This window comes from Anticarsia gemmatalis, chromosome W, assembly GCF_050436995.1.
Source record: "Anticarsia gemmatalis isolate Benzon Research Colony breed Stoneville strain chromosome W, ilAntGemm2 primary, whole genome shotgun sequence".
In the NCBI taxonomy this organism is placed as follows: domain Eukaryota; kingdom Metazoa; phylum Arthropoda; class Insecta; order Lepidoptera; family Erebidae; genus Anticarsia; species Anticarsia gemmatalis.
Window position 1 is genome coordinate 4,560,788 of NC_134775.1, and position 72,089 is coordinate 4,632,876.

Here is a 72,089-nt window from a genome sequence, read left to right on the forward strand (position 1 = left end):
TGACATAATAACATCAGCCTGTACACTTAAACAATCAAAGTGTAATGTGAATAAATGGATCAAGTTACGTCGCCCGAACGACTGGCTGTATCAATGTTGTAAACAATACACCGTACGTATTTTTAGCACACGTGCCACGGAAGTAACTACTTTATCAGGCAATGGCATTATCACATTATGCCCAGGTTGCACATTGAAGGCAGAATCATTTCAGATTTACTCTCACAAGAACTTTATCAATCACGTGGATCACCATACTGAGGGGATTGACCTACCACGGATATCTGTGGTGAATGATATAGTTAACACGAGCATCCCCACCGTTGACTCCTTTCAACCAGAAGATCAACATAACTTGTGGGTCAAATTGAGGTCTGAAATAAAAGACCTAAAGCAGGAGTCGACGCAAACACTGAGTGTCCACGACGTGCATCAGTACAGCGTGCTGTACTCCCTGGTGGGAGGAGCCATCCTGGCGGGCCTGAGTTTAATTATCATTTGGATCGGACGAAGACGGAAGCAGCAGCCAGTCATGGAATCAGGATCAAAGTTAGCGGAAATATGGACCCAACATGAGCCGCAGCCTATCCCTCGACCACGGAAGATCAGCGAGAGCACATCAACTTTAATATTCCATTGAGTGAGAGTGAATAATATAATTAGTATTCATTGCATTAGATATTATAACGTAATAAGTTTTATTTAATTCATATCATACAATTTGGGATTGTATAATGTTTAGATTTTTATATAATTAAGCATATCTTTGTTCTCTTTCTGCCCTCGGCAGCATGTACAGTCAACTGTACAGGTTAATATTATTTTTATATACATAATTAGCATCGCGCTGCGTGTCAGCACTTTTATATTTTGTAATCCGCGCAGCGTGTCAGCATTATCTTTATTGTAATAGTATTGTACTTTTAATTACTTAGTGACATTAAAGCACTCGTCGTGAAAGGTTGTGTTTATCATTCCCTATACCACAATCTTTATAACATCTATATCATCGACACACGTCACTCATCAACTAGCATCTCTTTGTAGGCAGTGACAACTCCCTACAATATCAGTACATAATATACTTATTTCTTTCCGGCAAGTTAGGTGTTATAATGTGTATAAAGTATTTGAAAATGACAAAGAGTAATCTTTGTCTCAGGATTGAAACCCTGAGCCACCACGCTTACTATCGGTAACCCTTATCCACTACGCCACTGATGCATGTATTTATCGAATCGAAATGGTGCTTCTGTATAGATGTTTTTGGGTTCTGCGAGAATTCTGTTCTCCTAGTACTTTTTTGTCAAAGTTTCTCTTGAGCACGGCTTGACCGAATCGCTATCTCTTCACTACTTATGCACTCCTAGTGTAACTTCGACTGTTTTCGTGAATATTTTAATAATGATTTATTATTTTATTTCAAAAATGCGTATATTCTTGCACACGTCTGCTCGGTATCGAGGTCCAGAGGGAGAGACCAATCAATTCTGAATCAGTTATGTAGTCGGTAAAAAGATGTACCTACAGCATAAGTAAGGGATAGTCATGTATCACGTTTTACCTGAAAGACAGGCTGCCAAAAAGCTTGCGTAAGCTTGAGTAGTAGAGAGTTGAGTGTTAGTAAAAAATCTAAACTTAACCCGATTACTCCATAATTTTACAGCTTCTAGAGTTCGTAGTTGATTATCTATAAACTTCACAGTTGTGATCAAACTTCAACTAACCAGGGAGCGGAACCGTTGCTAGAACGGTACCGATGACAAAACCACAATCTAGTTAAAATATAACCTCTTGGTAATTACGTTTACAATATAAATCAAACGCCGTCAAACGGTTAGGTAATCGGTTACTGACCCACCGTAACGCGTGCGACCGTGGAGTCGACCCACGACTCATAAATTACTAGCTTAGTTGCGCATGCGGCGATGTCTATAGTCCAACTCTTATTCATAAAAATATATGAAGTTATGAAAGGCTTATAAAGTGTTTTGTTTCTTTCACTTCTTAGCGAAATGAAAGAGAGAAAACATACTTTAGTAGTTGTTTAACTAAAATAGGTGTATAGTGTGTTTATGAATAAGAGGGCATTTAATGTCATGACATGAATGTCTGTAGAGGGCATTGTATGCAAGGTATACAAAATGTATAATTTAGAACATCTGTGAGGATCTTATACAACAGTGCTCAAAGATCTTCGAAAATGACAGCGGAGGCTCAAAATTAATAGTGCCTTCCGAAACACTCACGAGCTCAATATGTATAACCTCAAAGATCGTTGTTGATTAGCCACGAGCTCTTAATTCCACCATAAATAATTAGATAACTGCGTTTAATCACGAAAAAAATCATTACTGATCACAAGGAAAGGGTTATTTTAATAATTGATAATAAAAACATTTATAAACTCTATAAACGGTTAATTGTGTTCTTGACATTGTGTGGTTAAAATAACAATTGCAAAGTTAATTGATAAACATAAAATAAGAACTATCCTCCAAAAGAAAACAATAAAATTACGAATATTTAAATGTTCTCCTTAATGAGGTCTTTGAATTATGATTAATTACCATTTATAACCTCAGTTAAAAAATATTTAATAGCAGTAGGCAGACCTTAAAAAATAAAGCAGTAGAACAATTGTTATCAAAAAAAAGTTCTCTTTAAATAATACTTCCCCTACTTTTTGTGGGGGGTAGTTGCAACAAGAAGAAGCAATAATTCTGCTCTACGTATTTTAGTATAATTTTAATAGTTATTTAATCCAATTTATACAATTTTATGTCTTAATTTCCTAATTATCTATCTACCTGCCAGTTACAATATTTCTATTCTTTGAATCCTTCTCTTCTGCACTTCACTACTCACTATTTCAACTCTAACATTTACACCTAACAACACATTGCAAAATGGACACCATGCAAGCAACTCTGAACGAGCTCAGCACCAGCATCAACAGCAGAATGGCTGATTTTGAAGCGCAGCTACAGAAGTCTGTCCCTCTGAGTGTCTCCAGCCTGGCCTCCGAATTTGCTTCGTACAGGTCATTTGTCACCCAAGCCCTGACAATGCTACAACTGCAAATCAACGGGCTTGCAAGAACAGTCGACAGCATGGAGATGCAGAGGCGGAGAAAAATACTGCTGCTTCATGGTGTAACGGAGACTACAAAGGATGAAGACGTTGCCCAAACACTCACTGGTGTTGTTATCAAGCAGCTGGGTATTGGTGACTTCTCCAAGGATGACATCAGGCACTGTCAGCAATGGGGAGGAAGACTTCGGCTAAGAAGCCCCGGCCCATATTAGTTAAGCAGAGGGACTTGGAGATGCGTGACAAGCTCTGGTTCTTCAAGACGAAGCTGAAAGGTTCCGGAGTCACCATGTCGCAGTTCCTCACCAAGAGCGGGCACGATGTATTCATGGCGGCTCGTGAGAGGTTCGGGGTAAACAAGTGCAGGACTCGGGATGGTGCAATCCATGTTCTTGGACCGGACGACGTGAGGCACCGCGTGACTTCACAAGCCGAGCTGTGCAGGGTCGGTGAGCTGTTGCCCAAGCCGAGTTCGGCGCCCAAACCACTGGTTGCCTCGAAATCAAAGCGAGTAGCCGCCAAAAAGTGAAGTCATCAGAGTTCATTACTAGTCCCGGTACACTTCGCTTGTTTACTTGCATAACTCATTTATTCAGATATCTTCTACAATTTATTTTATATGTTTATTCTATTCTCCCGTTTGACTGACTTTGACATCTGACACTTCTGACATTTCATACTTATTGTTGCCATATTAATAAACTATTTTTTACGTTTCTCAACTCCTTAGTATTTTTTATTTTATATACATCATATTATTATTCTTTTTTCTTTTATTTATTCTATACAATCATGTTAAAGAAACTGTTGTATTATTTCTATGTTTTCTTTTTTCCTTTCCTGGACTACTTAGTTGTAAATAATTTTTATGGTACTCACATATTATGTTCTCGCAGCCGGCAGATGGAGCAATAACTTTTGTTTTTATAAGCCTTTTTTATAATAATATACTATATGTCGGGGGACGGTGTGTGTTGTGGGGTTTGTATCCTGACATTTCACTTCTAATATGGGGTACCTCGCTATCAGATTGTACAGTCATAGCGAATAGTCCAAAATAATACACACTAGACTTAGTTCACTAATGAATTTGTCCATTACAATGATCACGTCATTACAAAACTAGACTAGGATTTAACCGATCTAGCTGGATGCAAAACAGAAACGCGGTGAGTTCGGTGCAACGTGGCAACGACCGTGTTCCCTTGAGTTCGAATGTTGAATAATCTAACCACACTAACGTTCCAACCATCATACCTCCGAGTGACAGCTGTCTATTGTGTCATGCTAACCGTCATCTGCCTGTGTTGCCAACATTTTACCGACCACACCCAAGTGTAAACACTTGACGTTTCCGTAACATTAAATTATTTCTTAACAATCAAATCAAGCTTATTTTAATTAGATTGTTCGAAGATATAGCGCCTCGATGCTGGCGCTCCGACACGGCCATCTTGACATGTCACACGTCCCTGTGTGATGCTCCTAAAAAGTAAAGTCATTTGCAATACCAGAGTATCTCCATTCGGCCTATCCTGATTAACTCACTTGGGTAAGAGTCTTCACACTAAACAAATCTTACAGGGCGAATCTTATTTCTCACATGATTAATCTTACATCACAATAAACTATCATCTAACAATACACAGACCATTGACCAGTATTCACACACCATACATAACCAAACTTGAAAACCAATTACTCTAGACGTTAAAATCAACTCTACCACCGCCCATCATCAATTCACGGGCCTCAGTCGTTACTATCACCTTAAACGAGTGAAAGTAACTCATGCCACTCTATTGAGCGACAATATCTCACAACTAGGCGTCACTATCACCTAAATCGGGCGATAGTAACTCATGCCACTCTACTGAGCGAGGATATCTCACAACTGGGCGTCACTATCACCTAAATCGAGCGATAGTGACTCATGCCACTCTACTGAGCGACGATATCTCACAACTGGGCGTCACTATCACTTAAATCGAGCGATAGAGACTCATGCCACTTGCACCAAGTGACGATATCTCAACACAGTTATCACGCAAAGTTTTCATTTAAATTGGTTGAATAGTGGTCCATGGTATGTACCCAAAAGTTACTCTACATCGCGTTTAATAGGAACACCATTAGTAAAGGAACTCTTAAAAGATATCAAGATACCCACCAACAAACCTTTACTCGCCAACGACACGTCAGTATCAACAGCATCAAAGTCGATCCTCTCGCCAGAGCGAATCTCACACGACTGGACATCGCAAGCATTACGTTCTGCGTTTTGCTAAAGAACGTAACCTGCAACAGAGAAAGGCTTCAAGCTAGTTTTAATCCTATCGAAACAAATCTTGTCAAACTCTGCAGCTCGCTTGATGTTCTTGAATTGCGTCTGCCCTCATCTGATAAATGTCAACCTCAGGCTCAGCATCATCAGCCAACATAATGTCTAATGGTCTCACAACCTTACCAATTGAGAACTCCAATGGGCTGGCTCTTGTCTCTCGGTTCTGAGTTCAGTTAAACGCAAGCTGCACGTCAGGTAGAGCATCCTGTCATGAACGGTTACCTGTTTCAGCGGCCGTAAGTAGATTTTTAATTGTACTCATCGTGCGCTCGACCTGACCGTTAGCTCTGGAGCTACCAGTCGCAATTAAGTGGAGCTTTATATTTACCGACTCGCAGTAATCTTTGAAGTCTCGACACTAGCAAAACATAGTCCCTGGTCTGCGATAACCCTCGTTAGTGCGCCGAATAGCGAAACACTGTCTTGCAGACGTATCTGCTTCGGATCCGTATCAGCATGAGACATAAGCTTACCTCTACGATGAATAATAACAAAGTCGAAGCTCTGCAAAAAGGCTCACCATCTGTGGACACGTAGTGTCAGATACAGCTTCTTGCGTGTCATCTGTAGGGAACTGCAGTCCATTACCACCAAGAATTTGCGACCATGAAGGTAATGTCTGAAGTACTTGACTGCGTTGACAACCGCTAGGGTCTTCAACTGGTAGGAGTGGTATCTAGACTCCACAGCTGTTGTACGCTTGCTATAGTAAGCGATAGCATGCAACTTATCTTCTGACTTTTGCATCAGAACGGCACCATACCCAATTGCATTTGCATCTGTGTGTAGCTCTACTTCCAAGTCCGGATCGTATATCATTAGTACTGGTTCACACGTCAGCACTGAAATAATCTGCTGTCTGACGTCTTCGTGTTCACGCTTCCAGTTTAACTTACCGTTACTCGTCGTCAGAGCATAGAGTGCACAGAAGTTTGACCTATTCTTATCATAGCTACATTGTTATCAAATCTTTTACCACAAAGCTTGGAAGCCAATGATTCCTTCACTAAAGAACATTTTGTATCAGAACAACAACGAAATGAAAGCTGCTCACCGTTATGGCATAGGATTCCAGTAGGTGCATCAATAATGCACAGGTCAACCAGTTTCTCCTTGGCTGCACCGGGACCACTGAGGGACGACTGAGGCCCGTGAATTGATGATGGGCGGTGGTAGAGTTGATTTTAGCGTATAGAGTAATTGGTCTTCAAGTTTGGTTATGTATGGTGTGTGAATACTGGTCAATGGTCTGTGTATTGTTAGATGATAGTTTATTGTGATGTAAGATTAATCATGTGAGAATAAAGATTCGCCCTGTAAGATTTGTTTAGTGTGAAGACTCTTACCCAAGTGAGTTAATTAGGATAGGCCGAATGGAGATACTCTGGTATTGCAAATGACTTTACTTTTTCAGGAGCATCACACAGGGACGTGTGACATGTCAAGATGGCCGTGTCGGAGCGCCAGCATCGGGGCGCTATATCTTCGAACAATCTAATTAAAATTAGCTTGATTTGATTGTTAAGAAAAAATTTAATGTAACGGAAACGTCAAGTGTTTACACTTGGGTGTGGTCGGTACAATGTTGGCAACACAGGCAGATGACGGTTAGCATGTCACAATAGACAGCTGTCACTCAGAGGTATGATGGTTGGAACGTCAGTGTGGTTAGACGATTCAACATTCGAACTCAAGGGAAAACGGTCGTTGCCGCGTTGTACCGAACTCACCGCGTTTCTATCTTGCATCCAGCTAGATCGGTTGAATCCTAGTCTATTTTTGTGCTGTGATTATTGTAATGGACAAATACACCAGTGAGCTAAGTCTAGTGCGTATTATTTTGGACTATTCGCCATGACTGATCAGTCTGATAGCGAGGTACCCCATACGCCTTCGATATCAGAAGTGAAATGTCAGGATACAAACCCCACACAATACACCGTGTCCCGACATCAGAAGTGGGATGTCAGAATACAACCCCACACACCGTGCCCCGACATATATATATGTATATATCAGTGGCGAAGGGTCATTTTTTATAAAAGGTAAGCCGGAGCTATAGGTCATTGTCTAGGTATAGTACCTACATAATATGTACCTCGTAAGAATGTCGACGTAAAATTAGCGTATTACTGCATAATATGAGAGTATTATCTACATTCAACTACAGTCTCTTATTTCTCTCTCTACAGTTTAATAATACATAGGTACTTACCATGCTACCTAATCATGCTTGTTTTGCATTAAGTTACTCCGTCTTCAGTAGTAACACGTAGGTAACACAACAGCACATATTCAAGATAACGTAGGTATATCGAACGATTGATGATTGTCTCGCACTGGTTGTTTAATAACATATTATACCATCAGTTTAGAATGTATTCATCAACAATAAAATATCAAACACATAATGGATAAACGCAGAACACTTTTATAGAAATGAGTTTAACCTATAAATCTGACAAAATGAAAATTTACTCGAATAGAAACATGCAAAACAATTACTGTTTAATATACTGATACATTCACAATTATGCATAAACACATTTATTAAGGAATAATGTTGTGATAAACACAAATATTCTAATTTGTTATAGAGCGCGCGAAATATGTAAATAGTAAACAAACATGACCTAATTGTCCAACCATTGTCAAACTGGAGAAGAACGTTCCACTAATACTTATGCAGGATGCTTAGCTTATATTTTCGCCATCTCGCTCTTGCACGCGGCTCGCGCCGCGACAGAAACATACGTCCGCCGCGGCGCGAGCGCGGTAACGCGCGAGGTAATCCGCTCTTCCTCCGGCTTGCTCGCCACTATGCAGCGCGGTGTAAAGCGCGATCCAAAAGGTCGTAAGCGACATCGCCGCCATAGTTTTTATTGTACGCGATTCCCGATCAGCGCCTACGGTTTATTTCATTATTATTACTTCACGTTGCGTTTTTAGCGGAGCGTAAGTTTTGAAGGGTAGGCGTTTTCGTACTGTTTAGATTAGATTAATGATTCTAGTTAAAGATTTCGGTTTAAATATTGGTTATTATTGATTAATTGTGTATTATTTGGCAATAGTGAACAATTAATTTAACACTAATATTAAGTCTGTCCAGAAAGGGAAGCCGGTAGGAATCGAGTTGTATGGAGCCTTCGCCACTGGTATATATATATTCATTGTATTTTTTTATTATTTATTTATTACGGAATTTAATAATGTCATTACAAGACAGCAGCATATGTAAATAGTGACGAATATTTTTCTGCAAGTAGTGATACCAGCTTCGTAAGTGTTCCTTCTCTTGCTGAGACATTGTCCTCTCAGTTTTCTGATTTTCCTAGGAACTTTAATGTGGTCCATATTAATGCTCAGAGTGTTCCGGCCCATTTCCCGGATATGCTGGCTACTTTCGAATGTACACATATTCATGCAATACTTGTTTCTGAGTCTTGGCTTAAACCATGCTTAGTCTCCTCGGCTTATTCGCTCCCAGGCTATGAGCTTATTAGAAATGATCGCGTAGTGGGAGGTGGGGGTGGAGTGGCTATCTATCTTAAACAAAATATTCCCTTCTCTATAGTTAGCAAATCACCACAGCTCCCACCACCAAATGCTGGCGAGCATCTTTTTCTCGAAGTTGAGCTTCTTTACTCCAAAATCTTGCTCGGTGTTTTTATAGTCCTTCTTTACGTGTAGATTACTTCACTTCTCTTGAAATTCTGTTAGAAATTTTTATCCCCGTGTACAGTCAAACCATAATCATGGGCGATTTCAACACCTGCCTCCATAAAAATGATCACCGTTCCAGTTCACTCCAATCCATCGTTGACTCCAATAACCTCTCTATACTTCCTCTTAATGCTACACATCATTTTCCAAACTATACTCCATCTTTGCTTGATCTTATCCTTATTTCTTCCCCTCATCGTGTTTCTAAACACGGTCAGTGTCCTGCAGATGCCTTTTCCTACCATGACCTCCTCTTCTTGTCTTATCGTGTCCGGCCTCCGAAACCTAAACCTAAAATCCTTGTACAGCGCAACTTTCGTGAAATGAACGTGGCAAATCTTCGTGCGGATGTCAACATTGCCTGGGTTTCTCTCTTTGCTTCGGAATGTGTGGATGATAAAGTTCAGTTACTGACCTCAAACTTGATAAAGCTCCATGACACTCATGCACCATTGCGTACAATCAGGGTGAAACATCTTCTGTCACCTTGGCTTACGGACGACATTAAGACACTACTCTCCCAGAAAGCTGCTGCAAAAACGAAATTTAAATGTCGTCCAACTGACGCTAATTGGAAAAAATATGTAGCAATATGAAATCACTGCAGTTAGGTGTGTAGGAATGCACAACGCCGACATATTCATGCATCTGTCGAAAACGGAGATACAGCCAAATTCTGGAAATTTCTGAGATCATTGGGAGTTAACGACGCTTTAAATCAATACTTTACTGCATTACCCCACTTTGACCCCATTCTAAAAACTAACACACTAAAATCTCTTTCACTAAGTTCGACTCCCGACTGCTTCCCATTTGAATTTCATCAATTTGCTGCTTGTGACGTTAAGAAGAGCATCCTATCTACTTCCTCGAATTCGATAGGTACCGATTGCGTCAGCCGTAATATGATCCTTCCTATCCTTGATGAAATACTCCCTGTCATCTGTCATATCCTCAATTCCTCTATCTCTAGTGGCATCTTCCCATCAGCTTGGAAAGACGCCCAAATCACACCTCTACCTAAAAAATGCAACCCTTCATCTTTCTCTGAATACCGGCTCATTTCTTTCTTACCTTTCCTCTCTAAAGTTCTTGAACGCCTCGTTCATGATCAGCTTAGTTCCTTTCTTTCCGAAAACCAATAATAAACCAGTAATACTAATACTAATACTAATATACTAATACTAATTACTAATTACTAATATTACTAATACTAATATACTAATACTAATATACTAATACTAATATACTAATACTAATATACTAATATACTAATACTAATATTACTAATATATATTATCAGCATAATTGAATTTGATTTGTCATTGCTTTGTGACGTCACGCTTCAACAACTATAAATACGAACGCCTAACCGCTTAACGGTCATTTGACTCTCGGCTTTCGTAGCGATAGGTTGTTGTTGCATGGCGATAGAGTTAGATATTTTGTTACAGGTAGATTATCGGTTGATTGTTTGGTTCAGTTGTATTTTCAAAGTTAATTTATTTTAGTTGCGATAATACTTAATTTTAGTGGTTAATGTTCATTTGGTTAGAGTTTATTGTTATTTAAGCGTTAATAAATAATTCGTCGGTAATTGTTTCCTTTTTTTTTTTTTTTAAATAGCTAATATTGATTCTCCTAAAATCAGAAGTGGGATACGCCTAACGATACCATATTTGTGTTGTTCAAACAATCAACCGTTAATAATTATCATGCCGCGTACTCGAGTATCTCGTTCACGTACGCGTCGTTCGAGTGGGACGCGTTCTCATGTAAAAGTAAGATCTCGCAGTAGGTCGATTCGGGATAAACAGGGTCGTTATAAGTCGTACTTGCTTCGGCAGTACATATACTAAAATTCGAACGATACAGAGAAGATTAGCATGGCCCCTGCGCAAGGATGACACGCAAAATCGTGAAGCGTTCCACATTTTTGTACTTGCTTCGGCAGTACATATACTAAAATTGGAACGATACAGAGAAAATTAGCATGGCCCCTGCGCAAGGATGACACGCAAATTCGTGAAGCGTTCCACATTTTTAAAAGTACTTGCTTCGGCAGTACATATACTAAAATTGGAACGATACAGAGAAGATTAGCATGGCCCCTGCGCAAGGATGACACGCAAAATCGTGAAGCGTACCACATTTTTGTACTTGCTTCGGCAGTACATATACTAAAATTGGAACGATACAGAGAACATTAGCATGGCCCCTGCGCAAGGATGACACGCAAAATCGTGAAGCGTTCCACATTTTTTTGGTTCCCACATTTTTGAGTATCCGTGAGGGGAATAAAAACGGGGATTTTGATTGGAGGATATTCTGGAGGTGTTGTTAGAGCGTTTTATTGATTTTTTGACTGACCTGGCCTGTTTTCTGGACTTTGATACTGCTTTTTGCTAGAGAGTTATCTTGATGACTCTCTAGTATTCTGCATCGACTTCGCGTAGCATTTTGGACTGATTTCTCATACTTTGACCGTTGACCTTGGCTTGTTTTGTGGATACCGTTGCTTCCGATTTGGATTTGCCGTTCGCGGCATTTGTTGATGGAGTCGGACTCCAGTTCGGCTCCGGGCGGCGGTGCCCGCCGTAAGAGGCACCGGACTTCCCCAATCCTGGGATCTGGGCCGTCTGGGTCTGAGACCGAGACAGAGTGCCCGCGCGGGCCGGTGGCGCGGCGCGGTAAAACGTCCTCTGGGGCTATATCCTCCAGAGGCGGGGTTTCGTCCCGTGGGGTCATGGCTCCCCCTGATCCCGTCTTTGACCCTGAGGAGGTATGGAGAGCTCGGCCTCTGAGTCTCCATACCGCATGGACGCCGAACAGCTGAGGGCGCAGGCCGGCCAGAGTGCGGCCACAATTTACGAGGTTGTCCGCAAGTCGGGCCACCTCCAGGGGGTTTGCCAGAGAACCCTTAAGCTGGCGGCAGCGGGTCTCCTGGACATTGTGGAGGCCCTGGCGGACCGGACGGTGTCCGATGAAGTCCGCCGTACCAGGGTGGAATCCGCTCGGATTCGCCGTGAGAACGACATGCTTCGGGCGGAAAGGAAGGCGCTCCTGCGGGAGTTGGAGCAGGCAAAGGCCCCCCCTCCTGCAACAAGAGCAACATGCCCACCACCTGCCCCTGTGGCCTCGGACTCCACTCCGACCGTCGCGGAGCTCTTGGAAGAGCTTAGGCGCTCCCTCATCGCCTCGGTAGGGACGATGCTGGACGCCCGCTTTGAAGGAATTGAGGGGCGCCTGCTCCCGGAGGCGAGGGTCCGTCCTCCCTTTAGGGCGGACAGAATGTCGGCGTGGTCCTCTGCCACCCCAACGCCTGTGCTTACTCCGGCCCCGACTTCGGATGTCGTGGGACCTCTCCCCACTTCGCGGGCCGGGAAAAGGGGGAAGAAGAAAGGGGTAAGCCACCCCCCTGTCGCCGAACTGCCGGCGGTTGCTCCAACACCAAGGGCAGCTGAGGCTCCTCCGGAGGCGGGTCCGTCGGGATCAGCGTCCACCTGGTCGGAGGTGGTACGCAAGGGGAAGAAAACCCCCCCTAACGCGACGGCTCAGGTGCCGGCCTCTCAGGCAGCCAAGAAGCCGCAGCCGGCCAGGCCGAGGCTGACCGTTCCGAAGTCGGCGGCGGTGGTGGTAACCCTCCATTCAGAGGCTGCCGCCAAGGGTGTGACCTATGCCCAGGCCATGGAGCGCGCGGAGGAGGCAGTTAACCCGATGGACCTGGGCATAGAGTCCGTCCATTTCCGTCGGTCCGCCACCGGGGCTAGGATCATCGAGATCCCGGGCTCCCAAGGCCAAGAGAAGGCCTGCGCCCTGGCGGAGAAATTGAAGGCCGCCCTCGACGGGGTTGCGGTTATATCGGTCCCCGTCAAGTGTGCGGACCTGAGACTGACGAGACTGGGGACACGGCCACCGTGGGAAAGGTTGCCATCGCCGTGTCCCACGCCGGGGGTTGTCTTTTGGGCCAGGTGAAGGTCCACCCGATCATCCCGGGTCCCGACGGCATGGGCTCATGCATCGTGGAGTGCCCGGTGACGGCCGCCAAAGCCATTTCGGAAGCGGGAAGACTTCTCGTCGGTTGGACCTCCGCCTTGGTCCGATTGCTGGAGCAACGACCCCTGCGCTGCTATAGTATAGGTGCATGGCCGTAGGCCACACTAGGCCAACCTGCCCCTCCACCGTTGACCGAAGCAAAGTTTGCTACCGGTGCGGCGAGGAGGGTCACAAGACTGCGGCCTGCGAGTCTGCAGCGATGCGTTGCAGCGTCTGCGCTGCTGCCGGGAAGCCGGCCGGACACTTAATGGGGGGGAGATTCTGCTCTCCCTCCATGGTAAAGGGTAGATCGGGCGTGGGGGCGTGGACCGCTCCCACCGCCACGACTCGACCAGCGGGAGTGACTCGGGAGGCTAGCATGTCCGAATAATCATGGCTAACAACGGACACGCTAGCTTCCTCCAGGCGAACCTCAACCACTGCGCAGGGGCCCAGGACCTCTTCCTTCAGTCCCTAGCGCAGTGGGAAGTTGATGTGGCGGTGGCTTGCGAGCCTTACCTCATCCCCCCCCAACCAAATTGGGCCGGGGACTCGGCCGGCTCAGTGGCGGTTGTTGGCCGTATGGGCGTTGGGCCCCCTCTCATGGTTGTCGAGAGGGGGATAGGTTTTGTTGTAGCCGGTTGGGGGGAGTACACCATTGTCGGCGTGTACTTCTCCCCCAACCGTTCCCTGGCAGAGTTCGAAGTTTTCCTGGACTCTGTCAGGGCGGCCGTGGCCCGTGGGCCGTCAGGGTCGGTTGTGGTCCTCGGCGATTTTAACGCCAAGTCCCGGGCGTGGGGCTGTCCCGTCACGGACGGGAGGGGTGAGGCGGTGCAGGTTTGGGGTCTCCTCTCCGGGCTGTCCCTGCTCAATAAGGGAACAGCCCACACCTGTGTGAGGCACAATGGGGGGTCAGTGGTTGACCTCTCATTTGCCACTCCGGCGGTTGCCCGGAAAGTATCCGGATGGAGGGTAGAGGAGGGGGTCGAGACCTTGTCAGACCACCTCTACATACGATTCGAGGTCTCCCCCCTCGTAGAGGGTGCAGTACGACCGGCCAGTTCTTTCCCGAGATGGGTCCTCAGCCGGCTGGATAAAGAACTGGCGGAGGAGGCGGCCATCGTTCATCGTTGGTTCGCCTCTGCACCGGAAGAAGGAGCCAGCACGGAGATGCTGGCCGGTCGTATGCGCACCACCCTCACAAGAGTGTGCGACGCGGCCATGCCGAGGGCGCGACGCCGTCAAGCGCGCCGGTCGGTGTACTGGTGGTCTCCGGAGATAGCGGAACTCCGGAACGCCGCCAATGGAGCCCGGAGACTCCATGCCCGCTGCAGGGCCCGTAATTGGAGAAACCCGGGTCGGAAGGGGGCCGAGCAGCCTCAGGCTGAGTTGTGGGAACGGTACAGGGCGGCAAAGCAAAACTTGCAGCTCGCTATAAGCCGCTCCAAATCGGCTGCAATCGAGGAGATCCTCAGGGACCTCGATAGGGATCCTTGGGGGCGTCCGTATCGCGCAGCACGCAAGAAACTGCGCACACTAGGCGCTCCCCTGACGGAGTCGCTTCAGCCGGATCTCCTCGGAAGGGTGGTAGGCGTATTGTTCCCCAACTCGCCGGGACACACGCCCCCGGTGATGGCCCCAAGTTTCGTGGAGCCTGCAGCGGAGGAAATTCCCCCCCCCCTCTTGTTACTGAGGGGGAGATGGAGATGGCTCTTGACCGTCTTCGTGGCAGGAGGACGGCTCCGGGGCCAGACGGCATCCCAGGGCGTGTATTAGCCCTCGCCCTGAAGCACCTGGGGGTGCAGCTTCGGGAACTCTTCGATGCATGCATCGGCAGGGGAGAGTTCCCGAAGCAGTGGAAAGTGGGCCAGCTGTGCCTGCTCCCGAAGGGGGGAGATCATCCGCTTGACTCCCCCTCGGCATACAGGCCTATTGTGTTACTGGACGAGACGGGTAAACTGCTGAGAAGATTCTCGCTGCCCGTCTCGTCCAACATCTGGAGGTGGTAGGGCCCCCGCTATCGGAGGCCCAGTTCGGGTTCAGGTCGGGGCGGTCTACCATCGACGCCCTGACCACTCTAAAAAAGTTGACCAAGGCGGCGGTGGCTGAAGGAGACGTTGTCCTGGGGGTGTCGCTTGACGTGGCGAATGCCTTCAACAGAATCCCATTTGAAACCATCATGGAGGCACTCCGGTACCATGGAGTGCCCCCGTATCTCCGGAGGCTGTTGGGGGCGTACCTCCAGGACAGGGAAGTCGCCTGGATCGGCAGCGATGGACGGCGGTGCGCGCGGCGCATGAGCTGCGGCATTCCACAGGGTTCGGTTTTAGGTCCGACCCTGTGGAACATTGGTTTTGATTGGCTCCTCCGGGGTCCGGTCCCTCCCGGCGTGGAGGTGATCGGCTACGCTGACGACACCTTCGTCGCGACCCGGGGGAGTTCATACGAGGAGGCGGCGCAACTGGCCACCACCGCTGTATCATTGGTGGTGGACCGGCTCGCGCGGTTGCGTTTGAGGGTCTCGTTATCAAAGACGGAGGCCCTCCTTTTCCACGGCCCGCGCAGGGGTCCACCCCAAGGCGCGCGCATCGTCGTACAAGGCGTGGAGGTCGCGGTTCGGGCCCAGTTGAAGTATCTGGGCCTGACCATTGATGGGAGGTGGAATTTCGGGGCCCACTTTTCACAAATGGCCCCGAAACTGATAGCCGCCGCAGCGGCTCTTGGTCGGTTGCTGCCGAATTTGGGAGGCCCGAGCTCGGCCTGCAGGCGCCTGTACTCCGGCGTCATCCGTAGTATGGCGCTGTACGGTGCCCCAGTGTGTGCTGATGCTCTCACCGCTAAAAACCGAGTTCTTATTAGAAGACCACAAAGGACGATAGCGGTGAGAGCAATAAGGGGGTACCGTACCGTGTCTTGGACGGCGGCTACCCTTCTAGCGGGCGACCCCCCCTGGGGGCTTCAGGCGGGGGTCTTAGCGGAAGTATACCGCTGTAAGATGGAGGCGCGAGCTCGCGGCGAGAGGCCGGATTGCGACGAGGTGCGGAGAATCAGGTCGGAGGCTCGAGCTGACCTGATTAGCAGATGGGAGGAGCAGTTGCTGTCCCCCGCCGCTGGCCGAGAAACGGTGGAGGCAATCCGGCCTCACCTCACGCGGTGGGTAAATAGGAGTTGGGGGGTACTGTCGTACCGGCTGGTGCAGGTGCTTACCGGTCACGGTTGTTTCGGAAAGTACCTGCACCAGATTGCGGGCCGTGAAGCAACCCCGGCCTGCCATAAGTGTGACGCGTCCGTAGACACGGCGCGCCACACCCTAGAGGAGTGTCCGGCCTGGAGCTCACAAAGGCACACTCTGTCGGCGTACGTCGAGGGGGACCTCTCGCTACCAAGTGTCATCAACTCGATGCTTGATAGCGAGGGGTCCTGGAGGGCGGTAGCCTCCTTCTGCGAGTCAGTCATGTCGCAGAAGGAGGCCGCGGAGCGGGATCGGGAGGCGTCTTCCTCCGACCCGCGCCGCCAGCGGAGACGAGGACAGCGAAGGAGGAGATATGCGCATCTCCTCCCCCCGCCATAGCCTGCCTTATTATGTTTGTGTTATGATGTAGTAATTGTGATTTTTATTGTAAATGTTATTTCGTGTTCTTGGGGGCTAGGGGGCCCCCACTTGGGTAAATTGGCGCCCTTACAAACTTTGGGCGCCTGGCATGGAGGTGCCGCGCCGGGGTGGTCGCAGTGAAATACGCAAGTGAACCTGCACCATCCCACTATGGCGATGACGTTGTTCCGGTGGGGTTTTAGTGGGTAGTACCTAGTCTCGGGTGAGTCCCACATATCCCGGCTTTGCCCCAACTTCAAGCCGGGAATGCGTAAATGCATTTCCCCATCGTCAAAAAAAAAAAAAAAAGGGTCGTTATAAGTCCTCAAGGTCGGATCGCCGACGCCGGTCTCATAGCGAGTCTAGTGAACAGGGATCATGTCGTTCGCGTTCTCGATCATTGCAGCGATCTCGTAGCCGTCGAAGTGAGCATCGTGATCGCAGCAATAAGCGTGAACCGCGCCGGGATGCCGAACGATCTCCACCGTCGGATAGGTGTCGATCACGTAAGTGCGAGCGGGTGTCGCGGAAAGGTACTGTACAGTCACAATGTTTAAATAGATCCCGTTCTCGCAGTAATAGTTCAATGAGGAATATGTTAGGTTCGATTATGAATCGTTTGTCGGCAATTGAACAATCCTCAATTAATAACTCGCGAAATTCCATACCGCCTGATAGTGATAATATGCCTGTAGCTGAAAGCAGTGCGTCTACGAGTGCTCAAGCATTCACCGACGCATTACTCTCCATAGTTGGTACTAAAAGGCAAGGATACTACATTTCGAATTTTGACCCATCTGTACACGATTTTGAGGTGTGGTGCAATGAGGTTGAGCAGGCGAAGCTACTTAACAATTGGGGTGATTCAGAGTGCTTATCACGGGTTGCAAATTGCTTAAAGGGTGACGCAAAAATTTGGCTCAATGAATGGACGACTAATGATCGATCATGGTCCAATTTCACTAAAGATTTTGAATCGTTGTGTCCGCGTCGTCTTGATTATGCGAATATACTCTTTGAGGTTATGAGCACGAACTCGGATAAGTTCTCTACTTACGCGGAATACGCTCGAAGATCTTTGTTACGTTTACGCATAGTAAAGGGAATCGCTGATGACCTCATGGTACAAATTGCACTTCGTGGTATTAACAATCCTTAGGTTAAGGCCGCTGCTGTTAATGCCAATCTAACCGTTGATAATTTAGTATCGTTTTTGGCCATTTATGTCAAACCTAAGTCATCCACTAAAATAGAGACTCATAAACACAGCTCTAGTAATTTTTCTAATAAGAACCGAATGGTTAAGTGTCATGGTTGTGGTAAAACAGGTCACATGCGTTTGCAATGCCCAAGTAGAGTAGGTAATGATAAACCGAAACATAAAGCTAATGATGGTGAATCGAGACCTTCCTGTACATTTTGTAAGAAAGTAGGTCATACGGAAAATGTTTGTTTTGCCAAATCCCGTGCGCTTACGCAGAATAATAATCATAAGAGCGTTAACTTGTGTAAACAGATAAATAATAATCAGAAGGTTGGGGATATTAGTACAGGGGTAATACAGGGTATACCTGTAGATGTTTTAATAGATAGTGGGGCGTTAAATATTTCCTTGATGTCGTCAGATGTTGTCAAACATTTTAGCTGTCATCATAAACCAACCAATTGTGTGTTGAAGGGAATTGGTAAAGAACCAATTATAGTTTATGAATATGTTACCCTTGTTGTGGAATTCTGTAACATTGCTCTCGAGGTGGATTTTGTGATTGTTCACTCTACATGTATGAGTACTCACTCGATTATTATAGGCACGGATGTCCTTGATAGGGATGGTATTACTTATGTTAGATCGAGGGACGGTCAGTATTTAATGCATTCTAATGATTCTACATCTGTAAATACTATTGGGACTGAGATCACAAGCATAAATACGCCTCTTCAAGATTCCGATCTTAAATAAATAAATAAATAAATATAGTGGGACAATTCACACACGGTCATTTGATTCCAAACTAAGCAGAGCTTGTACTATGGTAACCAAATAACTGATAAACATACTTATATACTTCTAAATACATACTTATATAGATAAATTCACAACCAGGCTCAGAACATATACTCGTGCTCATCACACAAAGATATGTCCCGGGTGGGATTCGAACCCACCACACGCGGCGCTACAGTTGTCGCGGCGAGGTGACCGCTTAAACCACTGCGCCAAACGTGCAGTTTGGCGCAGTGGTTTAAGCGTACGTTTAAGCGTACGTACGTACGTTTTATCTTAAGTCATTAATGGCTGTCATTAATGAATTTTCATCATTCCTGATAACCGGTACTGCTTCCTCTACTGTGAAAACTGGTCAGATGCATATAAAATTATCTAGTGAAGTTCCCATTGCATATCACCCATACCGATTGTCTCATCAAGAGAAATTAAAAGTCCGCGAAATGATAAAGGAGCTGTTAGACAAAAACATTATAAAGGAATCAACTTCTGCATATGCGAGCCCTATCATCCTTGTTAAAAAGAAGGATGGCACGGATCGTGTGTGTAGATTTTTGCGCGTTAAATAGAATTACCATAAAAGACCGGTATCCTCTCCCACTTATCGAGGACCATATAGATCGGCTTGGCGGGTCCAAATTCTTCAGTTGTCTTGATATGGCTTCCGGGTTCTATCAAATCCCTATTAGTAATGATTCCACCCATTTAACTGGATTCGTGACACCCGAAGGACATTATGAGTTTCTCAAAATGCCATTTGGACTTTGCAATTCACCAACGGTCTACCAAAGAGTTATAAATGAGACCCTTCGAAGATTTATTCACGCTCGAAGTGTACTTGTTTATATAGACGACGTACTTTTAATGAGTAACACAATCTCTGAAGGCGTTAGTTTACTCCGTGAGGTATTACAGACACTTACTGAAGCAGGTTTTTCGATAAACCTTCGAAAGTGCTCATTTTTGACAACAGAAGTTGAATATTTAGGCCGAATTATAAGTCATGGTCAGGTAAGGCCGAACCCTTAAAAGATCGAAGCCTTGGTTAATACTCCCAAACCACAGACTGTTAGACAAGTTAGGCAGTTCTTAGGACTGGCTGGGTATTTCCGTCGCTACATTAAAAACTATGCAACGGAAACTGCCAATATTTCTAAACTGACTAAAAAGAACGTTAAGTTCGAATGGGGTGAAGAACAAAAGCGGGTTCGTCAATATATAATTGATCGGCTTACTAATGAACCTATACTAGCCATTTTCGATCCTCAGTTAGCTACTGAATTGCATACAGATGCAAGTAGCGCGGGGTACGGGGCGGTGTTGATGCAAACACATGGTGATGGCAACAAACGCGTAGTTGCTTACTTTAGTAAGGTCACCCTGGGAGCGGAAAGTCGATACCACTCTTATGAACTGGAAACTTTGGCGGTTGTCAAAGCGTTGCAGCATTATCGACATTATCTCATTGGCATAAATTTCAAAATTATTACAGACTGCAATGCTTTGAAAGCCACCGAACGTAAAAAAGATTTATTGCCTCGGGTTGCGCGCTAGTGGATTTACTTGCGAGATTATAACTTCACAATAGAATATAGAAAGGGAGTAATGATGTCCCATGCCGATTACCTAAGCAGAAATCCACCAATAGCGCAAGTCCACTGCATTGAAAGGCCATTGAATTGGGCGCAGATAGCTCAATCTGCCGATAACGAGACTCAGGCACTTATACAAAAAGTTAACGAAGGCCACTTAGATTCGACTCGGTACTTGTGTCGAAACGGTATCTTATATTATCGCTATACTCCAAAAGGGGAAGAAGGTAGGCTTCTATGTTACATCCCTAAAGGACATCGCTTAAGTGTGTTGCGTGTTTTTCATGATGAGCATCAGCACATAGGTGTGGATAAAACTTATGCTCTCATACTTAAACACTTTTGGTTTCCCGGACTCAAGAGTTTTGTCCAGAAATATGTTTCGCATTGCCTTATTTGTATTTCGAAGAAAAGAGTTCCTCGAGCACCCGAACAACCCATAACTTCATGGAAAAAACCGGATATACCTTTTAATACTGTGCATGTAGATGTTCTCGGGCCTTTACCCGAATCTAAAGGTTATAAATTTGTACTTGTATTAGTTGATTCGTTTACAAAATTTTGTCTGTTGTATCCTTTATACCGTCAAGATACTGTTGAGCTTAAACGGACTATTAATAACGCAATATCCTTGTTTGGCGTACCTAAATTATTAGTATGTGATCGCGGTCGTATGTTCGAAGCGTCTAGTTTCACAAGTTGGATTTCAGAGCTTGGTTGCGCCATTCACTATATCACGCCCGAAATGCACCACGCAAATGGGCAGGCCGAGCGTTATATACGTACGGTTTTAAATTTAATTCGCGTCGAAAGTCGTCATAAGGATGTTGTTTGGTCTGATTCAATTAGTAAGATTCAACTTGTTCTTAATATTACTAAACAAAGAACCACACAATCTTCCGCTATGAATTTGTTAATCGGTACTGATGCGACGACTCCTGTGATCCGTGCTCTGATCCGCGGTGTGGCAGTGGATATAGCTGAGCCCAATTGTGATGCAAGACGAGAGTTGAGCCGGAGTCGAGCAGCGACACTACTGAGCCAAAATCAAGAATATCAAGATGCTCAAGTGAATCGTCACCGACACCCTCCCAGAGTATTCGCTGTTGGCGACTTAGTGTTCGTCATTAAGTATTCACAGTCCACGGGAAAACTCGATTCAGGTATGCGAGGTCCATACAGAGTTGCAAAGGCCCTGCCGAGTGATCGGTACGAGTTGAAACTCCTAAGTGGCGCACGTGGAAAAACTACTCAAGCGGCGGCACAATACATGGTGCCGTGGAAAGGAGAGTGGTGTCCCGAGTCTTGTGCAGCGTTTTTCGAAGGTAAGTGGTTTGAAAAATTAATGATCCGCTTTGTGTTACAGAGTTATACAGGCCATAATTCGCCGTGTATATACTTCTGGTGTCTGGAGTGTGTTCTCACGTGTGCAGTCTCACCCAGCACGCACTTTCCAGTGTGGAACGGACTGTGTTCCGGAATTGCGCTGTATGGTGTACACGGACTATAGTCTGGAATTGCACTTGCGTACACGGACTGTGTTCCGGAATAGCGCTGTATGGTGTACACGGACTATAGTCTGGAATTGCACTTGCGTACACGGACTGTGTTCCGGAATTGCGCTGTTTGGTGTACACGGACTGTGTTCCGGAATTGCACTTGCGTACACGGGCTGTGTTCCGGAATTGCGCTGTTCACAGGCTTTGTTCCGGAATTGCACTATTTGTGTACACGGACATTGCTCTGGCAGACACGTTTTGTTATAAAACGTGTGTAGGGTTGCATGAAACGCGCGTTCGCTGTAATTAAGTGTAAAAGGTCTGTGGTTGGCTGAAAGATTTAGATATACAAGGTCTGTGGCTGATTGAAAGACTTAGGTATACAAAAAGTTGAATTGTGTGAATATTTATGATTGAGGGCCTTGAAAGTGTGAAGTATGAAAGAATAGGCATGATTTGTTAACTGGTTAAATAACTAACTGTTTTTATTATTTCCCTATCAAGAGACTGCCACTGACGATGAATTGGATGATGCTCAATCCGGGCCATCTGCTGCTGCTCCTCCAGGAGCTCCGCCTGGTAACACAGAAGGTGAACCTCCGTCGCCAGCTGCAGAATAGACCAATCGACCACTGTGAAGATGTGCACCGAGGACGGAGCACGGTCAGGAGAGGCCGTATCAGCATAATTGAATTTGATTTGTCATTGCTTTGTGACGTCACGCTTCAACAACTATAAATACGAACGCCTAACCGCTTAACGGTCATTTGACTCTCGGCTTTCGTAGCGATAGGTTGTTGTTGCATGGCGATAGAGTTAGATATTTTGTTACAGGTAGATTATCGGTTGATTGTTTGGTTCAGTTGTATTTTCAAAGTTAATTTATTTTAGTTGCGATAATACTTAATTTTAGTGGTTAATGTTCATTTATTGTTTATTGCTAATTAAGCGTTAATAAATAATTCGTCGGTAATTGTCTCTTTTTTTTTAAAAAGCTAATATTGATTCTCCTAAAAAAAATATATATATATATATATATACAGGGTGTAAACGACGGTTAACCGAAAACTTCAGTGTTAATTTTGTGGCACTAAATGCGCGAATTTTACTTCAACCATTTTTCTCGGAAATGATTGGTTCCCGAGTTAGTAATTTTTGAGCGCTCAATGTATCATGAACAACGCGATGTATCCTCGCGCACGCCTATGAAATTGCTCATTGTATTGTAGTTGCACAGTAGGCAGTTAGTTCTCACCGGCGGCGCCGCGCGGCGCGCCGAGCGTCGACATGCCGCGTCATGTCGTAGGTACACGTACGTACGCATACAAACGCGTCTATGCGCTCACTTGTATGCAACGCTATCATTAGATAACAGTCTTACGTATCGTTTATTGTATTGTAGGCAGGCCCATATGTTACAAAAGCTGTAACGTGAAATCAAGCAATACTGCAAAAAGTAACCAATAACAAGAAAGTGCTAAAAAAAATTGTTATCAATATCAATAAACATGCGATTATCTGGTGTATGGCGAGAGTTTGAGTACCTTTGGATTCTGAACGTTCAGATGCAGAGTACGCCGTGCACTTCCACGAGCTTCACCATAACACATCAACAATTATTCGTATTCACTAACACAACTGCACTTCGAGAATAAGAGTAACAAAACTAATATTGATAAAAACACTAACGATACAAAACCGAAACAATAACAAGTAATAATAAACAACAGTTCACACACGACACGACGAACACGACATAACTAAACCGGTGAAGAGCTTCCATCTTCCGCGAGCGAACTGCTCGAACTATCAAAGAGAGCCGCCGGCGCGGCGCATCCGCACACGCGCCGCCCATTCGTAAAAAATCGTAAATTCATAAAATAATAAATAAAAACCCTGCGTGCCTAGAAGTACGCGAAATTGAAAAATAATTCCCAAATGAATAAATAAATAACATCAGGTGCTGATAATAGCAAATTTTTATGAACACTCGCTTACTTCAATTACGTACGATTACTTCTTATGAGATGAGGTTCAAAGTGTCCGCCACCAACACGCTCGCAGAGTTGAGAGCGCCTCAAGGTCTCTGCATGTAGCCGCGGCATCAGCGACGCATCCTCGATACACTCCGCACGCAGTTTAGTAAATGCATCCTCGATTCTACGGCGCATTTCTTCACTAGAATAGCACTCACTCGCGAACACTTTTTCTTTTATGTAACCCCATAGAAAAAAGTCTAGTGGGGTTAAATCCGGAGAACGCGGTGGCCAGTGATGAGGACCAAACCGGCCGATCCACCGGTCACTAAAAGTTGTGTCGAGCCACTGTCGCACGTTGAGCGCCACATGCGGGGGTGCGCCGTCGTGTTGGTACCATACGTTAGGGAGTTGGGCCAGTGGAATCTCGTCCAAAATTTCCTCCATCCTAGTTTGTAGGAACTCGTGGTACCGCGCACCATTCATCCTTTCTGGAAGAAACACTGGTCCCAAAATTAAATCGTTATAAACGCCGGCCCACACATTTACCGACCAACGCGTTTGATGCCCTGTTTCGCGCGTTGCGAACGGGTTTGAGTGTGCCCAAACGTGGCTGTTTCGGCGATTCCACATCCCATTCCTCGTGAACATTGACTCATCCGTCCATATGATGCGAGCGGCAAACGCAGGATCCCGGCTGTGTTGGTTTTGCAGCCATCGACAGTAAGTAATACGGCGAGTTCTATCTGCCGGTAATAAGGCTTGCACTTTGTGGACGTGATACGCTCGCTGCCGATCCCGGCGCAGAATTCGATGCACACTCGTGTGAGATATGTATGCGTGACCCGTAGCGATGACGCACTACCCGGGCTGCGGTACGTGTACCTAAACGCGGATTCTGGTGCACGGCTTCCAAAACATTTTCCACCGCACGTGGACGCAACATTCTTCCGGCACCTTCCTGCTGCGGGACAATCGGCTGATTATCCAACACGCGTTGGTACGCCCGGGTAATCACGCGACTGTCCGTGGGATGGCGAGCGTTTGGGTGTCTCTGAACGTACAGGTTCAGAGCACGATGTGCGTTGCCACGTGCTTCACCGTAGCACATCAGCATTTCTGCGTACTCACGCGCACTAAACTGCATTTCACCACAAAATAACAAAAACAATAATAATAATAACAAACAAAATAACAATAAATAACAATAAAAACACTAACAACACAAAACTTAAACAATAACAATTAATAACTGACAACAGTTCACACACGACACGACTAACACGAAACCGAAATTTGGAGAGCATCCGTCTTCCGCGAACGAAAAGCACGAACTGCATCAATCATACAAATTTCAAATAATGTCCGCGATCAAAGAGAGCCGACAAACCGCACCGCGCAGGCGCACGCGCCGCCTCGTGCCCTCGCCGCCGCCGCCCGCCGCCCCGCGCAGGCGCCCGCGCTACCGACTCGTTGACGAGTTAGGTACCCAGCGAGTGCGTTACAATTTACGTAGATTCAATAAAATGATATCACAAACTTTGACCTATGACTGCGACGAGTTACTAGTTTTACTTGTGACAGTTGTTACTCTTCGCATTGTAGTTTTATTCAAACACCGAATAACATTACTAAAATTATTGATGTATGTTTAAATTACTTTGAAGTAACTGTTTCACACAAAAATAACCTTTATTACGAATACTTTGATATTTAGTAGTTACCTACCTACATAAAACCAAATTAAAGCTAATAAAATAAACACGAAACATTTTTATAACTTATCCATGAAAAAAATGTACATAGTGATAACAATCAATATCCATCAATATTCTTATCAGAGAAACTAGCTCATCATAATTCATAACTATCATAATCCACGGAAAAAAGTATGAAGCATCCATATTGGCCTATCCCATCTTTGTTACGTACAGCCTTGTCCAAAAGTATTAGGCACCCTATAAATTACTAACTTTATTTCCATTAGAATAGTATAAAAACATCAATATTTTGCTGGGCCACCCTTTGATTTTATCACAGCAGCAACTTTGTCGGCGTATTACGTACAAGTTCCTTAAATTACTCTGGAGAAAATGCATTTCATTCTTGCACTTACGCGTTTTTAAAGCAGTTTTTGATGTTATCGCGATATTTGATGTTATTACAAAACCACAAATGTTCTAGCTTTACGGTAAGACTTTAAAATGCAGAATGACAAAACATTAAAAACAAAGATTTAAGAAATTATAATATTTGATATTGTTGCATCAGATATAACGTAGGTATGCCACTAAAATGTACCGCTCATTGTTTTGAATAGTGATTTAAGACACTAGGATCACTTTTCAACAGACGATGTATTAATTGTTCAAATAGCACAAGTGTGTAGTAACTTTATTGGGGGTGCCTAATACTTTTGGCCAAGGCTGTAGGTAAGCGCGCGCGGCGTCAGTACGGTCGTGTTGTGCGATACTTCAATACTTCAGCATACATGTTAAATTGTTTATTTGAGATTTTTTACGTATTTGTACGTGTTATAATTAGATATCACACACACATTTTAAATCTTATGAATGTAGGATATGTAGGTAGGTATAATTATGTTATTTTCATTTTTAACAGAACAAATACTATCTAAGTAAAAAATAAGTAAATAGGTTCCTAACTATTTTAAGTAAATACTTATTTGGCGAATTATATCCATAGTATTGATTCAAGTATTTGCTTCATTGAGAATTAAATTCAAATTCGAAAGACTGCCTTGTTTTGAATAGTATCAATTAAAATGTTATTATAAATTAATAAATAATTAAAGACAAAACCTAAAATGTGCCTACGCCACGCCCGCCACCACAACGATGCACACTAGTGAGTGCGACGCTGTGTGCGTAATCGTGTCTGTGTAGCGCGCGTAGGTACTTGCGGCGTGACGTCGACCGTCGCGACCGGCCGCCCGTGCGGTGTCGTTGGCCGCGCGCGAACAGCTGATAGCGAATTTATACGTCGTTTTATTCCATTGCTGTTTTTTGTGAAAAACAGTAATTTGAAGGTTTTTTTTTCATATTCATGTTGCATTGTGTAGTATTAACGAAATAATACCAAAAAAAATAAAAAAAAAACGCCTAAAAAATCGGAAAAATCAAGAAAAAAGCGATGAAAATTTTCAACGCCATAAGCACCAGAATCATGTCTAGAATCATTTTTTTTATATACATACATTTTTTCATATATATATATACAGGGTGTAACAGACAGACTACCAAAAATGAAAAAAAAATGATTCTAGACATGATTCTGGTGCTTATGGCGTTGAAAATTTTCATCGCTTTTTTCATGATTTTTCCGATTTTTTATGCGTTTTTTTTATTTTTTTTCGGTATTATTTCGTTAATAATACACAGTGCAACATGAATATGAGAAAAAATCCGTCATATTACTGTTTTTCACAAAAAACAGCAATGGATTAAAACAACGTATAAATTCGCTATCAGCTGTCCGCGGCCAACGACACCGCGCCGGCGGCGGCCGGCCGCGACGGTCAACGTACCTACGCGCGCCACACAGACACGATTACGCACACAGCTGTCAGCCTCACTCTCACTAGTATGCAGCGTTACTTAGTATTTGTTCTTCTATGTTAAAAATGAAAATGACATAATTATCCCGCTCTCCGATAAAAGGTACATTAATAAGATTTAAAATGTGTGATATCTTATTATTATTACACGTACAAATACATACAGAACGACAAAAAATCCTATTGATATTCTTTAGCGCTATAAAAATCTCTAATAAACAATTTAACAAGTATTGTCGCTTTGTTCTATTTGTTCTTGCAAACTTATTATTCTATTCGATATTTACACGCTCATTCATACAAGCGCAGTGCGACTCGAAAAGTAGATGGCCGTACTGACGCGTGACGCCGCGACCGCGCGTGGATGTTACATAGATGGGATGCGACAAAATGAATGCTAAGTAATTCTCCGGGGATAATGAATTATGATAAGTTAGTTTCTCTGATAAGAATATTAATGGATATTGATTGTTATCATTGTTATGTACCTACATTTTTTATGGTTTAATTAAATAAACGTTTCGTGTTTATTTTATTTACTTTAATCTGATTTTATGTTATTAAATATCAAAGTAGGTATTTTAAACTTACATCAATAATGTTTGTAATGTTATTCGGTATTTGAATAAAACTACAATGCAACCAGTAACAACTGTGACAAGTAAAAATAGTACCTAATGCCACATCAATATTTTATTCAATCTAATCTCTCGCTGGGATCCTAACTCGTCGCTCGTCACCAAATCGGCGGCGCGCGCGCGGACGGCGCGGAGGGAGCGGGTGGCGCGGGCGAGGGGCGGCGCGAGTGAGCGGAGAGGCGCCGGCGGCGGCGGCTCTCTGTGATTGATAGTTCGAGCAATTCGCTCGCGGAAGACGGAAGCTTTTCACCGGTGTCGTTCGTTATGTCCTATTCGTCGTGTCGTGTGTGAACTGTTGTTTGTTATTACTTGTTATTGTTTCGGTTTTGAGTTGTTAGTGTTTTTATTGTTATTATTTTTGTTATTATTGTTTTCGAAGTGCAGTTGTGTTCGTAAATAGGAAGAAATGTTGATGTGCTATGTATGGTGAAGCACGTGGAAGTGCACGGCGTGCTCTGCACCTGTACGTCCGGATCCAAAGGTACCTACTCAAACTCTCGCCATACACCAGGTAATTGCGTGTTGATAGACATTGATAACAATTCGTTTTAGCACTTTCTTATTATTGGTTACATTTTGCTATTATTGTTTGATTTCACGTAAGCCAAGTAGGTATCTACCTACTTACAATTTTACTATGAGCCATTGTAACATACGAGCGTACTTACGATACCTACCATAAACGATACATAAGATTGTTATCTAATAATACATACTAGTGAGCGCATAGACGTGGTGGTACGCGTACGTACCGCTGATTGTTGGCAGCTCCTCGCATGATCAATTATTGTATCAACCACATTGTAAAACTTTTGGCGATTGAAAAGAGTGGCCGTGAGTTTCTCGCTAGCTCTTCTCATAAGGCTCTACCCCCTTTCTGAGCTAGTGGTAGATTCAGTAATTGTAACGACTATCGTAAGTGTCAACATTTGACCTAAATGAATAAATGATTTGATTTTGATTTTGATACCTACGACGCGTCGCGACATGTAGTCGCTCAGCGCGCCGCCGCCGCCAGAAATCTCGTAGGCATGCGCGGAGATATATCGCGTTGTTCACTATACATTGAATGCTCAAAAATGACTAACTCGGGAACCAATCATTTCCGAGAAAAATGGTTGAAGTAAATTTCGCGCATTTAGTGTCACAAAATTAACACTGAAGTTTTCGGTTAACCGTCATTTACACCCTGTATATCGGCGTGGAAATATTTCACATGCAGTAAATAATAACACAATTAAATTTAAAAATTATGCTTTGATGTCAATTAAATATTATAATAATCATTAAAAATAATGGAAAATATGTATATCATGTCAATTACAAATAGTCAAATTAGGAAAAGTCAAAATAGGAGATAGATGGCGCTAGGCGTCATGTAAACATTGGTTTCCCGCGGTCGCGTTTAAATAATTAAAATAAAATAGTTTCATTAAGTTTTAACAGTTATAAAAGCGATATTATGGTTACTATATATATGTTAATTATCGTCTATCGTTGGTGAAAGTGTATGAACAGTATAAATAAAACTAAGTGTAAATCTATATCAATAGCAAGTGCAGTGTAATTATCCAATAAATAAACATGAAACAATAAACTGGAACTTAAAACTATAAAGTACTGTCAATTACAACTATAAGTGAACATAAATATAGCAAATTTTCATATAAAAACATAATCTGCAAATAAACAGTAAAAAAGTGACGCCTACTATAATTTCAAAAACAAACTGTCATTTACTGCATGCATTGCATCTACAATTATATTAATTTTGCTAATTTCGATTCATCAGTATTGAAGTTCTCTGGCTCTCTAGTAGAGCTTCCGCTTTTGCTTGCGTCAACAAGAGTGTGTGGGATCAAATCCTAGTGAAATTGCATGTGACTTTTTGGAGTTTTTTGTTTTATTTTTTTTTATTTTTTGGTGAATCTTAAACCTTAAACACTTAAACCAGGACAATTAATAGTGTTTAATTATATGACTTTTTTATTTAATTTAAATTAAATTGTGTTCAAATACAGTTTAAATTGTACATTAGAACATTGTACATTAAAATAGTCTAAGGAGTGTGATCATTTATTTGGCCTCCTAAGAAAGTAAGACTGTGGCTCTGAGGCTATAATTGATCGGTCCTATGGTGCAAGTTCGAGCCTGACTGTGAAGTGTTGCTTTTTGAACCTTATTTAAATGGATTACTTTACTAACATTACATTTCGTAAAAGAACTCAGTCTATGTCAAACATATCTACTGAGTCTACGGACAGTTTAGATGCTGATGATAACGCTGGTATCAAAAGTCTAACAGATCTATCTACAATGCATACTCCTACAAGCGAAGAAATTAAGGAACTAAAAACATCTATTGAACATCTGAAAGAAGAACTCGCTACTGCACGTCAAAAAATAGAAACATTACATCAAGAAAATAAGTACCTGAAAGAAAAAAATGATAGTAAACTACAGAGAACAGAACAACATAATAATAATAATAGCACTAGGACGATGAAGAATGGAAATACTAAGAAACAAACTACTGATCGATCTAATATATCTCCAAGGAAGCTGAATATTGATTACGACTTCCAAACACCCAAAGCTTCACGTAATAATATTAAGTCAAGAACTTCAGAGGTTACAAATGATTTATTTACTACTACTGCCAGGAACAAAAACGACTGCGCCACAGAAACAGGGAATATTAGCGTAGATGCCAAAATGTCAAAATGAACTAGAATAAAATCAAACATAGAAGGAACTAAAGATGCAGTTAAGCAAAAATTGGATTTAAATAAGGATAGTTGCAGAAGAATTATATTATTATCTGATAACACTATGCAACACCAAAAAATTCACTGGGATCCCGAATGGTAATTCGTATTAAGAATACTTAGTGTAATACAGACAACACATTTATATTTATATATCACGTCACAGAAGAGAGATAAGAAGAATCTTGATTTGTTTACTGTCTGCTTCACTTTTTTGTGGATAGTCATAAAAATATATCTTTTCTGGGTACACAAGTCATCAAACGTTCAGATTACTCATTAATGACATGGGTTCAGTGAGTGATGAACATGGAGAAAGATTTCATGCAGAAATTGCAGAGTATGAGAAGCGTTATCAGGGTAGATGGAAACCAGCCATGCTTGCAGACTACTGTTGGAGCCTCCAGAGGGATACTGTGTCTACTGGTTACAAGAGGAAAGCCAATTGTTGAAAAAAAACATGTTTTTTTAATGTATAATAAAAATTTAAGTCTCTCCTTTATACATTTTTTTTCAAAATCAGTAAGCCTATCACTACTAAATCTGACGTGATGTAATAATTTTATTTATACACACCGAATAGTTTTAAGGTGATAAGTTATAATTACATACTGTAAGTCTGGTGTTTTTTTTTTCAAATTTGTTGCATAGTGTACCTAATCAAGGGCACGGAATCGTTAAAAAGTTGATTGATAACGAGAAAAAAATAATCCTAGGTGAATACGACATAATGGCTATAAGAAAGCACGATGCACCGACCCGAGAAGTTCTATCAGGCTGTTCATCATTATCCACAGAACTAAATAAAGATGATAATGTCATTATCATTTGTGGCAGTAATGATAAAAATCCAACTCAGTTCATGATAGAAATATCTTCCGCTATTAAAGCTCTGAATAATTGTAGTGTTTTTGTGGTTAACGTACTGTATAATCCGCATCTAAATGTAAGTAAATTAAATTATAATCTCAAACTCATAAGTAATAACTGCGAAAATTGTTATTTTATAGAAGCAAACATGGGAGATGATATTGTAGGAAAAATAATACATAAAATGAACACAACAAAATATAAAACTACATTCCTTTCTTACAATAAACTATTAGACATTAACTCTAAAACAAATATAATAAGCACGATATCAACACGAACATTACTTAACTCAGAGAAAGATATTGTAGAGCTTAAAAACAAAAACTGTAGCATTAATAATACACATGAGCATGAACAGATTCCGCGCAAAGGAACTATACCTGACTACTTTCACACTATAAATAAAAATAAAATATCATCACCGATACAGATGACTACTTATATCAATGAACAAACTTTTTTTCGTGACTAACAATAACCATAACCAATTTACTATACTTCATCAAAATATTGCTGGTATTTTAAATAAAACACAAGAATTGGATGTCACAATTAATGAGGTATCTGAATCTGGTACAAATGTTAATGTTGTATGTTTGAGTGAACATTTCATTATAAAAGGGGAAGAACAGTATTTAATGTTAAATAATTATAAACTTGCTGCGATCTATACCCGTGTTAAACAATGTCGGGGAGGAACGTGTATATTATGCAAAAATAATATAGAATTTGAACAGCTACATGATGTGCACGAATTTAATATAGAAAAAGATTTTGAGATCTGTGGAATAGAAATAAAAACGCCGCGTCTCATAATTCTTTGCGTTTATAGAACCCCCAATTCCAGTTTAAATATTTTTTTCGAAAATCTTGAGAAAACCTTAATTAACCTACAACACAAAAAATCGAAGACAGTAATTACGGGAGACTTTTTAATATTAATCTTTTACATAATAATAGTAACACAACTGAGTTTAATGACCTTCTCTCAAAATATGGTATGCAGTGTCACATACAGGTTCCTACGCGCATGAACACATGTATTGACAATATTATTAGTAATATCCCTAACCCAGTTGGAAAAATTCTAAACCTTTGCCTGTCAGATCATAATACAGCTCAAATTCTCCAGTTTGAATATGATTCAACAAACAATGCTTCAACATATTATTTTACCACTAAAGATGATCTGAGCAAAGAAAATATAGAAAAAATCATCTACTGCATCAGTCAACTATCTTTTTCTGAAGTCTATGAGATATCTGATACCAATACTTCATACAATTATTTTCACGATCTTTTGACATTATTTTATAAATTGTGTTTTCCTTCTATTAAAGTAAAGAAATGTTACAAAAGTACTACATAAAAGTGGATAACTAAAGGATTAAAGAAAAGTTGCAAAAGAAAAAGACAATTAAGGTACAGATATTATCGTAATAAGTCCATAACAAATAAACAAGCTTACAGGTCGTTTTCAAAAGTCCTTAAGAAATGTATAAATACGACTCAATCTATGGGTAACTTAAAACACATAGCCTTTTCTGATAATAAATGCAAAGCAACGTGGGACATTGTAAAACGGGCCACAGGTAATGAACGACCTAAGGAATTCATAGAAAAAATAATGAATTATGGTATTACAATGACATCAGGTTCGGATATATCAGAAATATTCAACAATTTCTTCATTGATGTCGTGGAAAGTTCTTTAGATACTGCACATATTAATTCCAATAGCATAAATATTGAAAATAATGAACATAGTATATTTCTTGAACCTACCGATACTAATGAAATATTTAATATCATTAAGTCCTTAAGGAAAACAAAATCATCAGATTACGATAACATTACAACAGAAATTATAAAACTCGTTTCTCCATTTATATGTCAACCTCTGTCCCATATTATCAATAACTCATTAGAGCATGGTTGTTTCCCTGATCAATAAAAACTTTCCATTATTAAACCTCTCCACAAAAAAGGTAAACTCTAAATTGCAAACTTGTGTTCTTTTCCTAGATTTGAGTAAGGCATTTGATCATGTTAGCCATTCAATATTATTATGAAAATTAGAAAATTATGGGATAAGAGGTATAGCTTTAAAATGGTTTGAATCATACTTACAGAACAGAAAACAGGTTACTAGAGTTACAAAATTTAATAATACTACAAATACTCTCGAAAATTTTGATTCAAACTATAGACACAATCATTCTGGGGTTTCACAAGGAAGCATCCTGGGACCACTACTATTTCTACTGTATATGTTACTGTAAAAGCCCGAACGGTGGTAAATCCTAAGATTTTCCGGTATAACCTAAGATTTACCAACTCGCAATGGTAAAAGTCCGAATAATTCTTTTATTTCGAACTTTGACCTATATTCACTTGATGATATCGAGATGTCGCCGGAGACCCGCTACGCGGGGCTCCTCCTTCTGGGTGGTTAAAAAAAAATAACCACGAAGGCTAAGGTGGGAGCTTCGCTTCGCTCGCTCCCACCTTAGCCTTCTAACCTAACCTACCCATGTCGCTATGCCCAAAACTCCTTCTTTATAACTATGTCACAGTATATAATAATACCGTGAAATAGTTATAAACATAGTTATGAAGGAGGATTTTTTTATATATCGTAACATACTATTCAAACCCTGGCTTGTTCGGACTTTTACCACTGAGAGTTGGTAAATCTTAGGTTTTACCGGAAAATCTTAGGATTTACCACAGTTCGGGCTTTTACAGTAACATATATAAACGACCTTCCCAAAGCAGTAGCTCAACATGACTGTGTCTTGTTTGCAGATAATACCTCAATAATCATCACTTCCAAAGATGAAGAAAAATTTGAAACTAATATTAATAATGCATTAAAAGATAAACATGGTTAGACTTAAATAATTAAAAAATTAACATAGGAAAAACTAACATAATTAACTTCAAAACACAAAAAAGTAGCAACAAAGAGTTAAATATAACATACAATAATCAAAATATCAATCAATTACAAAGTACTACATTCTTGGGTGTTATTATCGACCAACACTTAAAATGGACTGAACACATTGCCAGCATCTGTAAAAAAATTAACAAATTTGTCTTCGCATTAAAAAAATTAAAGAAACCACTTCCATGCATGCTTCACTGATGGCTTATCATGCATATGTTTGTTCTATAATTCGCTATTGTATAGTTTTGTGGGGACATTCAATAGATAGTATAAGGATATTTGTAGCACAAAAAAAATGTGTACGTGCAATATTTAACTTGGAATGGCATGAATCTTGTGCGCCTATATTTAAAACACACAATCTTTTAACAGTACCCAGTATTTATATTTATGAAACAGCTAAATTTGTAAAATATAACACTCACCTTTTTGAAGTGAAAAATAACAACAATAAACGAACAGTCACGCATTCATATTTAAAATTACCAGTGCCCAGACTTGAAATGATCCGATATAGTTGTGTGTATATGGCGCCATCAATATATAATTCTATACCAAAAAGTATAACGGAATTACCGTATAATAAATTTTGTATTTCACTGCACAAATGGCTGGTACAGGAATGTTTCTACTCTATAAATGATTTTCTAAAGAAATACGCCACTCAATCTTACCATTTTACTAACACTTTGTAAGGAAAAATATTATACTTTATACCCTCGATTTGTGAAGGTGTTATATGTATAAAAAATAAGTTTAAAAATGTTTAGAATATATTAATCTTAGTTTTAGTTTTTTATAATGTTTAATGCCTAATATCTGTATGTCTTAATGGCAAAATATGTGATACTGTATTATTTTGATAACCAACTTTTGTACCATATTTTCTGCGAATAAAAATAATTTGAATTTGAAAAAATAAAATAGATAAAAAAAAATTAATTGACATTCAATAATAAGCACATTAACAAATAAATTGTAGAATTGTAACGTACGTATGCATGACATCAACTACATTAATATTATTACAATATGTACCAGTGGCGAAGGGTCAGTTTTGTTAAAAGGCAAGCCGGAGCTAAAACTGCTTAAGCTAACGTTAAGCAACTCTTGATGCGGTCATTCCATAGGTGGGTGACCGGCGCGATGGCGGCTTGAACAAATTTGACACTAGGTTGACCACTAACCATACGTTAACAGAATAAATCGTTGTATTGCGATCCGATCTACCGAACTACTTTCATAGTAGGTACGAACTAAGTACCTACATATGAACGAAATTATTGATGAGGAATGATTCTATCCTATTACTTCAAATTTCATGTTAAAATAAGTGTCTTAGTAGGTATTTAAATACAACTTTGATTGACTCCAAATGCTATTGGTACCTAGCTGTAAAAACATTTGATCTAAGCATAAGTAACGTTGATGGGGAATTCCCCGAACATGAAGCTACCAGAGGAACACATCCGTTTCATTGCGAAATGTTGCCAGGTGCAGGAAAATCGTACATTTTCCGTACGATCGTGGCTTTGCAATCGTACATGAGTAGAAATGCCAAAAAATCGAAGGGGTACGATTTAAATCGTACATCTGGCAGCCCTGATGATGCGTGACAATGACAAGACATTAAATGTCAAACGTCATCTGTCCTTCCGCTTAACGTTTCTTTTCTCCTCTTATCTTGATTTATGTAATTACGCTATTATTTTTAAACTATTCCTAATTATTTATTTATTTCCTTTGAATTTTCTTTCTTTGTAGTTTTATTTTATTTAATATCTTTGTGCCTGAACTACCTATTTTATCTTTTATTTACTTTTTACTCATCTTGCGTTTGCATAATTTGTTACGTTTAGTTTTTACAACCGGCAGATGAAACAATTAACGTTTTGTCATATTTTGTTTTATATTTTATTTTAATTTTATTTTACATATAAATATTTTAGTTTTATTTACTTGATTTAGTTATTATGTTTTTTTTTTTTTTTTTTTTATACAACTCCCGCACTAAGAATTGCTCTTGTGTCGCGGGGACTTTTACAAACATACAAACAACGGACACAAAGCACAACCAGACCCGAAACAATTATTTGTGGATCGCACAAATAATTGTTCCGTGTGGGAATCGAACCCACGACCTCCCGTTGCAGTGGTATCGGCGTGGCGACCTAAACCACTGCGCCACGGAGGCAGTCAAAAAGTGACAAAAAAAGTGACAGTGATTCCAGTTATTCTAGTGTTCCTTCTCTCGCTGAAACAAAATCGTCTCATTTCTCTGATGCTCTTAGAAATCTTAATGTTGTCAATATAAATGCCCAGAGTATTCCGGCTCATTATCCAGATGTGCTGACTAGTTTTGACTGTACAAACCTACACGCCATACTGGTCTCTGAGTCATAGCTTAAGCCGTGCTTAGCCTCCTCCGCATACGATTTCTGATGAGCTGATAACTCCCTGGTTATCAGCTCATCAGAAATGATCGAGCTGTGGGAGGTGGGGGTGACGTTGCCATATACCTTAAAAATAACATCCCCTATTCTATTCTTAGATCGTCATCACATGCTGATGTTGATGAACACCTTTTTCTTGCGATTGTACTTCTCCACTCTAAAATACTGCTCGGTGTATTTTACTGCTCCTCTTACCGCATTGATTATTTCTCATCTTTTGAGATTTTTTTAGAAAACATTACTCCAATGTACAGTCAAACCATAATCATGGGTGATTTTAATACTTGTCTCCTTAGAAACGATTCCCGCTCCACCACACTCCAGTCTATAGTTCAATCCAATAACCTGTCTATCCTTCCTCTCAGTGCCACACACCACTTTCCCAACTGCACTCCCTCCTTACTTGACCTCATTCTTGTCTCCTCCTCAAATTGTGTCTCAAACACGGTCAGTGTCCAGCTGATGCTTTCTCCTATCACGATTTACTTTTCCTATCCTACCGAATCCGACCACCTAAACCCAAACCGAAAACCCTTGTAAATCGTAATTTTCGTGACATGGATGTTGTTAAGCTTTGCGAGGATGCCGGCAATATTGATTGGAGCTCACTCTTTGACTCTGATTGTGTCGATGACAAGGTGCGTATGTACGGATGGTGTGTTGTGAGTTAGGTTTGAGAGTAAATGATACAACGAAGGATGAGTAAATACTGAGTTTATTATAAGATTACATGATTTATATATGTTCTCCCTCACATCTCCCCCGTAAAACTAAAATAAAATAAAAGTAACATTTTATTTTATTACTATAGACGTATAGACATAAATATTACATTAATACAATAGTATAAACATTAAAATATAAGCAGGATAAGTTGTAGCATACATAAACCGAATCCGAACCTACAGTCCAGCGACTGCAGTTCGTCTCCGCTTACCGCTGACTTATACTATAGAGTAGGTATACATTTATAGGTGACATCATTCTTATCGCTAGAGGCTAAATATAGATACTAAACATTCGCAATTTTAAGCATGATATAATTTTGTTCTGTTTTTGTGTACAATATCACTTTTGCCATTTAATTTGATTTCAACATTTGGTGACAAATCTCTAATTACAGTATACGGTCCAGAATACAGATGTTTAAGTTTATTGCCAGTTTCATTTTTAATCAAAACTTTATCGTTAGGCTTATAGCGTACAGGCTTAACATATCTATCGTACCTACTTTTTCTTTCTATTTTACTAGCTACTAAATTTTTCCGTGCTTCGGTTTGAGAAACCTGAAGTCGGTATTTAAGCTCAAGTGGGTAACTATCGTAATTATAAATAGGTGCTACGCACTTCGACAAGTTATTTGGCAAATTACACTTTTTACCATAAACAAGTTCAAAGGGTGAAAATTTTGTCGACGTGTGAACTGTCGTATTATAAGCAAAGCACCAGAATGGTAACCAAGTACTCCAAAAATCTGGTTTTTCTTCGGTATTGATTCGCAAAAACGCACCTAGATTTTTGTGAGTGTTTTCTAGCGCTCCGATGCTTTGGTGATGATACGCGGTTGAATTTAATTTCTTAATATTAAGTAATTCACAAACCTGTTTGATGGTGTCGGACATAAACTCTGCGCCCCTGTCGGTGGCGATCTCCCGTGGTACGCCATGCTGGAGTATAAAATTATTCACAAAGGTACGAGCTACTTCTGTTGAAGTTTTAGTGACGAGGGGATAGGCACATACATACTTTGATAACTCACATTGTAATGTAAGTATATAGCAATAACCATAACTATCTTGTCTAATGGTCCGACCAAGTCTAAAAAGATTTTATCAAAAGCCGAGTGAGCGGTCGATGTAATCGTCATTGGCTCTTTTACTTGAACTGTATACTTATGCTTTTGACATTGAGGACATTTTTTAACAAAATTTTGAACATCAGCCTCCAAGCCTGGCCAAAAATAATATTTTTTAATATTAGTTAATATTCTTCTCATGTCCGCGTGGCCACTAGTGGGCAAAAGATGAAAGTCGTTTAGTATCACTTTCCTATCGTCTTTGTTTTCTATTCTCTCAACATCTTTTAATATACATAATCTGGGCCCTTTCCAGTTAATTTGCTTCCTTAATTATTTCGCTACTTAGCTTTTCTACAAATATGTTATTATTTTGATTTTTAATTAAGTATACTTCAACAACATTAATTTTTTCACAAAATATGCTCAGCTCTCTCGCAAATTCGGGTCGCGTAATTTGTGATTGAGATGCTGACTTTATAAATATTGTTTTCTGTTGCGCAACATAAAATAATATATGACTTTCTAAAGTTATTAAATTATCATTCTTGAACTTCGTAAAACTCCTACTGTCGGCAAATCTTAACTCTACTGCATCTTTCGGCTTGATATGGGTTTCCACAACTTTTGGTTGATCAGGCCAACATATCATCGTCGGTGGGCAACATATCATCCGAAGGATAGCATCTAACTGTCTCTTTTGAGCACGTGTCATTACATGCAAGCATTCGTTCATCTCTTTCAGTTCTTTCGAGGTAACTTTTATTCTGGACAATGCGTCTGCAGCCACATTCTCCTTTCCTTTCACATACTCGATTTCGTAATCGTACTCTTCTAGAATAAGCCTAAATTTGAACAGTCTGCTCGAGGGATCTTTTAAATTAAATAAATAGACTAGTGGTTTATGGTCTGTGCGTATTTTAAATGTACGACCGTATAAGTAAGGCCTAAAGTATTTAACAGCCCAAACCACAGCTAAAAGCTCTTTTTCTATGGTGGGATAGTTCATTTCCGCCTTATTAAGACCTCTACTGGCATCGGCTACCGGCCTGCCATCTGAATTGCATAAAACTGCCCCGATTGCATATCCAGATGCGTCAGTTTGCACTATAAATTGATTCTGTTCGGAAAAATCTGGGTATTGAAGAATTGGCGGTGACATAATACTTTGTTTAATAGTTTCAAATGACTTTTGACAATTTTCATCCCAAACAAATTTAGATTTTTTTCTACATAAATTATTCAAATAATATGCCGTTTTCGCGAAGTCATCTATAAATTTCCTGTAGTAGTTCGTAAAAGCAACGAAACGTTTCACGTCGTCCGTATTTTTGGGAACTGGGTAATTTTTTATTATTTTTATTTTATCCGGGTCGGGTAATATACCTTTTCCAGACACAACATGGCCCAAATAAAGAATCTCCTTTTTTAGGAAATCGCATTTTGAAGGGTTAAGCTTTAAATTTGCACTACGTCATTTTTCAAAAATTTCTATAAGATTTTTATTATGGTCTGAAAGGCTGCGGCCCATACAGATTAAATCGTCAAGGTACACTAAACATTTATCATATGACAACCCGGACATCGCCATTGTCATCATACGCGAAAATGAACTAGGGCTGGTCTTGAGCCCCATGGGCATTCTAGTCATTTGATATTGACCACCTGCACAAAATGAAGTGTATTTTCTACAGTTTTTCTCAAGTCCTACATTAAAAAAACCTTGGTTTAAATCTAAATGTGTGTAGTAAATACACCCACACAGCGAATCTAGTATGTCAGAAATGTTGGGCAAAGGGAATTTATCGTCTTGTATGCAATTGTTAAGTTTACGGTAATCTACAACTAAACGCCATTTCTTTTCTCCATTAGAATCGGATTTTTTAGGTACTAGGAGAACCGGACTAGACCACTCACTGGAACAAGGTTCAATAATTCCTTGTTCTAATAAGTTGTCCACCTGTTTTTTTAATTCAGTTTTCTGAGCATGCGGCAATCTATATGGCTTGACATATACTGGGGCTACATTCGGTTTCAAAGTAATTGTATGTTCATATAATTTTGTTGTGCCCAATTTATCACCCGGAAGAAAAAATATATCGGAATATTTTGCGCAAATTGATTCGATTGACAATTGTTCTTCCTTATTTAAATGATTTAGCGATAACAAAGAAAATACTCTCTTGACACGTTCAGCATTATTGGTGGTTTCATGGAATGAACAATATATCATATTCACTCGCCTTATAAAGAGTAGGGGTAATTGAATTTAAACTAAATCAGACTCAGTCGTATTTAAAATACGAATAGGTATTTCTCCATTCTTTGGCTTAACTAAAGTACTCGCAATAAAGATACCCTTTTGCAGTTCTGTCGCATTAACTAAACATTCATCCGTCTCAGATACCTGAATAAAGTGTATGGACTCTGACCTCGCCGGAATAGTTATGTTATTGTTAGTCATAATTAAAGGTAAAGATATGCTTAAGTTATTATAGTATAATAACAACGTCCGATTACCGAAATCCAACACCGATTTATACTTGCTTAAAAAGTCTTGTCCAAGAATGCCATTACCTTTACATGGCAATGATTTAAAAACAAAGAACTTATGGTTAAGACTATGATTTCCAATAACAAAGTTTAAATAAACATATCCTATTGCCTGGACTTTGCCTCCAATTCCATTTACAAAACTATTCTCGATTTGGATTGGAATATTTTGTTCGAGAATATGTTTATACTTGACGACCGAAATGGATGCACCGGTGTCAACTAACAAATCGTATGAGTAATGATTATGCGATTTTATATTTATGTAACCTACGTTATTACAGGATAAAATAAAATTATCAGTCACGAAAAAACTGGTTTTCTATTTGTTGGGTTGGTGTGGGGGCTGTACTTGGCTGCGATTGTGATCCGGGTGATAGCCAATTCGCCCACGTCCTCTACCTGCGAACGAGGAGCGGCCTCTACCTTGCGGTCGATTATAGAACGATCTGCCTCTGAAATTTACAGTTAAAATGTCACTGGAAGTTGATGGTGCTGTAATATCTTCGTCAATAGCCGACTGTATGGCATCTTTTAAAGAACTAAATTTTTGAGCAGAACTTATTGTACTCAGACGGCGATTTCTCAGCCCATCTGAAAAATACTTGATAGCCTGTTTTTCGTTCAAAGGTTTCAAAACCTTAAAATTCGCATCGTTACCCTCTGATTGCGAAATTGTCAATTCAACAAACAGCTCCGTTATCTGTTTGCCGAATTCGTCGATCGATAAATTATTTTGCCTTATATTTTGAAGTTTACGCTGTATTGCAGTAGCACATTTTTTAGGCAATAATTGTGTTTTCATATCTACTATACCTAAATTCGTCAATGCTAGGATAAGACGTACATAATTTCAATTTCGCCGTTTGCGAAAGTCTATTTTTTAGAACAAAATTCAACAATTTTGCCTGCGAATCCTCGTCCAACTCTGATTTATAATACTCTACGCCGTCAATAAATTGTTTTATGCTAGCCTCATCATCATTACAAACTGGCAATAAATTTAAAGCAATTTTCAGATCGAATTTTGTGGTAGGTTCCATAGTAACTGACTTACAGTCTTTCTGTGAGCATAAATCTAAAATTTGTTTATATAAGTTATCAAATTTTAAACAGAGTTCTTGAATAATTATATACTCAGTTTTACCTAAAGAACTTTTGGGTGAACTAAAATATTCTAAAAATATGTTATACTCAGACACTAACTTGTCAGCCTCCGCTAATTTAACGACAATAATATTACCTTTTCACCTATCTGGACCAATCTTAATCAAATATTTTCTAATTTTAAATAGACTGTTATACAAGCTTTTTAATTTTTCTGCCATTAAAATATATTAGCAACAACAGAAATATATACCATTATTGATCTTGCATACCTACTTTATATTGGTTCATTATAACTATGATTACAGTCTACTAAAATATGTCCTTTAACATACGATAGATATTTACGCACACTGATACGCACATAGCCGTAATATACGAAACGCAATACACTATTTTTACGCGCACTGGTATTTTGTTTGAAAACCGAAACCACGACTCACACGATATTCTCAGTCTCCTTTCTGTGGCTCCTCATGTCCAACTGCTCCCTCAGATCTCTTTCTATATCAACTCTTCTCCTCCATAACGAACATCGCAGTCTATCTCGTCTTATTTCGTTAGCCATCCACTTTCGATGACATCCTCTGTATATCGCAAAAATTCCATACAACAACGCCAACGATACCATCAATAACAACACCAGCAAGATGATATTGGTTGAACTGGCATGCACAGCCAGCTGACGGATCTCTGCACTGTTACTTTCTCCTGCTGCGTTTTGTGGTACAATTACTTCCTCCTTGGTGTTAGTAGTGCCCATTTTGCAAACGATTTTCAGAAATTTTATAACGGAATGTAGTGATCGCTACGCGCTCAGTACGAATATTGTAATTATTGCACTGCATTATCACGCTAAATGTTCTGAATTTGGTCAACGGAATGTAAACATTCGCGAATCTCACCTTAAAGTGAAACAACCACCTTTCCGTCAAATTAAAGTGAAACAACTTCAGTCGCCTTGGCTTACTGACGACATCAAATCTCTGCTCCACAAAAAAGCTACAGCCAAATCGAAGTACAGATGTCGTCCCTCTGAGGCTAATAGAGGAAAATATGTAGCCATCCGTAATCACTGCAGCAAGGTGTGTAGGAATGCACAACGCCGACACATTCATGAATCCGTTGAAAATGGAGATCCAGCCAAGGTCTGGACATTTCTTAAGTCGCTGGGGATCGGCAAACCACAACTAAACCCTGTCCCCAATAATATTAATATTAACCTCTTAAATCAACACTTCTCTGCATCATCAAAGTTAGATAGTGCCACTAAATGTAATACACTTAGTCATCTCTCATCTTGTTCGACTCCTGACTGTTCCCCATTTGTCTTTAGTCAATTCACTGCTTGTGATGTTAAGAGGAGCATTTTGTCGATCACATCGAATGCACAGGGTACTGATTGTGTCAGCCGTCATATGATCCTCCCTGTTCTGGATGTAATAACTTAACTTTTCTATCACTAGCGGCATTTTTCCGTCGACATGGAAGGATGCCCAAATTGTCCCTATACCAAAAAAAACGTAACCCGTCTTCCTTTTCAGAATATCGTCCCATATCCAGTCTTCCGTTCCTATCGAAAGTCCTTGAACGCCTAGTTCATATGCAACTTAGCACCTATCTTTCCTCTAACCTACTCCTAAATCCTTTCCAATCGGGTTTCCGTCCTGGTCATAGTACTACTACGAGCCTGATTCATATTACGGAAGACATCAGATCAGGTATGGAAGATGGCCAGCTTACGACCCTAGTTTTGCTAGATTTCAGCAACGCTTTTCTGTTTCTGTAGATTTTGATGTTCTACTGGGTATATTGTGTTCTCTTAACATATCTCCATCAGTGGTTGACTGGTTTCGTAGTTACCTGTATGGGCGCCGGCAACGTATTAACATTGAAAACAATGTCTTCGAATGGAGTTCTTTATCCCCTTACTTTTCGCTGTTTTTATCAATTCAATTTCCAATCACATAACTTCTTACCACCTCTATGCAGATGACTTACAAATCTATTCTTGTGCTCCCCCGGACAGGTTGACGGAAGCTGTGGAAACGATAAATAGCGATCTGGTTCGTATTTGTGAATGGAGTAGGACGTATGGACTTGACGTCAACCCTAACAAAACTCAAGCCATTGTCATCAGTAACCCCAGGATGATCTCGAGAGTGGATTGGTCACTAGTACCCAATGTGATCTTTGATGGCACTACCATCCCTTTTTGTGACAAAATCAAAAACCTGGGTCTATGTTTTGATGAGACTTTGTCCTGGAGTCCTCAACTCCAGGAACTCGGCCGTAAAACATTTTCTTCGGCGGGGTCCTTGCGCAGGCTACGCAATTTTCTCCCCATCAACACTGAAATTGCGCTTGTACAATCCCTTCTCTTCCCCATTCTTGATTATGCCGATGTCAGCTATCCCGATTTAACCGAGAACCAACTTAATAAGCTTGAGCGCCTTCAAAATTTCTTTATCAGGTTCATATTTGGATTACGCAAATATGATCATGTATGTCTCCGAGTATCGAAACAAGCTCAAGTGGTTGCCAATACGTTCACGCCGGAATGCTCACATTCTCTATCTTCTGTACAATATCTTGTTTAATACCTCGATTCCCTTCTATCTCAAACAACGTTTTGTTTTTCTACATGACACTTCTTTCTTTCTTTTAAAAAGACAACTCCCGCACTAAGAATTGCTCTTGTGTCGCGGGGACTTTTACAAACATACAAACAACGGACACAAAGCACAACCAGACCCGAAGCAATTATTTGTGGATCGCACAAATAATTGCTCCGTGTGGGAATCGAACCCACGACCTCCCGTTGCAGTGGTATCGGCGTGGCGACCATTCAAGGTTTTTACGATCATCGGAAAATTTGAGACTCAAGATGCCTGTGCACTCCAGTAAATTTTTAGACCACTCATTTACTGTGCAAGCTGTGCGGTTGTGGAATGCGCTGCCGCTATCCATTAGGCAAGTGCAAAACTTGCCAATTTATTCATCATCACATCACATGATTTCAAAAATCGGGTTAAGGAGCACTACCTAGCACTGCAAAACACCTTGCCTTGAATATCTCCTTACTCTCACTCTTCTAACTTCTTTCTTTTCCAATGACTGTCTAAACTCCTCTTGCTATCTCTGTGTGAAAATAGACCTGTATAATAAATATGCATAAATAGAGAGAGAGATATATATATATCAGTGGCGAAGGGTCATTTTTTATAAAAGGTAAGCCGGAGCTATAAGTCATTGTCTAGGTATAGTACCTACATATTATGTACATCGTAAGAATGCCGACGTAAAAGTAGCGCATAATAACAATATGAGAGTATTATCTACATTAGACTACAGTCTCTTATTTCTCTCTCCACAGACTAATAATACATAGGTACTTACCATGCTACCTAATCATGCTTGTTTTGTATTAAGTTACTCTGACTTCAGTAGTAACACGTAGGTAACACAACAGCACATATTTAAGATAACGTATATCGAACGATTGGTGATTGTCTCGCACTGGTTGTTTAATAACATATTATACAAGCAATTTAGAATGTATTCATCAACAATAAAATATCAAACACATTATGGATAAACGCAGAACACTTTTATAGAAATGAGTTTAACCTATAAATCTGACAAAATGAAAATTTACTCTAATAGAAACATGCAAAACAATTACTGTTTAATATACTGATACATTCACAATTATGCACAAACACATTTATAAAGGAATAATGTAGTTATAAATACAAATATTCTAATTTGTTATAGAGCGCGCGAAAGATGTAAACAGTAAACAAACATGACCTAATGTCAAACTGGAGAACGTTCCACTAATACTTATGCAGGATTCTTAGCTTATATTTCGCCATCTCGCTCTTGCACGCGGCGCGCGCCGCGACAGAAACATGCGTAAGATCATGTGTCCACCGCGGCGCGAGCGCTGTAGCGCGAGGCAACCCGCTCTTCCTCCGGCTTGCTCGCCACTATGCAGCGCGGTGTAATGCGCGATCCAAAAGGTCGTAAGCGACATCGCCGCCATAGTTTTTATTGTACGCGATTCCCGATCAGCGCCTCCGGCTTATTTCATTATTATTACCTCACGTTGCGTTTTTAGCGAAGCGTAATTTTTGAAGGTTAGGCGTTTTCGTACTGTTTCGATTAGATTAATGATTTTAGTTGAAGATTTCGGTTTAAATATTGGTGATTATTTATTAATTGTGTATTATTTGGCAATAGTAAACAATTAATTTAACACTAATATTAAGTCTGTCCAGAAAGGGAAGCCGGTAGGAATCGAGTTGTATGGAGCCTTCGCCACTGATATATATATATATATATATATATATATCTATATATATATATATATATATAGATATATATATATATATATATATATATATATATATATTTCTCTATTTATGTATATATATATATATATATCTCTCTCTATTTATGCAATAATCAGTGTATGTTATTATGACCTGCCTTTATTTATGTTACTCATGTATCTAAGTTTATGTTTCTTGTACACGTTTCTACCCTTTTCTACATCTACACTTCTCTCTCCATCCCATGGTTGCCTGGAAGAGATTGCCTTGTGCGATAAGGCCGCCGATTGTTCATCAGTATGTTATTTATATTTAAGGTTTCACTATTTTTATTTATTGTATTTTTATTGTGGACAATAAAGAGTTTATATTATTATTACTATTATCCTATACTACCCTTCGGTAAGACTAGTTGTCAGTCTTTCAAGCTTCTGACTGCTGTTAACGATCTTCGAAAATGACAGCCGGGACCCACAATTTAACGTGTCTTCCGAAATACGGAGGAACTCGATATGTATAAGATAGAGCATGACTTAACCTCAGAGATCGATCCGCGCGGCTGTTGCTAACTAAGCCACGAGCTCGCCGATGTATGGCAGAATATGTGACTCTATTTTAATATTATTCCAAAATATGCATCTTTATCTCTATCTTCATAATCATAATCTATATTTGCATTAATTTGGTGTACATTACAGATGTTAGGTATATAAATTTGATTCACACATTAGTCATTTTCTATATGACATACAAATATTTTAAAAACTTAAAACTAAAATACAATGTTTTATAGTGTTACACGCAACACTTATATTTTAAATATTCACTTACAGTATAAAAACACATACTACAAAGCCATCGGAAAAGAATAGTTTTAAATTTCTGAAGTTTTAATTCATGAAAACCTTGCGGTAAATTATTGTAGATATATACAGCCATTGCACAGCTATTTCTGCTACAAAGTTCCGTTTTTATGGCAGGAAACAACAGTTTGTTCAGATAGCGTGTATTAAAATTAAAAATATCTTTTTTAAATGTTAATAAATCTGTGTGACATTTTACAAAGACACACATTTCAAAAATATATATACATGGTACGGTTAACAATGATCGCTTACGAAACAAAGGCTTACATGTGTCCCAAGGGGCTGCGTTACAAATGCTTCTTACACATTGTTTTTGGGCTATAAATGCCTTATTTATATTTACTGAATTGCCCCATAGAACAATGCCGTATCTGAGGATAGCGACCACAAAACCATGATTCGCTTTTTAAGCAGTTTCTTTATTGGTGATTTTTGTTAACCTCCACAGTGCATATGCAAATCTATTAATACGACTACATAATTTATCGACGTTAGGGATTGCAATCCGGTCCGCCGGATCCGGTGTTTGTATTTGAAATATTTTCGTCAAGTGAGATAATAATTAGTATGCTCTCCTCTAGTAGGTAGGTACTTACAGATAATTACATTAATAACTGATTATTTGATTGCAATCCCTAATCGACGTGCACTTTCCAATTACATTTGTCGTCTAAAGTAATACCTAAAAAAAGTAATTTCAGAAACTTAAGTTAATTTCTGGCCATTGTATTGTATATTGAGATCATGCTTTGTTCCACCTTTATTGTGGAATTATATATATTTAGTTTTATCTATATTAACAAACAAATGATTATCACTTAAATATTTAACAATGTCGGCAATAGTTTTACTGATTGAACCATTATCCGTTATTTATTGAGTTATTTGGCACCGGTACAGATATGTCGTCAGCGTAAAGGATACTCTTGTGATCAATAACGGATGGGTCATTTATGTACATCTATACTAATATTATAAAGCTGAAGAGTTTGTTTGTTTGTTTGTTTGAACGCGCTAATCTCAGGAACTACTGGTCCGATTTGAAAAATTCTTTCAGTGTTAGATAGACCATTTATCGAGGAAGGCTTTAGGCTATATAACATCACGCTACAGACATTAGCAGCGGAGTAGCAACGAAAAATGTTACAAAAACGGGGATTTTTTTTTTCATTCTTTCTTATGTGACGCAAGCGAAGTTGCGCGGGTCAGCTAGTAATGAATAAAAGGGGCCCCAAAATACTGCCCTGAGGAACACCGACGTTATTATGTCTTACATTGGAATGAGTAGTTATTTCTTCCCCTTTCTCATTGAAGTTTGTGATTTGCACAAGCTGAGTTCTTTCATTCAAATAGCTACTTAGCCACGCATTAGCAGTGCCACGTATACCGTACAGTTCACATTTACGAAGCAACAAACAATGTGACACAAAATCAAATGCCCGGGTCATATCAAAGAATATATTCGTAATATTTAACTTTAACTGCACGTTTGGCGCAGTGGTTTAGGCGGTCACCTCGCCGCAACAACCATAGCGCCGCGTGTGGTGGGTTCGAATCCCACCCGGGACAAATCTTTGTGTGATGAGCACAAATATTGTTCAGAGCCCGGATGTAAATGTATCTATATAAGTGTGTATTTAGAAGTATATAAGTATGTTTATCACTTATTTGGTTACCATAGTACAAGCTCTGCTTAGGTTAGGTTAGGTTAGGTTGTCTGGGCTCCCCCTCGTGGGTCTGCACCTTGTCGTGGTGAGGGGGCTCAGTAGCATTAGCGAAGCCAAGACAGACCCGAAGGGACCGTTTCGTTCTGAGGCCTTCAGGCTCAGAACCAGGTCCCTTCACACCGTGTGGTGGTGCGCGAGCGCCACTGCGCGAGAGAGGAAAGAAAACCTCTATAAAAAACCATGGGGGGCGGACTTTCATGTCCTGCCCGGGGTGGGGGTGTCCGTCGAGTACTGTTCTCGGCGGACCCAAACCGCAAGCCTGGCTCAATTCTTGGGTCAGGATCGGGGGTCGCTGTCGGAGGTCGGGGAGACAGCGGTCGCGAGGAAGAAAACCTCTATAAAAAATAACCCTAACCGTAAGGTTGCCCGTGCCGAGGCGGTGCGTGGCCGGCAGGGGTTCGGTCGCTAGCGGGTATTAGTTTTAAGTTTAGTTGTAAGGCTTTGTAGGGACCAACCCTAATTAAAAAAAAGGAATTCGTCATGGATATCGCATATTGTAACATTGAGGTACCCCAGGTCGGTACCGGCAGCGCCGCTGCCGGAGAATCCGACCCCGCCGTTCCGGCGGGCAGAGCCCCCTCGTACTCTGGGGAGGGGCAACAAATGCGTTCCGACAGCCGACTGGAAAGTTCGGTTGTCGATGGGCCGTCCTGCGCCTCGGGAGGTCCTGGGTCTGGAGAGGCAGGAGGGAGGAGATCGCCAACACCGATTGGCACTGGTGTCAGAGCTACCCCGGTAGCTCACAGTACGGGTAGCACCAATGGAGCGGGTAGGGAAGGCCTACAACAGAAAAGGGATGGACGGGGAAGATTCCTCAGGTCCGGTTCAGATCCCAAAATAGAGGAGATCGGGGGCAAAAAGCCCGGCAGTGCAGACTGCGCTGCGGTTGCGGGGCGGCGCACGCCCAGTATTGCGCGCCCCTCGTCGGTTGGAGGAGGGGGTTCTAGGCCCTTGTCCCCCGTCGTTGTGCTGGAGCGGCTCCCCATCCACGTTGCGAGCCCCAGCGTAAGATTCCGTGTGGCTCAGGAGTCCAGTGTCGATTCCGACACTGGCTCCGACATGAGCATCCTCTCCGATACGAATCATCCGTCGGAGAGTGGCCGCCTTTGGCGGAAGCGACGACCGCGCCCCGAGTCCGAGGAGTCGGACGGGGCGCGGAAGAAAAAGAAGGCGCCGGCAAAAAGAGCGCCAGATTCCGACCCGGAGGAGAAGTCTGCCAAGCAATTGGCAGACACTATCCAAGATAATTTGGAGGCAGTGGTCGCGGTCGCCGACAAGTCCGGGAACCTCAAAGGGACCTTTATCAAGTCCCTGAAGGACGCCGCCCGGAACATCAGGTTGGCGGTGTCCGAGTTAAGTCGGCGGTCCGCGACCAATGAAAACCTTGCGCTTCAGGCGCAAAATAGCCGGCTGAAGGCGGAGGTCGACCACCTCAATAAAGAGATGGCGGCGCTAAAATCCGTGGTGGAGAACATCAGTACTCAACCCCGCCATTGAGTACACTACTTACGCTACTTTAAATTCCAAAGAAACAATATAAATACTACACATATATACGGCAAAGTGTTCGTGAAGTGAAGTTTTCTCCGCAAATAACCGGTGTTATCGTTATCTACGTTCAATACCACCTGGGAGTCCCTGGATTTAACAAAGATAAGTCATAATTTTATACCCGCGAACTGATAATATATGGAATCACCTATTGACAGATACGATATACCCCCAATAATTCATTTTCGCAATTGTCAAGATCAATTGACACTGTCAAATTTCAATTTGACAAGTGTCAAACTCAATTGACAGTACCAGTTTTGCATTTGGCATTAAGTTAGTGTTGCCAGAGCTGCAGAAGATTTGGTTTGTGGTAGAATTAAAATATGTCGGTGTGCAGCAAATGTAACAAACCAATTAAAGCTAGCGATCTGAAAGCTTGCAGTAAATGTAAAAGCCCCTATCATTACCAATGCCTGGGCATCTCAGCTGATAATTTTCTGAAGGAATCAAAAACGTATAAGGCTACATGGAAGTGCATTGATTGCAAAGCAACCGTCAAACAAACTGATCACTTTACTTCACCTGAAACACCTAAACAGGATATTATATCTACGGACACAAACGAGGAACTGAAGCATTATATTGACAAAAAGCTTGAAGAATCTTTTTCACGTCTCCTTAAAGATATCAGAACCGATTTCACGACAGAAAGCTCTAACACTCGCAGTATAATTCAGGAACTTACAGAGAGCATCAATTTCATGACTACTCAGTACGAGCAACTTAAGCACGACCTGGGCATCAAAACTAAGAAAATTGAAGGCTTGGAGGACGAAAACAATACATTAAAAGCTAAAGTAACCGATCTAAGTTATAGACTAGACCAATTTGAACAGCAGTCTCGAGATTGCAACCTAGAAATTCAATGTGTACCCGAGCATAAGTCAGAGAATATAGGCACCATTGTACGACAACTTGCAACTATAGTGGGTAATCCCCTGCAAGAACACGAGCTGTTAAACTATCATCGCGTCGCCAAGATAAACCAAGATACCAACAGGCCCCGCAATATTGTAGTAAAACTATCTAGCCCTCTAGTACGAGACAAAATCATAGCAGCGGCAAAAACCTTCAATAGGGGTCATCAAAACGACAAGCTTAACTCGTCGCATTTGGGTCTTGCAGGCGATAAGAAGCCAATCTACGTCTCGGAGCATTTGTCACCGACTAATAAACATTTACACGCAGCTGCTCGCCGAGTCGCAAAGGATAAGAAATTTCAGTTCGTATGGGTGCGGAACGGTCGGATCTATATAAAAAAGGACATAAACTCAAATAGTATATTTGTGAAAAACATAGATTCTCTTAGCTCTTTATAAATTTAACTGTAACTCAGTCAATGCTTTCATCTTTATATTCATCATACAAATGTACTAACTTTAACTTATTGTATCAGAATGTTCGGGGTCTCAAGACCAAAACCCAGACCATTTTCACTAATGCTCTCAAGCAGGAGGCGGACGTTATTCTTTTGACGGAGACATGGCTGAATGACTCGGTATTTGATCATGAGTTGTTTGACAACAGGTACACGATATTTAGGCGCGATCGTAGTAGTACCCGTTCTGATAAAAACGAAGGAGGTGGCGTCCTAATTGCTGTCCAAAAAAAGTATGAACCTGTTAGGAAGCTAAATTGGGAATCACCAAACGAGGATCTATGGGTTGTAATCAAAGTTAAGCAAAGTAACATAACGTTCTCTCTTTGTATTTGCGCTCTCTACTTACCACCACCTGTTACTCGCGATCGCTTAGATATAGTTACATCTACCCTTTCTAATATTATCCAACATAAACTACCTCGTCATTCCATACTTTTACTGACAGGCGATTTCAATCTACCCAATCTGCAATGGCAATACGATTCTGCTTTAAATTGTTTGAATCCAATCAATAACCTAACTGATTTGGACAGCCGGTTTGTAGAATTTCTTTCGTTTAATAACATTAATCAAATAAATCAAGTTTGCAACGCGAACTCACGTACACTAGATTTGATACTTACTAACACAAATAATGCGTTTTCAATCTCCAACTGTACGTCACCTCTCTTAAAAGAGGATATTCATCATCCTGCTCTAGCGGTTACATTAAAACTCAAGCCATTTAAGAATCCAAAAGTTAACAAATCTACTGGTTTCAATTTTGTCAAAGCCAATTACACGGAAATAAATGCAGCCTTAGATAAAATACAGTGGCATGAACATTTTAGACAAGAGTATAGTATAGACGAAACTGTTGAAATATTTTACAACCTTATTACTCCAATAATTAAAAAAAACACTCCGATAAGCCACAAAGGCAATAATCAATATCCGATCTGGTTCAATCGTCAATTGATTAAAGGATTAAAAGAGAAAGCTAAGTTCCACTCTCGATTTAAAAAATACGGCAACCCTAGAGACTTGTTGGTGTACCAGTCACTTCGCGATCAATGTGACAAAATGATTCATAACTGTCTTAACAATTTCAAATCGGAAGCAAAAGACCTTATTAAAAATCGTCCAAAATTTTTCTGGACATTTATCAAATCGATAAGATCAAATAGTAGCGACATACCTGACGAGATGTACCTCAATGCTGAGAATGTTCAAGGTGGACAAGCAATAAGTAATCTCTTTTCGGAGTATTTTCAATCGATATACCCTAAAGATCAAATATCGTCGACTAATGTCCCTAATGAACCAGTCCATATAATCAGATCCCTTAATAAAATTTATCTTTCGGAATCAGATATTTCAAAAGCACTTCGTCAAATCAACACTAACAAAGGACCGGGCCCTGACTGTATTCCTCCAATTTTCCTAAAAAATTGCTCAATGCAACTCATAAAACCATTGCACTACATCTTTAATAAGTCTCTTTGTAGCGGAGTCTTTCCCAACAAATGGAAATTGGCCCACATCACACCCATACATAAAACAGGAGATCTAGCTAACGTTGCCAACTACCGACCAATTTCCATCTTATCTTCTTTGGGCAAATTATTTGAATCCATGGTACAACAACATATTCATTATCATCTAAGACCGATGTTTGATATCCATCAACATGGTTTCCTTTCAGGGAGGTCTACCGTATCAAATCTCCTCGAGTATGTAACCGACATAAATGAAGCGCTGGAGGATAAGCTGGAAGTACATGCTATATATACTGACTTCTCGAGGGCGTTTGATGTGGTTGACCACAGATTGCTTTTAGAGAAACTCTACCGTGCCGGTATATGTGGCTCTTTGCTAAGATGGTGTGAATCCTACATTAGAAATCGAACACAGCTTGTTTCAGTTAGAAATTATAAATCTGACACAAATGTAGTACCAACAGGGGTACCACAAGGTTCGCACCTTGGTCCTCTATTCTTCCTAGTATTTGTAAATGACTTGTGTAATGATATTTTATGTCGCTATCAAATATTTGCCGACGATCTCAAACTTTACCGAGTTATCCGTGGTCCGAACGATGTAATAGCTTTACAAAACGATATTAATAGTATTTGCAAGTGGTGCTCAGTCAATAGAATGACTATTAATCCATCTAAGTGCTCTCATATCAAGTTCACCAGAAAGAGAAATCCGACGCCTGCTAATTATTATATAAATGATATAATTCTTACCGAAATCACACATGTGCGTGACCTAGGAATAATAATGGACACACAGTTGGACTTTCGTAGGCATATTGATTCTATTACCAATAAAGGTGCACGGCTAGCTGGTTTTGTAATTCGTCAAACAAAGCTGTTCAAAGAACCCGAAATTCCAATTCTTCTATTTAACTGTTACGTTCGATCTCTTTTAGAATACTGTTGTCAAATCTGGAGTCCTTCTTATGCTGTACATATCCACCGCATAGAAAGACCTCAAAAACAATTTTTATACCACTTATCATATGCTAATAATCTTTGCGGCAATCTCACATCGTATGAGTCTAGACTGAAATATTTTAAAATGGTTCCACTCGAGTACAGACGTAACTTAGCCGATATCTTATTTTTACATAAAATAGTGACTAGTAAAATCGACAGCCCAAGCTTACTTGCAAAATGTAATTTACAAATACCCCGTTCCAGTAGCCGTCTCCACAACAGAGTGACGTTCAACCTCCCTTTCTGCCACACTAACTATCAACAACACGCACCTTTGTATCGTATGCTATCCTCTTACAATAAAATATGCAATAATTTGGATTTGTTCAGTGAAACACCAGTTACTATAAAGAAATACATTTTGAAACAATATGGCAGTTAACTGTATTAGTTGATTTCATTTTTTTTATCTTCATTTTTTGTGTTTGTAGTGTACTCTAACCTTATATTGTAATAATTTTGCATGCAGTGTTCATATCTAGAAGGTCGTACATTTACATGTATTTCATTAACATAGAATATAAGTATGTACTATGTAACGTCCAGTTTTATGAACCAATAAAAAAAAAAAAAAAAAAAAAAAAAAAAAAAAAAAAAAAAGTACCACCACCACCGGCGCCCAGCCTGTAACCATTGGGCAGGCGCCTCCGTCCATTGAAAGCGCCATCGCCGACCTCCGCCTCATGGTGGACGCCCGATTTGGGGCCATAGAGGCCCGGCTTCCGCCGGAGCCCCGCATCCGTCCGCCCCTAGCGGCGGACAAGAAAGCAACAGGGGCATCTCCTGTGCCCGCCGCTAGAGCGACGAAGACGGTGGCACCGACTCCCGCCGCAAGAAAGGGCAAGGCGACAGCGTCACCAGCGCCGGCAACAAAACCCGCCACCGCGCAAATTCCAACGGCTCCCAAAGCCAAAAAAGGGAAGCGCGACAATCAGCCACAACCGTCGTATAGCGCGGTGGCGGCCATGCTTGCGAAAGAGGCTCCCGCAATCCCGGCGACTGCCAACGAGTGGCAGCTCGTCGGGAAGAATGGAAAGGCGGCAAAGGCGCCCAAGGAAAAGGCGCCTAAAAACGACAAGAAGAAGGCGTCCAAGAAGAAGGCGGCGAAGCTCCGGATGCCAAAGTCGGCTGCAGTAGTCATAACACTGCAGCCGGAGGCAGCGAGGAACGGCGCAACCTACAAAGACGTCATTGGGGACGCAAAGTCCAAAATTAATTTGGCCGACCTAGGCATAGGCCCCAATGACGTCCGTTTTAAGGTCGCTGCCACGGGGGCTCGCATGTTTGAGCTCCCAGGAGCGTCCGGAGCCGAAAAGGCGGACGCCTTCGCCTCGAAATTGCGCGAGGTGCTAGGGGAGGACATCGTCCGCGTGTCCAGGCCCACGAAATCCGCCGAGCTACGTATCACGGGCCTGGACGACTCTACCTCCCCAGACGAAGTGAAAGCCGCCCTCTCTAGGGCCGGCGAGTGCCCAGTGGACTCCGTCCGGCTGGGTCAGATCCGCCTCGGCCCTCACGGCGGCGGATCTATTTGGGCCTGCTGCCCAGTTGCGGCGGCCAAAAAACTTGTTGATGGTCGCCGCCTCTTGATCGGTTGGGTGTCGGCGCGGGAGGAGCTTCTTCCACCCCGCGAGCGTCGTTGTTACCGCTGCCTAGAAGGCGGCCATGTCTGTGCGCGGTGCACATCCTCAGTTGACCGAAGCGGCACGTGCTTCCGGTGCGGCAAGCCGGGCCACATTGCCCGGTCGTGCTCGGAAGCACCGAACTGCGCCGTTTGCGCCGCGGCAGGCAAGCCGGCGGCGCACGTGGTGGGGAGCAAAGCCTGCACCCCACCAAAGGGCCAAAAGAAGAAGACACAGGGAGAAAACCCGAAGAAAAAGAAACCGAAGAAGAGCAAGAAGACTGCGAAGAAGGCCAAGGCCGCTTCGCAGTCGTCAGACCGGCCCGCGGCTTCCAGTGCCGCTAATGCGCCGGTAGACGTGGAGGAGATGGAGACCCAACATTAATGGCTCTCCATCTCCTCCAAACGAACTTGAACCACTGTGCCAGAGCCCAGGATCTTCTCTCCCAAAGCCTGGCACAGTGGTCAATAAAGTTAGCAGTGGCGGCAGAGCCGTACTTTGTTCCGCCCAGGGATGACTGGGCGGGTGATTTGGACGGCTCAGTAGCCGTAGTCTCCCCGGCCGCCGTCGGAGTTCCGCCCCTCGTACCCACAGCGAGGGGCCATGGTTATGTGGCGGTCACATGGGGAGACATAGTCGTCGTCGGCGTCTACTTCTCGCCAAACCGGAGCTTGGCCGAATTCGAGGCGTTTCTCGCGCGGATCGGCACCGTGGTCGGCCGTGATAGGTCTCGCCCCGCCTTGGTCCTGGGGGACTTCAATGCCAAATCCACGGCTCGGGGTTCCCCCTCTACGGACGCGCGGGGCGAGGAAGTCGAAGATTGGTTGGCGGCCATGGGCCTTGTTGTCTTGAACCGGGGTGCCGTGGGCACGTGCGTGCGCCAGCGGGGTGGGTCCATAGTGGACCTTACATTTGCCACCCCCGCACTTGCGCCCCGTGTCCAGTCCTGGAGAGTCCTCGAGGTCCTGGAGGGCCCCCCCACTAACGCAGAGTCTCCAGCCCCAGGTGGTCGAGAACGTGGTGTCCGCTCTGTTTCCTCTCAGGGCGGCACACATCCCGCCGCCCATGGCTCCGCCGGGCGAGACGCCGACGACGACGACGGAAGAGGAGGAGGAGGAAATCCCCCCGGTGACCCGGGTAGACCTGAGGGTGGCGGTGCAACGCCTCGCGGCAAAGAACACCGCCCCAGGGCCCGACGGCATTCCTGGCCGAGCGTGGGTCCTGGCTCGAGAGGCCCTCGAGCCCCGACTATTGGGGCTCAACAACGCGTGCATCGAGAGGGGCGAGTTCCCGGCACCTTGGAAGACCGGGAAGCTCGACCTACTGAAGAAGGAGGGGCGCCCCGCGGACTCGCCGTCCGCGTACCGGCCCATCGTGTTGCTGGACGAGGTGGGCAAGCTCTTCGAGCGCATTCTTGCGGACCGCCTCGTCGCACACCTAAGTTGTGTTGGGCCGGACCTAGCGGAACAACAATTTGGGTTCCGCAAAGGGCGCTCCACGATTGATGCGATCGCACGCGTCAGGGCCCTGGCGGAGGACGCAGTAGCCCAGGGAGAGGTCGTCTTGGCGGTGTCGCTCGACATCGCCAACGCCTTCAACACTCTCCCCTGGAGCAGCATAAGGGTGGCACTGGAATATCACAGAGTGCCACTCTACCTCCGCCGCATTGTCGGGGCTTATTTAGAAGGAAGATCCATCGTCTACCCGGGTCAAAGTAGTTGGAATAGGAAAGTGGTTTCTTGTGGGGTTCCACAGGGGTCGGTTTTAGGCCCTCTCCTGTGGAACGTAGGGTATGATTTCGTTCTGCGCGGTGCGCTCCCGCCGGGCGTCGGCATATTCTGCTATGCCGACGATACGCTAGTTACAGCCCGGGGGAAGACGCACCGCGACGCGGAGGTGCTGGCCACAGCTGGGGTCGCACAAGTCGTCGCTCGCATCCGGCGGCTGGGTCTGGAGGTGGCTCTTGAAAAATCGGAGGCCCTTTTCTTTTATGGGCCCCGACGCCGCCCTCCACCCGGATCCAGCATAATAGTAGGCGGAGTCACCATCGGCATCGCACCGTCGGTGAAGTATCTCGGATTGACTCTCGACGGCCGATGGGACTTCACAGCCCATTTCAGTCGGCTGGCCCCCAAACTCGTAGGTGCGGCGGGCGCACTATCTCGCCTGCTGCCAAACCTCGGGGGGCCAAACAACACCTGCCGACGGCTGTACGCCGGGATCGTGCGGTCAATGGCCCTATATGGCTCTCCCATCTGGGCCAATGCCCTGTCGGCCAAAAACATCGCCGCCCTGCGACGTCCGCAGCGGGTGATGGCCGTCAGGGCCGTGAGAGGCTACCGCACGATCTCCTTTGAAGTGGCGTACCTACTGGCCGGAACGCCGCCGTGGGACTTGGACGTGGGGGCCCTCGCGTCACTCTATACATGGCGCGAGGAGGCCCGAGGCGGAGGCTCACTGCCAGCGCCTCAGGAAGTCGAGGCGCGGAGAGCAGAGCTCCGCCAAGATGTCCTGGCGGCGTGGAAGCGACGATTTGAAGACCCCAGCGCCGGCCTCGTCACTATCGAGGCCGTGCGGCCGGCGGTCACGGAGTGGCTGGAGAGAGGGCACGGCGCGCTCACATATCGGCTGACGCAGGTCTTGACCGGACATGGTTGTTTCGGCAAGTACCTGTGTCGCATAGGCCGCGAGCAGACGCCCAGGTGCCATCATTGTGGTGACTGCCCCGATACGGCGCTGCATACGCTGGCACACTGCCAGGCGTGGTCGTCGCAGCGCCGTCAATTGACCGGGGTGGTCGGGAGCGACTTCTCGCTCTCGGCTGTGGTTCTGTCCATGGTCGGGAGCGAGGCAGCGTGGTCGGCCGTCGCCTCATTCTGTGAAGAGGTCATTTCCCTCAAAGAGGCGGCGGAACGGGAGCGAGAAATCAACGCTCCCCTCCCTTCCCGCGCAAGATGCACTGGGCGTCGTAGGCGCCGGGATGATCTCCGGCCCCCGTGACGCGGACCTGTGGGCGGCGGAGGCGGAACGCTCCGTCGCCTGGACAGGGAACAGGTCCGAGAGGTGGGGAGTGCGCTGTGTGTTCCTGGCGCACCCCCGTGAAGTGGAGAGTTAGGGGGGGGGGCAATCCTCATGCCCGGCCCCGCTCGAAGTAGGGCCCGCATCCAAAGCGGGCCGTCACCGGCTGGGACGCGGAGTATCCGATCGGAGGTACCGCGTCCTGGCCACGTTATGGTGACTGTAGAAGGAACACCGTCAGGTTTTTAGTCGGTATGCCCATGTTAGCCGGAACGTCTTGCCGGCGGGAGAGCCCGACAGACCCCCGCTTTCCTCCCTGGGGCGGGACATGCAGTAATGCATTTTCCTGACGCAAAAAAAAAAAAAAAGGTTGTCTGGGCTCCTCGCCCTAAAGCATCTGGGGGTGCAGCTTCGGGAACTCTTCGATGCATGCATCGGCAGGGGAGAGTTCCCGAAGCAGTGGAAAGTAGGCCGACTGTGCCTGCTCCCGAAGGGGGGAGATCATCCGCTTGACTCCCCCTCGGCATACAGGCCTATTGTGTTACTGGACGAGACGGGTAAACTGCTCGAGAAGATTCTCGCGGCCCGTCTCGTCCAACATCTGGAGGTGGTGGGGCCCCCGCTATCGGAGGCCCAGTTCGGGTTCAGGTCGGGGCGGTCTACCATCGACGCCCTGACCGCTCTAAAAAAGTTGACCAAGGCGGCGGTGGCTGAAGGAGACGTTGTCCTGGGGGTGTCGCTTGACGTGGCGAATGCCTTCAACAGCATTCCATTCGAAACCATCATGGAGGCACTTCGGTACCATGGAGTGCCCCCGTATCTCCGGAGGCTGTTGGGGGCGTACCTCCAGGACAGGGAAGTCGCCTGGATCGGCAGCGATGGACGGCGGTGCGCGCGGCGCATGAGCTGCGTCGTTCCACAGGGTTCGGTTTTAGGTCCGACCCTGTGGAACATTGGTTTTGATTGGCTCCTCCGGGGTCCGGTCCCTCCCGGCGTGGAGGTGATCGGCTACGCTGACGACACCTTTGTCGCGACCCGGGGGAGTTCATACGAGGAGGCGGCGCAACTGGCCACCACCGCTGTATCATTGGTGGTGGACCGGCTCGCGCGGTTGGGTTTGAGGGTCTCCCTATCAAAGACGGACAAATGATGCTCGGATGCTCTCCAAATTTCGGTTTCGTGTTAGTCGTGTCGTGTGTGAACTGTTGTCAGTAATTAATTGTTATTGTTTAAGTAGTTATGGTAACACCCACACCTTCAGCCTTAGATTAAGTTTAGAACATAGTTTATGCTTAGCCAGCAGAATGCTGACAATTCTTAGAAGTAAGATAAGCCGGGCCCAACGGATGTGTCTCTCCTGAGGGTCTAACGCTCGTAAACAACCCAGAATTAAAACAGCCTCCGAATCGGCTACACATATATCTTGTTTTTAATTTCTCACATTATTTTAAATAAATTAGTTTAAAAAAAATTGTTTCCCCGCTCCGGAAACAAGCGTGGCGTAGCCGGTAGGATTATGTACGTCAGGCTGGCCCGGCCCCATGGAATTTAATAATGAGATTGATATCAATCCAATGTACCCGGGTATACTAATATATGTAACACCTTCATTTTCAATGTAACTCTTTTTAAAAGAAATTACGTGCACTTCTTAGTGGCCGGGCCAGCCTGACGTTTTCAGCCCGGCCACCTTGTTTCCCACTAATCTACAAAAAATACTGGCAATATTGTGATACAGATGAAATGTACCCTATAATTTATGCATATGTAACACAAAATCGAATCCTAAAATGCAATAGCATACGAAATATTAGCGGTTGCAGGTGGCCGGGCTGAAATTATTTCGTTAATATAAAACAGTAAAACTGCAACACCTACCAAAAACTAATACCAGTACATAATGAGATGTAGAGATATAGAATACATGTAACGCTTTCATTTTAAATTATAATACATATTTAGAAAGAATAATCACTTGAAATTATATTTCAGCCCGGCCACCTAAAAGCGGTAATATTCCCTAAAATCTTATGCCAATTTGTACAGTAAAACCTGATACAGCTATGAAATGAAAGTTACATTCGTTTCGTTTTAGTCGTATACCTTTAAGCCTTCTGTTTGACTAGATTATCAAAATCTGAGAAACTTGCCGAAGTGCCAGAAAATCTTACATTTTAGTTTGCACATTAAATATAATGTTGAATAACTTTAAGTACGTCATTTCCTCCCGAAAAAAAATAGTTGTACTAATTGTTGACATGATCCTGTAAGTAATTAAAACAATCAGCTGGCAGTATGTTGGGGGAAAACACGTCAGCTGATACATTTACTTTGCTCCTACCTTACACCTTAAGGTCATCAGCTGACAAACATTCCACCTACATACAGCCAGCTGACTTATTTATTTATTAAAAACAATACAAAAACTATCATCTGATAAATTTTCTTTTGAGAGGAAATCACAAAACTTTTTTTTTTCACCTTTGCGTGACCAGCCGACGTATAATCCACCACTGTATAACCAGCTGACGATTTTATTTCTTCGAAATATTGGTTTAACTTTAATTTGATCAAGTTTTTAAACGGGAAGAAATGACTAAAAATATTTTTTTTTATTACGTGCGTGGGCGGCTGCCACTGCTCAACCCACCCTCGGAGCCGCAGCTGACGTTTACAACGCGTCATAATGCGACTCTCTGGCATTTTACGAATTATCGACTGAGAGGAAATAACTGACGAAAATTAGCGCCTGGCTTACGGCTTATAATGTTGAATAACTTTAAGTACGTGATTTCCTCCCGAAAAAAAATAGTTGTACTAATTGTTGACATGATCCTGTAAGTAATTAAAACAATCAGCTGGCAGTATGTTGGGGGAAAACACGTCAGCTGATACACTTACTTTGCTCCTACGTTACACCTTAAGGTCATCAGCTGACAAACATTCCACCTACATACAGCCAGCTGACTAATTTATTTATTAAAAACAATACATAAACTATCATCTGATAAATTTTCGTTTGAGAGGAAATCACTAAACTTTTTTTTTTTTTTACATCTTTGCGTGACCAGCTGACGTATAATCCACCACTGTATAACCAGCTGACGATTTTATTTCTTCGAAATATTGGTTTAACTTTAATTTGATCAAGTTTTTAATCGGGAGGAAATGACAAAAAATTTTTATTTTTTTTACGTGTTTGGGCGGCTGCCACTGCTCAACCCACCCTCGGAGCCGCAGCTGACGTTTACAACGCGTCATAATGCGACTCTCTGAGGCATTTTACGAATTATCGACTGAGAGGAAATGACTGACGAAAAATAGCGCCTGGCTTACGGACTACTACCAAATGTCAGGCTATACTGGTAGGCAGTCACCGTAACATCAGCAGGCTTGGTCACGTTCACGTTCCACCTATAGTCTTTAATGGCTCGACTATTGAAACGACGTCTGCTGTGCGAGATTTAGGATTATACATTGACTCAACTTTAAGCTGGAAAACCCAAATAGCCAATGTTTGTCGCAGAGTCACTAGCACATTGCGGGCTCTATATCGCCTCAAGAACATGCTGCCATGTAGGACGAAAGCGATGCTTGTACAGGCTTTAATTTTCCCTCTCATCGACTATGGTGACGTGTGTTACTTTGACCTGAATGCAGATCTCCTCAACAAACTCGACCGTCTTCTTAACAAGTGCAGTTGTTAAGAAGACGGTCGAGTTTGTTGAGGAGATCTGCATTCAGGTCGAAGTAACACACATCACCATAGTCGATCAGAGGGAATATTAAAGTCTGCACAAGCATGGCTTTGGTCCTAGATGTCAGAAAGTTCTTGAGGCGATATAAAGCCCGCAGTGTGCTAGTCACTCTGCGACAAACATTGGCTATTTGGACTTTCCAGCTCAAAGTAGAATCAATGTTAAGACCTAAATCTCTCACTGAAGACGTCATTTCAATAGTTGAGCCATTAAAGACTATGGGTGGTACATGAAGATGACCTAATCGGCTAATATTGCGGTGGCTGCCTACCTCTATAGCCTGACATTTAGCAGGGTTAACGGCCAAGCCAAACCTCTCAGACCAGCACTTGACGTGTTCAAGATCACCATTCACGACGTCTACCGCTGTCGATATAGAGTCCACGGTCTCTTGCGAATAAAGTTGCAAGTCATCAGCGTACAGATGATACGTTCCTCGAAGATTTTGGGTTACCAGATTGATGAAGATTGAAAACAGTAAAGGAGAAAGAATACCGCCTTGTGGGACGCCAGAATCCAGTTCCCGCCAGCTCGATGAAGATTCACCGAAGCGAACCGATTGCTGGCGCCCTTGAAGATAAGAGGAAAACCAATTCAGCGCACCGGAAGATACGTTAAGATGGGAAAGGATAGAGAGAAGGATATCATGGCTGACGGTATTGAAGGCGTTCGAGAAGTCTACCAAAGCCATAACAGTGACCTTAGTATCCTCCATCCCCGCCCTAATATCGCCAGTCACCTTAAGGAGTGCCGACGTAGTGCTGTGACCTAGCCTGAACCCGGATTGTAGTGGGCTAAGTAAGTTGTTGCTTAACACAAACTGTGTTAATTGTTTGTGCACACAGGCCTCCAGCACTTTGGAGAGAAAAGGTAGAATGGAAATAGGTCGGAAGTGAGCTGGAAGCGACGGATTTGGGATTTTAGGCAACGGTATAATGTGAGCTTTGCGCCACAAAGAAGGATAGGAACCAGAGGTAAGGGAGAAATTTATGATATGGGATATGGCGGGGAGCAGGTGATCCAACACAGTGACAATCATGCGTCGACTGACGTCATCAGCGCCTACTGCATTCGATTTAATGGACAGGATTATCTTTTTAATTTCTTCCGGTGTTACTGGAGAAAAGGAGAAGGATTCAATATTTGGTCTGGGTAATTCCAATATGGATTGGACAGTATCGAACTTGGTTTGGTGATCAAAAGATGTAGTGGACGTAAAGTGACGATTTATATCATCCATACCAACCGTGCACTGTAAGTTACTGCTGTGACGTTTGCCAATACCGAGGGTCCCGAGAAACCTCCAGATATCGGCAGGGGAAGAAGAGGAAAGATTATTTAGAAAATGCCGGCGTTTAGCGTTACGTACCATCAGATTGCATCGGTTCCTTGCAACTTTAAACTGGTGCCGATTCTCGTCACACCGATCTCTGCGAAACTTGGCAAAGGCCCTATCTCTTCGCCTCATGGCTATTCGAACGCCTTCTGACATCCAGGGCGCAGGAGGACGTTTAAGCCTAACCTTCCTAACTGGCGCGTGGACATCAAACAGCCCAACAACAGCTCTATTGAAAATAGCAATTTTGTCATCAATGCTCGAAGCTGTTGTTAGCTGCTCCCAGTCAAGGTTAGCAGCGTCCATACCTAAATACTCAACATTCATACGCCCGAAACAACGCTTGTACAGAACCTTAGGACGGGTTTTAGGAGGCTTTAGGGAGTAGGACATGAAGATCAGGTCGTGGTGAGAGAAACCGGGAGCTGGGTATTGGCCAGAGGATGAGACAAGGGAGGGAGCAGATGTGAGGATTAGGTCCAGCCAGGTATCTTCACCTTCAGTGTTGTGGTGAGTGGCATGTAGGGGTAGAACGTGAAGGCTGGTGGACTCGACGATCTCAAGCAGTTTACAGGAGCGAGGTGAGCGGAGAGAAAGGAGATCAGTATTGAAATCGCCCATGATGATATGATGTGAGTAACTGGACCCCGTAGATTCCAGCACCGACTCGATGCTGGAGAAATAGTCAACGGAAGGGGGACAATATACGACGCCAAGAAGGACTTTGGCTCCTTTGACACAAACCTCGAGAAAAATAAATTCAGCTGATGCAGAGTAATAAGGACAAGAAGAGTTTAGAATGCGGTAGGTGAAGTCACTTCTAAGATAGATAGCGACGCCACCACCTCTCCTATCTATGCGGTCATTGCGGATTAGAGTGAAACCAGAAAGAGAGTAAGAAGAAGAAGGTAAGTGAGGTTTGAGCCAGGTCTCCGAAATCAGGATGGCATGAACGTCAGAATCAGCGAATGCCTCTTGTAGATCACTATAGTGGCTCGGTATACTTTGCGCATTTAGGTGACATACGTTAAACACATTTTTATTTGTACATAGAAAATTTTGGCGAACAAAATCACCGAGCGTGCCCCTTGTGGAGCTGAAACTATCGTTCAAGGAAGAGCTAAAATCGTCAGCAGATGAAAAAGAAGCTTCATCTTCGCTAGACATAATATTGAAGAAAAAATAAAAAATAAAATATACAGGGTGTAAAAGACAGTCTACCGAAAACGAAAAACAAATGATTCTAGACACGATTCTGGTGCTTATGGCGCTGAAAATTTTCATCGCTTTTTTCTTGATTTTTCCGAATTTTTATGCGTTTTTTTTTAATTTTTTTGGTATTATTTCGTTAATACTACACAATGCAACATGAATATGAAAAAAAATCCGCCATATTACTGTTTTTCACAAAAAACAGCAATGGATTAAAACAACGTATAAGTTTGCTATCAGCTGTTCGGCCAACGACACCGCGCCGGCGGCGGCCGCGACGGTCGACGTCACGCCGCGTACCTACGCGCGCCACACAGATACGATTACGCACACAGCCGTCAGCCTCACACTCACTAGTATGCAGCGTTACTGAGTATTTGTTCTATGTTAAAAATGAAAATGACATAATTATCCCGCTCTCCGATAAAAAAACGTTCATAAGATTTAAAATGTGTGATATCTTATTATTACACACGTACAAATACATACAGAACGACAAAAAATCCTATTGATATTCTTTAGCGGTATAAAAATCTCTAATAAACAATTTAACATGTATTGTCGCTTTGTTCCATTTGTTCTTGCAAAATTTTATTCGATATTTACACGCTCATTCATACTTCATACAAGCGCGTTGCGACTCGAAAAGAAGATGGCCGTAGTGACGCGTGACGCCGCGACCGCGCGTGGATGTTACATACCTAGATGGGATACGGCAAAATGGATGCTAAACAATTCTCCGGGGATTATGAATTATGATAAGTTAGTTTCTCTGATAAGAATATTAATGGATATTGATTGTTATCATTGTTATGTACCTACATTTTTATGGTTTAATTAAATAAACGTTTCGTGTTTATTTTATTTACTTTAATCTGATTTTATGTTATAAATATCAAAGTATTTTAAACTTACATCAATAATGTTTGTAATGTTATTTGGTATTTGAATAAAACTACAATGCAACGAGTAACAACTGTGACAAGTAAAAATAGTAATGCCACATCAATATTTTATTGAATCTAATCTCTCGCTGGGATCCTAACTCGTCGCTCGTCACCAAATCGGCGGCGCGCGCGCGGACGGCGCGGAGGGAGCGGGTGGCGCGGGCGAGGGGCGGCGCGAGTGAGCGGAGAGGCGCCGGCGGCTCTCTTTGAATTGAATGATAGTTCGAGCAATGCGCTCGCGGAAGACGGAAGCTCTTCACCGGTGTCGTTCGTTATGTCCTATTCGTCGTGTCGTGTGTGAACTGTTGTTTATTATTACTTGTTATTGTTTCGGTTTTGAGTTGTTAGTGTTTTTATTGTTATTATTTTTGTTGTTATTGTTTTCGAAGTGCAGTTGTGTTCGTAAATAGGAAGAAATGTTGATGTGTTATGTATGGTGAACCACGTGGAAGTGCACGGCGTGATCTGCACCTGTATGTCCGGATCCAAAGGTACTCAAACTCTCGCCATACACCAAGTAATTGCGTGTTGATAGACATTGATAACAATTTGTTTTAGCACTTTCTTATTATTGGTTACATTTTGCTATTATTGTTTGATTTCACGTAAGCCAAGTAAGTACCTAACCTACCTACTTACAATTTTACTATGAGCTATTGTAACATACGGGCCTACTTACGATACCATAAACGATACATAAGATTGTTATCTAATGATAGCGTTGCATACTAGTGAGCGCATAGACGTGGTGGTACGCGTACGTACCTACGACGCGTCGCGACATGTCGTCGCTCAGCGCGCCGCCGCCGCCAGAAGTCTCGTAGGCATGCGCGGAGATACATCGCGTTGTTCACTATACATTGAACGCTCAAAAATGACTAACTCGGGAACCAATCATTTCCGAGAAATATCGTTGGAGTAAATTTCGCGCATACAGTGTCACAAACTTACCAGTAAAGTTTTCGGTTAGCTGTCATTTACACCCTGTATATTATAATAAGGGAAATTAAAAAGGGAAATAAAAAAAAAAAAAACAAAAAGAGAAAGGAATAAAACGGTGCAAATTGCATCTCTGCACCACCCGCCAGCTAACACACACTAACACAAAATTTATAAATTAAAAAAAAAATACAGAAACAAAATGAAAAAAAGGGGAAGTGGAATGAACGAAATTAAATATTAAACATAGCGCAACACTAAACATTTCCGAACGAAACTGAAGAAGTCACAGAGTCAGATGTCATCTGTCAGTTTGACAGCTGACAACTCTGCGATTCTGTCAGTGCGCAAGTTAAAATTTTACGAAATGAGTTTAAAAATAATACGGTGTAATGTGAAGGTGAACGTTAAATTGAAATAAATAGTTGACATATAAGAGGGTCGCGTTAACACTATACCGTGCACTGTTACTAGAATCGATAACGTCACAATATAAACAAGAAAACTACTAGATCTTACGCGGTTTCGAACTAGCCGCAGATGTTACAGTGTTCGCTGCTGCATGCTTCGGCCGGGAGGAGTTAACAGTGCCCACCTTTGGATGCAGGGTAGTAAGCTTGTTCAGGTCGTCCATGGTGATGACCTTATGACGGCTTCCATCCGATGTTTTGACGACGATTGCACCGTCCTGGGTCCAGCAGTCCTTAATGCCGAAATGCTGCCGAGCGTTAGCAAATATAGTTTGGCGGGTCCTTGTCAGAAACTCTCTAACCGAGATCGACGTCCCCCGCAGCTTCGCCTTCGCTCGCCAAACAGAAGACCGGACCTCCGCATCCGAGAAGCGCACAAGTACAGGACGATGGTGTTTACCTCCAGGGGTGCCAATCCTGTGGCAGACCCTAATAGAAGATGCTGTGACAGCGGTCAAGCCCATCTTGCCCTGGAGAATGATGGAGGCCATACCTTCACTGTCAATGTTCTCCGTCTCCGGGATCCCGAGGAAGAGAAGGTCCTTCCTGCGATGTCTGGTCTCGATGGAGTCCACCATCCGTGCACATTCTGCTACTTGTTGCCGGAGCAAGCTGAGGACACCAAACATAAGCTCACGGAAGGTCCGGAACTCCTCAGCCACCTTTGCCACTGTGTCCTTCGCCGCACCCGTCTGCAGTTGAGCCTCCAGTTCAGCCATCCTTTTGTTGAAGGTTTCTTCTAGCTTCGCCTGGGTCAGTTGAATTTCACTAAGCTGAGACATTGTGTAGCAACTTGTGAAAGTGACTTGCAACTTTTCTGTGATTTGTGTTCAGCTGGCAGGTGGTGTTTAGTGAAGCAATATCACTACATATATTATATTATAATAATAATTGTGAGTACTATAACTAAGATATTGAGTCAATAAAATTAAAAATAAACTGATAAATTAATTAAATAAAAATAAAATTAGGAGGAGTGATTTTTTGTGTCCACTTATTTTGACACCTACCCACAAAAAAACAAATTCATTAGTTCTGTTAGACACGGACCCCGATGAAGTCAATAGCATAATAAACACATTGAAACCAGATAGCGCCCTGGGATGGGATAATGTTGGTACTAGATATATTAAACATGTAAGACATGAAATTCTTTCAGTTATAACACACTTGGCTAATGTTTGCTTTAAGCTAGGTATTTTTCCAACATCTTTAAAAAGATCTATCATAACCCCCATACACAAGGGTGGACAGGAAACAGACGTTAATAATCATAAACCAATATCAGTACTTCCCGCTATCGCAAAAATCTTAGAAAAAATATTAAATAAAAGACTTTTAAGTTACCTCGAATCTAACAAAATCTTGTCCCTATCTCAATTTGGCTTCAGACGAGGTTTATCCACTGAACATGCCGTTACTTCTCTAACAACACTAATAACAAAATTTGATTGACTTAAATAAAGCTTTCGACACAGTTTCTGTGCCCATTCTAGTACATAAATTAGAAAAAATTGGTATTCGCGGTACCCAACTATCTATTTTTGCAGATTACCTAAGTAATAGAAAACAGAAGGTCAAACTAGGTAACTATATTAGTGAAGACGCTGAAGTAGTATACGGCGTTCCCCAGGAAAGCGTCCTAGGCCCTACTCTCTTTCTTGTTTGCCTAAACGACTTGTGTAATACAATCCTTCCCAAAACAAATATTTTCTCGTATGCCGACGACACTGCCATTGTCTTCTTGGGCCGCACTTAGGCTGAAATGAAAATGAATACTGATAAAGGCATGGCTTATATAGCAAAGTGGCTAAAGAACAATTTCCTTACGATAAATACCACCAAAACACACTATATTTGTTTTAGTATATACAAAAATTCACAACCGCAACAAGATTTTCAAATAAAAGTACATAAAACCCAATGTACGGATAACCAACCGTGTAACTGTACTACCATAGATAAAGTGAGCCAAATAAAATATTTGGGTATAATGATAGATCAAAGCCTGTCGTGGCACCTTCAAATTGAAAAAATTGCAGCAAGAATGCGGAAACTTATCTGGCTATTTAAAATTATACGTTATTCAATTCCAAAAACCGGTGTATCGAGAAATCTTATTAATGAAATTTATATTTCCCTGGTACAGTCTATCTTAAATTATCGTATCACTATCTGGGGTGGTTCTCGTAAAACAAATTTTCTTATAGTAGAAAAAGCACAGAGGACCCTTTTAAAAGTAATGTATTTTAAAAAAAGGACATTCCCTACTTATGAACTGTACCAAATCGGTAATTTACCATCAGTAAGGAAACTCTATATAGTAAGTATATTACTAAAAAAACATAAAGTTCTTCCATTCAACTCCAATTCCGGTGGTAGAAGAAAAAAGGTATTAATGTGCCTTTTGTAAAAACTGAATTTGCAAATGTTCAATATGCAAAACGTTCGTGTTATAATATATACAGGGTGTAAACGACGGTTAACCGAAAACTTCAGTGTTAATTTTGTGACACTACATGCACGAAATTTACTTCAACCATTTTTCTCGGTAAGGATTGGTTCCCGAGTTAGTCATTTTTGAGCGCTCAATGTATCATGAACAACGCGATGTATCCACGCGCACGCCTATGAAATTGCTTATAGTATTGTAGTTGCACAGTAGGTAGTTAGTTCACAACGTTCGCGCGGTGCGCCGAGCCAGGCCACAGCCACTCGGTCGTACCTACAGCGATAAGTGCCTACAAATTCGCGTGGCCTCAACGCCACTCCGAGAGTCGAGTGTCGACGCTCACGCGTAGAGCTCGTGCGTGCATTTATTAGAAGTTTTGTGAGTCATATTATTATAAAAACGTTTAAAATAGAATGGCAGGTTTAAAGCATTGCTCATTTGATGGATGTTTGTCGAAAAAGAAGGACGAGGGATTGTCATTTTTTTCATTACCTACAGATGAGGGAAGGTAAGTTCAAATGCATTTAAAAACTATAAAACTTTACAGTACGTAGGTACTGTAAAGTTTTATAGTCTACCACAAAATAATAGTACTTACTATAATTAGTTACTTTGTTGATACTAACAATATGGACTCATGTCTGAATTATTAAGGAATTTGATACTTTATAATTACGAGAGCAACCTGCAAATGTGACTTTTTGTTTATGGAGATATTTAAACGGTTTTGGTATCAAATGAAAGGTCTAAGACTAAAACTATTTTATCCGTTTGAATGATATAAATCGGTTCACAGGTATAGGACATATGAAGATTACAAAATAGTAAAAATGTAAACAAACCAGAACTGTAGGTACCTAATGTTTCTGTTCTTCAATTTTTTTTAACTAATGCAATGTAGGTATATTGTTAGATAATGAGTACTGTTCGACCCATTTAAAGAGCCAAATTTTGTAGGGATTACATGATAAAAGTAGATAGTTTTTGTTAATAAACAGTTCGTTCGAAACGGTAGGTACAGACTGCAAAAAATATCCAAAAATTATTTGCACTATATCTGACCTGAGTTCATCTAAATACTAAAACATTATGATGACATTTATGTACATATATGTATAGGAGAATAGGCAAGTAACATAATGTGGCAAATTAAAATAATTCTTAAGGGCGATCGCAAATAGTATATACCTACCTAGGTACCTGCACACAGTGGGCGCGTTCGCGTGTTCGAAATTGGAAATTGGTACCTATGAGCCCGCGCGCGCACCAGTTTGAGCTTAGATTTTAAAAATGTCTTTTTTTTAAATAACTTGGTTTTAATCGCTGGTAAACATTGGATCTTCACCTACGATTTCTCTAAAATAAAATCGTTGTGCGAAAGAACAAAAGTATATCATTGCAAGAGAAAAAG

At 42.3% G+C, this 72,089-nt stretch overlaps 1 protein-coding gene and 4 non-coding genes across 5 annotated transcripts; all 5 read left to right on the forward strand.

Moving 5' to 3' along the window:
- Nucleotides 1–10,991: 10,991 nt before the first annotated feature.
- On the forward strand, nt 10,992–11,098 carry LOC142986047 (U6 spliceosomal RNA). The gene has a single exon (XR_012960293.1). It is a non-coding gene; the product is annotated as a U6 spliceosomal RNA (small nuclear RNA).
- Nucleotides 11,099–11,205, forward strand: LOC142986048 (U6 spliceosomal RNA). The gene has a single exon (XR_012960294.1). It is a non-coding gene; the product is annotated as a U6 spliceosomal RNA (small nuclear RNA).
- A 4-nt stretch (nt 11,206–11,209) lies between these two features.
- LOC142986046 (U6 spliceosomal RNA) lies at nt 11,210–11,316 on the forward strand. Its single transcript, XR_012960292.1, has one exon. It is a non-coding gene; the product is annotated as a U6 spliceosomal RNA (small nuclear RNA).
- Nucleotides 11,317–11,423, forward strand: LOC142986050 (U6 spliceosomal RNA). The gene has a single exon (XR_012960296.1). It is a non-coding gene; the product is annotated as a U6 spliceosomal RNA (small nuclear RNA).
- Nucleotides 11,424–13,588: 2,165 nt separating this feature from the next.
- Nucleotides 13,589–14,786, forward strand: LOC142985842 (uncharacterized). The gene is made up of 3 exons (XM_076134085.1): nt 13,589–13,863; nt 13,921–14,696; nt 14,779–14,786. The coding sequence occupies exons 1-3, from the start codon at nt 13,589–13,591 to the stop codon at nt 14,784–14,786; spliced, it is 1,059 nt and encodes a 352-aa protein (XP_075990200.1).
- The last annotated feature ends 57,303 nt before the right edge of the window (nt 14,787–72,089 follow it).

Bases quoted from the DNA above. Each gene is read 5' to 3' on its own strand.
- LOC142985842 (XM_076134085.1), top strand. From the start codon at position 13,589: ATGGCTAACAACGGACACGCTAGCTTCCTCCAGGCGAACCTCAACCAC. The intron at 13,864-13,920 runs GTACTTCTCCCC...GGACTCTGTCAG, and splicing joins GAGTACACCATTGTCGGCGT to GGCGGCCGTGGCCCGTGGGC.